Source organism: Coregonus clupeaformis, chromosome 16 (genome assembly GCF_020615455.1).
Source record: "Coregonus clupeaformis isolate EN_2021a chromosome 16, ASM2061545v1, whole genome shotgun sequence".
NCBI lineage: Eukaryota > Metazoa > Chordata > Actinopteri > Salmoniformes > Salmonidae > Coregonus > Coregonus clupeaformis.
Genome location: NC_059207.1, coordinates 9347247 through 9419056, shown reverse-complemented (window position 1 = coordinate 9419056; position 71810 = coordinate 9347247). Strand labels below are relative to the sequence as shown.

Genomic DNA, 71810 nt, shown 5'->3' with positions numbered 1-71810 from the left:
TCACACTGCTGTGTATTATAGTGTAACAGACGTCACACTGCTATGTATTATAGTGTAACAGACGTCACACTGCTGTGTATTATAGTGTAACAGACGTCACACTGCCGTGTATTATAGTGTAACAGACGTCACACTGCTGTGTATTATAGTGTAACAGACGTCACACTGCTGTGTATTATAGTGTAACAGACGTCACACTACTGTGTATTATAGTGTAACAGACGTCACACTGCCGTGTATTATAGTGTAACAGACGTCACACTGCCGTGTATTATAGTGTAACAGACGTCACACTGCCGTGTATTATAGTGTAACAGACGTCACACTGCCGTGTATTATAGTGTAACAGACGTCACACTGCTGTGTATTATAGTGTAACAGACGTCACACTACTGTGTATTATAGTGTAACAGACGTCACACTGCCGTGTATTATAGTGTAACAGACGTCACACTACTGTGTATTATAGTGTAACAGACGTCACACTGCCGTGTATTATAGTGTAACAGACGTCACACTGCCGTGTATTATAGTGTAACAGACGTCACACTGCCGTGTATTATAGTGTAACAGACGTCACACTGCCGTGTATTGTAGTGTAACAGACGTCACACTGCCGTGTATTATAGTGTAACAGACGTCACACTGCCGTGTATTATAGTGTAACAGACGTCACACTGCCGTGTATTATAGTGTAACAGACGTCACACTGCCGTTATTATAGTGTAACAGACGTCACACTGCCGTGTATTATAGTGTAACAGACGTCACACTGCCGTGTATTATAGTGTAACAGACGTCACACTGCCGTGTATTATAGTGTAACAGACGTCACACTGCCGTGTATTATAGTGTAACAGACGTCACACTGCCGTGTATTATAGTGTAACAGACGTCACACTGCCGTGTATTATAGTGTAACAGACGTCACACTGCCGTGTATTATAGTGTAACAGACGTCACACTACCGTGTATTATAGTGTAACAGACGTCACACTGCCGTGTATTATAGTGTAACAGACGTCACACTGCCGTGTATTATAGTGTAACAGACGTCACACTGTTTTCTTACCAGTACCACTTCCTTCCTGACCAGTTTTAACCAAGACCGGATATCCAGACCTCTGTCTTGCAAACTCACGTGTCGGCCCGCTTGACAACGTCTTATCCAGCATGAGATGAGTCATATCCTATTTGAATGATCTGAATAATCTTATTATAAATAATCTGAGAATTATTGTATGCATATTGTCTTTTTACACTAGATTAATGACGCTCACTCTCAAAAATACATAGAAATATGATAAGATATTATCATTATCAGTCTCCATAGACCTTTGTATTTCTTCCCTTGTTGTGCAAAATGGCATAGGAATCTCTCCACTAATCTCTCTGCACACACACCCTCCCTTTATACAAGTTGAGACACTTCTTCTCCGATACCCTACACCCCTGTCTGTTAATCGCTTTCTCTCCCTGCTGCCTCTCACATCCTTCCTCCCCCATGGAACTCTTCCCTTTCTCTCTCCAGTTTCACTGGATTGGACCGCCCTGAATCCTTTGTATTCTAGCGAGGAGTGAGTCACAGCGTCGGAATGCCAGCTGATTTGAATGAGAGGGTAATGGAGCGGAGTGTGGAGGAGGACAGTCGGGATAAAGAGGGGGCAGACCTGTGTGTATAAGATCTATCACGCAACAGGAAGCAATGCAGTGGGGAGTTTCCATAGTCAACCACCTCACTTCCTCCTTGTGAAGATGTGGGCAGCAAGCCACAACTTCCGATGGCCAATGCCTCTGAGTAACAGCTGAAACACTAACATCACTACATTAGGGTTGGGGTCAATTGGAAGTCAGTCAATTCATGGTGATTTTCAGTTAAAATTCCAAAATGGAAAAACTTTTGAAATAAATAGCTTCTCCTTTTCAGTTTATTGAGAAATCACTGAAAATAAATGCCTTTTGACTAACTTAAATTCGAATTGACCACAATCCTGCACCACCCATGTCATTACAGTAACTTTAACAGTATCTGTCTCAGACATGCACACACATATTTAGTTAAAAAATATCAATATGATAGGTCCGCACTCAAAACGATGTAGCATAAAGCTTACTCCATTTTCTTATAAATTATTTTCACTGCACCAGGATAGCCTACAGAGATATTTTAGCTTAATAACAGCCTTCAACAAATGGCCATCCCCTTCTTTAGGCCGGCCGGCACCCGTGCTGTGTGTGTGTGTGTGTGTGCGTGCGTGCGTGCGTGCGTGCGTGCGTGTGTGCGTGTGCGTGTGTGTGGGTGTGTGCATGCTCATAATGAGACAGGTTTTGTACACTGTATCGTATTAGGACTTGACCACCAAACGATGTCCTTGGTATCAGTAAGCATATTGATCAGATAAAAGACCTTCAAGTTAACAGAGGACACCACTCAGCTTGTCATGCAGTAAGGAGTGTCCTTCAATGGCTTCCTTACGTAATGTTTACCCATGCAGTTTTATTATATAGGCACCAACTGTAGCACACCTGCACAGCAAAATCATGGGACCAAGAGGGTAGGTGATTCAATATGCAACGTATACTTCTTTAAACAGATATAAAAGTGTTGTTATGCGGTTATAATCACACTGCTCACAGTGCTAATATTTTACAGAGTAGAAGAAGAAAAACAGGAAGTGGAATACATAAACATACTGATTGAGATTAGATACACAGAACACCCACACATACACAGAACACCCACACATACACAGAACATGTGGATTTTAGGGTTGAAACTAGAGTGCATTTACATTTTAGTCATTTAGCAGACGGTAGTAGTAGTCCTAGCAACAGTAAATCAAATCAACGTTTAAACTATTCGTCACATGAACAGGGTAGTGTCACGATCGTCAGGGAGAGACCAATGCGCAGCGTGATGAACGAACATACTTTAATTAGTTAAAGTGTACACAATACAAAACAAGAAACGACTCGTGACGTCCACGGTATCAATGACCGAACACGGAACAAAAACCCACAAACACCAAGGGAAAAACAGACAGTTTAAATATGGCTCCCAATCAGAGACAACCAGCCAACAGCTGACACTCGTTGCCTCTGATTGGGAGTCACTCAGGCAAACATAGAAATCAACACAACAGAATTACCAACATAGAAATACAAACATAGAATGAACACACCCTGGCTCAACATAATGAGTCCCAGAGCCAGGGTGTGACAGTACCCCCCCCTAAAGGCGCGGACTGCGACCGCGCCTCAATAAGAGCAAAACAGGGGAGGGCTGGGTGGGCATACCTCCTCGGCGGCGGTTCTGGCTCCGGCCTTGCCCACCACCCTCCAACAAACCCCCCATAGCGCCCCTGGTCCGGTCTGGCCCCGCTGGCTGGAGCTGGACTGGACGTAGCAGGAGCGGTTAGCTTCAGCTCCGTAGTGGAGCCTTTGACCGGTACCTGGTTAGGCACCGGTGACCCAGGCACGGGTTGTGCCGGACAGACGACGCGCACCCCTGGCTTGGTGCGTGGAGCAGCAACGGGCCGGACCGGGCTGACGATACGCACCCCTGGCTTGGTGCGTGGGCCGAACGGGCCTCACCGGACTGACAACTCGCACCCCTGGCTTGGTGCGTGGAGCAGCAACGGGCCGGACCGGGCTGACGATGCGCACCCCTAGCTTGGTGCGTGGAGCCGGAACGGGCCTCACCGGACTGACGACTCGCACCCCTGGCTTGGTGCGGGGAGCAGCGATGGGCTGGACCAGGCTGACGACTCGCACCCCTGGCTTGGTGCGAGAAGCAGGAACGGGCTGGACCAGGCTGACGACTCGCACCCCTGGCTTGGTGCGAGTGGCAGGAACGGGTTGGACCAGGCTGACGACTCGCACCCCTGGCTTGGTGCGAGTGGCAGGAACAGGCCGGGCCGGGCTGGCGACGCGCACCGTATACTTGGTGCGAGTGGCAGGAACAGGCCGGGCCGGGCTGGCGACGCGCACCGTAGACTTGGTGCGAGTGGCAGGAACAGGCCGGGCCGGGCTGGCGACGTGCACCCCTGGCTTGGTGCGTGGAGCAGCAACGGGCCGGACCGGGCTGACGATACGCACCCCTGGCTTGGTGCGTGGAGCCGGAACGGGCCTCACCGGACTGACGACTCGCACCCCTGGCTTGGTGCGTGGAGCAGCAACGGGCGGACCGGGCTGACGATCGCACCCCTAGCTTGGTGCGTGGAGCCGAACGGGCCTCACCGGACTGGACGACTCGCACCCCCTGGCTTGGTGCGTGGAGCAGCGACGGGCTGGACCAGGCTGACGACTCGCACCCCTGGCTTGGTGCGAGAAGCAGGAACGGGCTGGACCAGGCTGACGACTCGCACCCCTGGCTTGGTGCGAGTGGCAGGAACGGGTTGGACCAGGCTGACGACTCGCACCCCTGGCTTGGTGCGAGTGGCAGGAACAGGCCGGGCCGGGCTGGCGACGCGCACCGTAGACTTGGTGCGAGTGGCAGGAACAGGCCGGGCCGGGCTGGCGACGCGCACCGTAGACTTGGTGCGAGTGGCAGGAACAGGCCGGGCTGGGCTGTCGACGCACACCGTAGGCTTGGTGCGTGGAGCAGGGACTGGCCGGACTGGGCTGGCGACGCACACGGTAGGCTTGGTGCGTGGAGCAGGGACAGGCCGGACCGGGCTGGCGACGCACACCGTAGGCTTGGTGCGTGGATCAGGGACAGGCCGGACCGGGCTGGCGACGCACACCGTAGGCTTGGTGCGTGGAGCAGGGACTGGCCGGACTGGGCTGGCGACGCACACCGTAGGCTTGGTGCGTGGTGCAGGGACAGGCCGGACCGGGCTGGCGACGCACACCGTAGGCTTGGTGCGTGGAGCAGGGACTGGCCGGACTGGGCTGGCGACGCACACCGTAGGCTTGGTGCGTGGAGCAGGGACAGGCCGAACTGGGCTGTGGAGACGGATAGGAGCCCTGGAGTGAAGAGCGGCCACAACCCGTCCTGGCTGAATGCCTACCCTCACACACTCTGTGTGAGGCATCCGCACAGGACGTACAGGGCGGTGTATCCGTAACCTGGTGGCCTCCAGAATCCGCTCCTCTTTTGCCTCCGTCAGCCCCGTCGTCCATGCCGTGTGCCCCCCCCCTAAAAATTTTCTGGGGTTGCCTCTCGACCGCCCGACGACGACCCTGATCACGCCGTTGCTCCTCTCTACGGCGCGCCTCCAACGTCTCTTCTCCCGGCGCTTCCTCCCATGTCCAGCCCAAGAGCTGCCCCTGGACACGCTGCTTGGTCGTTGCATGGTGGGTTTTTTTGTCACGATCGTCAGGGAGAGACCAATGCGCAGCGTGATGAACGAACATACTTTAATTAGTTAAAGTGTACACAATACAAAACAAGAAACGACTCGGGACGTCCACGGTATCAATGACCGAACACGGAACAAAAACCCACAAACACCAAGGGAAAAACAGACAGTTTAAATATGGCTCCCAATCAGAGACAACCAGCCAACAGCTGACACTCGTTGCCTCTGATTGGGAGTCACTCAGGCAAACATAGAAATCAACACAACAGAATTACCAACATAGAAATACACACATAGAATGAACACACCCTGGCTCAACATAATGAGTCCCAGAGCCAGGGTGTGACAGGTAGAGCAGGTATAAACAGTACAATGCTTACTTGTTAGCTCTCCTCAACAGTACAGAACATATATCAATATCAATAATCAAAAGTAAAACATCAAACATCAAAGCAAAAGCAAAAATACAACAGTATTAAAAGTATAGCCTGTTTAAACTATGAAATGTGCTATGTCATGTATAACTGTTATTTACGAGAAATAAAGTGAATAGTGGCAGCAGTTTAAATAAATAGTAATAAATAGTACAGCATTGGTGTGGGTGTGTGTGTGTATTTGTGTGTGTGTGTGGGGGGGGTAGCAGCTGTTCAGCAGTCTAGTAGTAGGTTTCTAGCAGTAGTAATAGTAACACTCAGCATAAAGGAGATAGATTGGGGGTAAGGCCCGGCGATAGATTAGCGTCCTGTCCAGGCTGTGTACTTGTACATCAAGCTGCCTCATGCTACAGAAACAAGAGATAGTAGTAGTAGCAGTAGTAGCAGTAGTAGTAGTAGTAGTAGTAGTAGTAGTAGTAGTAGTAGTAGTAGTAGTAGTAGTAGTAGTAGTAGTAGTAGTAGTAGTAGTAGTAGCAGTAGTAGTAGTAGTAATAGTAGTAGTAGTATCAGTAGTAGTAGAGGTAGTAGCAGTAGTAGCAGTAGTAGCAGTAGTAGTAGTAGTAGTAGTAGTAGTCGTAGTAGCAGTAATAGTAGTAGAGGTAGTAGCAGCAGTAGTAGTAGTAGTAGTAGTAGTAGTAGTAGTAGTAGTAGTAGTATCATAGTAGTAGAGGTAGTAGTAGCAGTAGTTGTAGTTGTAGTAGTAGTAGTAGCAGTAGTAGTAGTAGTAGTAGCAGCAGCAGTAGTAGTAGTAGCAGTAATAGTAGTAGAGGTAGTAGTAGTAGTAGTAGTAGTAGTAGTAGTAGTAGTAGTAGTAGTAGTATCATAGTAGTAGTAGCAGTAGTAGCAGTAGTAGTAGTAGTATCAGTAGTAGTAGTAGTAGTAGTAGTAGTAGTAGTCTCAGTAATAGTAGTATCAGTAACAGTAGTAGCACTAGTAGCAGCAGTAGCAGTAGTAGTAGTAGCAGTAGTAGTAGCAGTAGTAGTAGTAGCAGTAGTAGTAGTAGTAGTAGCAGTAGTAGAAGTCATAGCAGTAGTAGAAGTAGTAGTAGGATCAGTATAGTAGTAGTAGTAGTAGTAGTAGTAGTAGTAGTAGTAGTAGTAGTAGTAGTAGTAGTAGTAGTGGTGGTGGTAGTAGTAGTAGTAATAGCAGTAGTAGTAGAAGTAGTAGTAGTAGTAGTAGTAGAGGTAGTAGCAGTAGTAGTAGTAGTAGTAATAGTAGCAGTAGTAGCAGCAGTAGTAGTAGTAGTAGTAGCAGTAGTAGTAGTATCAGTAGTAGTAGAGGTAGTAGCAGTAGTAGTAGAGGTAGTAGCAGTAGTAGTAGTAGTAGTAGTAGTAGTAGTAGTAGTAGTAGTAGTAGTAGTAGTTGTAGCAACAGTAGTAGTAGTAGAGGTATCAGTAGTAGTAGTAGTAGTAGTAATAGCAGTAGTAGTAGAAGTAGTAGTAGTAGTAGAGGTAGTAGCAGTAGTAGTAGTAGTAGTAATAGTAGCAGTAGTAGCAGCAGTAGTAGTAGTAGTAGTAGTAGTAGTAGTAGTATCAGTAGTAGTAGAGGTAGTAGCAGTAGTAGTAGTAGTAGTAGTAGTAGTAGTAGAGGTAGTAGCAGTAGTAGTAGTAGTAGTAATAGTAGCAGTAGTAGCAGCAGTAGTAGTAGTAGTAGTAGCAGTAGTAGTAGTATCAGTAGTAGTAGAGGTAGTAGCAGTAGTAGTAGTAGTAGTAGTAGTAGTAGTAGTAGTAGTAGTAGTAGTAGTTGTAGCAGCAGCAGTAGTAGTAGAGGTAGTAGTAGTAGTAGTAGTAGTAGTAGTAGCAGTAGTAGTAGTAGTAGTAGTAGTAGTAGTAGTAGCAGTAGTAGTAGTAGTAGCAGTAGTAGTAGTAGTAGTAGTAGTAGTAGTAGTAGTAGCAGTAGCAGTAGTAGTAGTAGTAGTAGTCTCAGTAATAGTAGTATTAGTAACAGTAGTAGTAGTAGTAGTAGTAGTAATAGTAGTAGTAGTAGTAGTAGTAGTAGTAGTAGTAATAGTAGTAGTAGTAGTGGTGGTAGTAGTAGTAGTAGTAGTAGTAGTAGTAGTAGTAGATAGCATCATAATCATCAGTGTTTATATACTTAATATATGCAGGTATGTTGAAGGTCAAAGTATAATATAGTGATGGCTCAGTTGGTAGAGCGTGGTGCTTGCAATGTCGTGGGTTCAAGTCCTGATGGGGCAATTTTTGTTTCTCCAAAAAGTACGATCTTTGTCCCCATGTGCAGTTGCAAACCGTAGTCTGGCTTTTTATATGGCGGTTCTGGAGCAGTGGCTTCTTCCTTGCTGAGCGGCCTTTCAGGTTATGTCGATATAGGACTCGTTTTACTGTGGATATAGATACTTTTCTACCTGTTTCCTCCAGCATCTGCTGTTGTTCTGGGATTGATTTGCACTTTTCGCACCAAAGTACGTTCATCTCTAGGAGACAGAACGCGTCTCCTTCCTGAGCGGTATGACGGCTGCGTGATCCCATGGTATTTATACTTACGTACTATTGTTTGTACAGATGAACATGGTACCTTCAGGCGTTTGGAACAATTTTTTTCTTTTTTTCTTTTAAATATTTTTTTTTCTTTTATATTTTTATATTTTATATTTTTTAATCCTTTTTTTTTGGTCTTTTTTTTTTGGGGGGGGGGGTGGATCAGCTTAATATTGCAGATAGATTGTATCTTCTATCAATGTAATTGTCTGCATCACTTCCAATCCCCCATTTTTTTTGTATATATATATACTCCCCTTTATTACTTTTCAACCCCACCATCCTTTCCCTAAATTAGTAAATTAGTGAACAACAATGCCCAGGCCTCTACTTCCGGTCTATACTTACTATCTACACCTTATGGACAGAGTTAATTTTACAATAATTCTATTATATATATATATATATTTATTTATGTATTCTTTAAAAAATTTTTTTTTTTTTTGCTCCTGAACTTCTTCTACTCTCAACCTCTCCGATCATTTTCATGATGTCCATCCGGTTTGCTTCTATATGCCATATCTTTCTAACTGTGCTCTTTCCCAAAAGCTCCCAACATACAACCTATATACTTATTATGGACACAGTATGCTTACGTTATTAGCTATCTTTGTTATTATTTGTTGTTATTTGTTATTAGTCCCATCCTTCAACTCTATTCAACACCTCCCATCTATCTCTTAACACCATCCATATAGGATTTCTATTTGCCATATATATTTCAACCGTACTGTGATGTTTTACAAAAGTTCTGAACCTTTCTATTCTCATTGCTTCTACAGATTGTGAATTAAAAATAAACATTTTTGCTAAAAGTATTATTATATTATTGATTGATTGACTATGACTTTTCAGATCACCCAGTAATGCTATCTGCAAGGTTAGTTCCAGGTAAATATTGCAATCCTTTAGCCATTCCTGGACCTGTGTCCAAAAACAAGCTACAAATGGACAGAACCAAAACAAATGATCTAATGATTCTGTCTCTTCACAGCAAAATCTGCAGAGCTGGGAAGATTGTATTCCCCCATATAAATAACCTTCTATTGGTAGCAAGAATTTTATATAATAATTTAAATTGAAAGATTCTAATTTTTGAATCCGGTGTCATTTTGCGTGTCAGTTCATAAACACTATGCCATGGGATCGGTACGTCAAAGATCTCTTCCCAACTATTTTGCAATCTATATGGGACGGCTGTCAATCCTTTGGTCCTTAAGTGAAACTGATATACTTTTTTATTTATCACAGTTTTCCTTAACCAATTATGTTCTTTAATGCAAGGCCGACAGACAAGTTCCTTACTTTCTCCCCCTTCCACTTTCCTCTTCCACTTTTGCGCTAAGGCTGCAATTATTTGGTTGTAATTTTGGGTAGAGCAGACATTTCCATATGTTTTTGTTAGCTGCATGTGCGACATAACTCCACCAGTCCTACCGATGATATCATTTACGAAGATTATACCTTTTTTAAACATTCTGTCAAAAATAAAGGTTTTTTGTCAATTAGTATATTTGAATTTAACCACAATATTTGTTGCATTATTTGTTCTGTCGTTTCTGGAGGATTAAATTGAAATTGCAACCAACTTTATATGGCTTGTTTTAGAAATAGTGACATTTGGGAGATTATTTCCTTTTCAAATAACTGAAAGTGAGAGGTTGTAATCTGAATAAAGGGAAAAAGGCCTTTCTTGAACATTGGGTGAGACAATCTTACTAATTTGCTTGAGAACCAGTTCGGATTTAAGTATAACTTTTGTATGACTGAAGCTTTCAGTGATAGGTCTAATGCTTTAATATTTAATCATTTCTGTCCTCCGAAGTCATATTCATTATATAAATATGTTCTTTTAATTTTGTCTGGCTTGCCGTTCCAAATAAAATTGAATATTTTTTTCTCATATAATTTAAAAAACTGTTCGCTAGGCGTAGGCAAGACCATAAGCAAATAGGTAAACTGGGATAATACTAAAGAGTTAATCAGGGTGATTTTTCCACAAATTGACAGGTATTTTCCTTCCCATGGTAGTAAGATCTTATCTATTTTTGCTAACTTTCTATTAAAATTTATTGAAGTGAGATCATTTTTTTCCTTTGGGATATGTATTCCGAGTATATCCACATCACCATCAGACCATTGTATTGGTAAACTACATGGTAATGTAAAAATTGTATTTTTTAGTGATCCAGTGATTTAGTAAGGCGTTTGGAAATTGCTCCCAAGGATGAACCAGACTTGTGGAGGTCTACCATTTTTTTTCTGAGGTCTTGGCTGATTTCTTTTGATTTTCCCATGATGTCAAGCAAAGAGGCACTGACTTTGAAGGTAGGCCTTGAAATACATCCACTCAAATTATGTCAATTAGCCTATCAGAAGCTTCTAAAGACATGACATAATTTTCTGGAATTTTCCAAGCTGTTTAAAGGCACAGTCAATTTAGTGTATATAAGCTTCTGACCCACTGGAATTTTGATACAGTGAATTATAAGTGAAATAATATGTCTGTAAACAATTGTTGGAAAAATTACTTGTGTCATGCACAAAGTAGATGTCCTAACCGACATGCCAAAACTATAGTTTGTTGACAAGAAATGTGTGGAGTGGTTGAAAAACGAGTTTTAATGACTCCAACCTAAGTGTATGTAAACTTCTGACTTCAACTGTATATGCAGGTATGTTGAAGGTCAAAGTATAATATAGTGATGGATCAGTTGGTAGAGCGTGGTGCTTGCAAGGTTGTGGGTTCAAGTCCTGATGGGGCCATCCGTACGAAAATGTATGCCCTACTGTAAGTCGCTTTGGATAGGAGCATCTGCTAAATGTCATGTATATTCTACCATATTACAGCACATTGACATCATGACAGGGAATCCCACATTGTTCTGGTTTACAAGACTGGCCTGCGTTTAATGTTTTAATCAATATCCTGACTGGTCTAATACCATTCCCCATGTAGAACACTATGGAGACCAGGAAATAAATATGGGAGACACTGATTTAGCTCTGCTTAAGGGCCATTGTTGAATAATTAGCCACGATCGTTATTTTACTGTAAATAAAATCCTTGAATAATCAATTTGGTTCCCGTTTCCAAACTGATGTGGTTATCTGATTAGCAATGAGCATCCATAAACTATGGAATTCTTCCCAGTGGATAGGAAGCCTACTGTATGTTTAAATGAATGTGCCCAGCTATAAAATTGGTACTGGAAAATAACTAGTCCAAAGCATAACTTAGTTAATTATGCCATTGATTGTCATAAAACCTCGTATTTTGAATGTGAATGAGAAAAGAGACAATATGAACATTTCAGAATGTTTTATTTCATTATTAAATAACAAATCATTAGAACAATATAAATAAATAACAAGTTAAATAATAAACTTCATAGAATATTCTTCATAAATAAATAGTTTAGCAAAATATTAGTCTCAATATCAAGTACTAGGCTTCCACAAAGTAAATCATAGTATTACAAATATCACTTCAATACTGTAGGCCTATACGTTTTGGCCATACAGCTACCAACATGTTAGTGTGCTAAGTCTGACTTTTACAGTACATCATTGCAAATGTGAACCTAAAATATAATTCAAGTTTTTCTATATTCAAGTTTGAGGCCAGCATTGTAACAGTCAGCCAGTCAGTCCTTCAAAATTGTCCTATAAGTAACATGTTCTTTCTTTCGCTTCACTCGCATTCTCCAAATACAGCAGCTACTGCAGGCTCCTCTGGTGAGGCTTCAGCGAGCGCCTTGATGAATGAGCTCCCGGCCTGGCAGCGCCCGGACAGAGGCAGCTCGCTCACTTTATCCAAACCAAAGCCATTGAACCCGGCTCCGTCTTAATGCCAAGGCTTGAGCTGAAAAACCAGTTAAGTTCTTTCAATTCTCAGATCCCAGTCTGTGATAAACTGCCGGGTAGAGGAATGCTACCACGTAGCTGTTCCTTGTGCTCTGCTTGTGCATGCGATTCGTCTCGGCATCCCAGCTGGGACACGTTGTATTGACCAGCTTGCTCCAGGTGTTGTCACTCTGCTCACCAACAAGTTGATCCTGACAGTTGACAGAAGAGAGCTCGTTGGAGACACTGTCTGTGAGTTGACGCGCCTGTTCCTCTGCTGACTGGAACCGTAGCTCCTTGTATGGACCAAAGGACGCCTCCTCGTGTACCTCGGCGGCAAGGCTCTCGGCGCTGATCGGTGTCTCGATGCAAGCATCCTCGGTGTAGATCTGAAGGAACAGTACCAGGCACAGAGCAACGAGCCAGCGCTTGGCAGCGCTCTTCTCGGCAGGTGGAAGGTACTTTCGGACATTGGCTGGGTACTGTACACGGGTGTTCTTCTTTCGTTGGCGCACTGGCGTATAGCGCAGTGGCTCTTGAGCTGGGATCCGCTCAAAGGTGAAGATTTCTGGCTCTTTGCTCCGCGGCATCGCCCTGTAAGCGAACTGTTCTTGATAATTATTAGTCGGAATTGACAATACCAAACTATTCGATCGTGTATACATCTTTCTTGTTTGTCGAGTTCTCTTCTCGTCTAGTTGTAGTTCGTTGAATGATTTTTCTATCGCTGGCGCACAGGTTTATATAGCCTATTCTAGTTTTAAGTTCTTTTTTTAGATACGCCCATGCCAATAGAAGCCACACCCAAAGTGGGAGCCACTGCTTTCACATTGCTCAATGGAAAAGTACGATTTTCATAATTTTCTGTGTTATTTTTAACGATGTATATGCATATAGTTCTTGTTGTTCTTTCCAGAAACATGCCATGTGTAAATATTTCAAGTCAGCAAATATTCTCAATAGCTACATGCAGATGGGGTTTTTTTAGGTCCCAAAAATTGTTTTAAACTTAGCTATATTTGATCAAGCAATGAATAGTAACCATGTTGATAGCAACATAATAGACTAATGATAATGACGATAACAGACTAATAGCTTAACAACAACAACAACAACAATAATAAAAACATCAATAATAATAATAATAATAATAATAATAATAATAATACAATTACTGTTGAATGACCTGTAAAATATGTAATTAAGACCACACACTGCTTTGTTTAATAAGGGAGAATATTAGTATGATGTGCTTAGATCCTACACACACTAATTCATAGAATCACCTACACTCTTAGGAAAATAAGGTTCTGTATGGAACCAAATCGGGTTCAATGCTTGCTTATATATGGCACCCCTTAAGGTTCTATATAGAATAGGGATTGAAATGTGCTTTAATTAATAAGGCAAGTAAATGGGGACTTGGACACAGTGCAACTCATTATTGGCAACTCAACTGAAGTAGACACCTTATCTGCCCTTCTGCTGCTGTAGTAGTAGTAGTAGTAGTAATAGCAGTAGTAGTAGTAGTAGTAGTAGTAGTAGTAGTAGCTGTAGTAGCAGTAGTAATAGTAGTAACAGTAGTAGCCGTAGTAGTAGTAGTAGTAGTAGTAGTAGCAGTAGTAGTAGTAGTAGTAGTAGCAGTAGTAGTAGTAGTAGTAGTAGCAGTAGTAGTAGTAGTAGCAGTAGTAGTAGTAGTAGTAGCAGTAGTAGCAGTAATAGTAATAGTATAAATAGCAGTAGTAGTAATAGTAGAGGTAGTAGCAGTAGTAGTAATAGTACTAGCAGTAGTAGTAGTAGTAGAGGTAGTAGCAGTAGAAGTAGTGGTAGTAGTAGTAGTAGTAGTAGTAGTAGTAGTAGTAGCGGTAGTAGTAGTAGTAGTAGTAGTAGTAGTAGTAGTAGTAGTAGCAGTAGCAGTAGTAGCAGTAGTAGTAGTAGTAATAGTAGTAGTAGTAGTAGTAGGAGCAGTAGTAGTAGTAGTAGCCGTAGTAGTAGTAGTAGTAATACTAGTAGCAGTAGTAGTAGTAGTAGTAGTAGTAGTAGTAGTAGTAGTAGCAGTATAAGTAATAGTATCAATAGCAGTAGCAGGAGTAGTAGTAGTAGTAGCAGCAGCAGTAGTAGCGGTAGTAGTAGTAATACTAGTAGTAGTAGTAGTAGGAGCAGTAGTAGTCTCAGTAATAGTAGTAGTAGTAGTAGTAGTAGTATCTGTAATAGTAGTAGTAGTAGTAGCCGTAGTAGTAGTAATACTAGTAGCAGTAGTAGTAGTAGTAGTAGTAGTAGTAGTAGTAGTAGCAGTATAAGTAATAGTATCAATAGCAGTAGCAGGAGTAGTAGTAGTAGTAGTAGCAGCAGTAGTTGCGGTAGTAGTAGTAATACTAGTAGTAGTAGTAGTAGGAGCAGTAGTAGTCTCAGTAATAGTAGTAGTAGTAGTAGTAGTAGTAGTAGTAGTAGTAGTATCAGTAATAGTAGTAGTAGTAGGAGATAGCATCATCGTCATCATCATCAGGGTTTATATACTTAATACAGTTGAAGTATGAAAATGTATGCACTCACTAACTGTAAGTCGCTCTGGATAAGAGCGTCTGCTAAATGACTAAAATGTAAATGTAAATGTAAGTCAGAAGTTTACATACACCTTAGCCAAATACATTTAAACTCAGTTTTCCACAATTCCTGACATTTAATCCTAGTAAAAATTCCCTGTCTTAGGTCCATTACGATCACCACTTTATTTTAAGAATATGAAATGTCAGAATAATAGTAGAGAGAATGAATTATTTCAGCTTTTATTTCTTTCATCACATTACCAGTTGGTCAGAAGTTTACATACACTCAATTAGTATTTGGTAGCATTGCCTTTAAATTGTTTAACTTGGGTCAAACGTTTTGGGTAGCCTTCCACAAGCTTCCCACAATAAGTTGGGTGACTTTTGGCCCATTCCTCCTGACAGAGCTGGTGTAACTGAGTCAGGTTTGTAGGCCTCCTTGCTCGCACATGCTTTTTCAGTTCTACTCACAAATGTTCTATAGGATTGAAGACAGGGCTTTGTGATGGCCACTCCAATTCCTTGACTTTGTTTTCCTTAAGCCTTTTTGCCACAACTTTGGAAGAATGCTTGGGGTCATTGTCCATTTGGAAGACGCATTTGCGACCAAGCTTTAACTTCCTGACTGATGTCTTGAGATGTTGCTTCAATATATCCACATAGTTTTCCTTCCTCATGATGCCATCTATTTTGTGAAGTGCACCAGACCCTCCTGAAGCAAAGCACCCCCACAGCATGATGCTGCCACCCCCGTGCTTCACGGTTGGGATGGTGTTCTTCGGTTTGCAAGCCTTCCACTTTTTCCTCCAAACATTACGATGGTCATTATGGCCAAACATTTCTATTTTTGTTTCATAAGACCAGAGGACATTTCTCCAAAAAGTACGATCTTTGTCCCCATCTGCAGTTGCAAACCGTAGTCTGGCTTTTTATATGGCGGTTCTGGAGCAGTGGCTTCTTCCTTGCTGAGCGGCCTTTCAGGTTATGTCGATATAGGACTCGTTTTACTGTGGATATAGATACTTTTCTACCTGTTTCCTCCAGCATCTGCTGTTGTTCTGGGATTGATTTGCACTTTTCGCACCAAAGTACGTTCATCTCTAGGAGACAGAACGCGTCTCCTTCCTGAGCGGTATGACGACTGCGTGGTCCCATGGTGTTTATACTTGCGTACTATTGTTTGTACAGATGAACGTGGTACCTTCAGGCGTTTGGAAATTGCTCCCAAGGATGAACCAGACTTGTGGAGGTCTACCATTTTTTTTCTGAGGTCTTGGCTGATTTCTTTTGATTTTCCCATGACGTCAAGCAAAGAGGCACTGAGTTTGAAGGTAGGCCTTGAAATACATCCACTCAAATTATGTCAATTAGCCTATCAGAAGCTTCTAAAGCCATTACATAATTTTCTGGAATTTTCCAAGCTGTTTAAAGGCACAGTCAATTTAGTGTATATAAGCTTCTGACCCACTGGAATTGTGATACAGTGAATTATAAGTGAAATAATCTGTCTGTAAACAATTGTTGGAAAAATTACTTGTGTCATGCACAAAGTAGATGTCCTAACCGACTTGCCAAAACTATAGTTTGTTGACAAGAAATGTGTGGAGTGGTTGAAAAACGAGTTTTAATGACTCCAACCTAAGTGTATGTAAACTTCTGACTTCAACTGTATATGCAGGTATGTTGAAGGTCAAAGTATAATATAGTGATGGATCAGTTGGTAGAGCGTGGTGCTTGCAAGGTTGTGGGTTCAAGTCCTGATGGGGCCATCCGTACGAAAATGTATGCCCTACTGTAAGTCGCTTTGGATATGAGCATCTGATAAATGTCATGTATATTCTACCATATTACAGCACATTGACATCATGACAGGGAATCCCACATTGTTCTGGTTTACAAGACTGGCCTGCGTTTAATGTTTTAATCAATATCCTGACTGGTCTAATACCATTCCCCATGTAGAACACTATGGAGACCAGGAAATAAATATGGGAGACACTGATTTAGCTCTGCTTAAGGGCCATTGTTGAATAATTAGCCACGATCGTTATTTTACTGTAAATAAAATCCTTGAATAATCAATTTGGTTCCCGTTTCCAAACTGATGTGGTTATCTGATTAGCAATGAGCATCCATAAACTATGGAATTCTTCCCAGTGGATAGGAAGCCTACTGTATGTTTAAATGAATGTGCCCAGCTATAAAATTGGTACTGGAAAATAACTAGTCCAAAGCATAACTTAGTTAATTATGCCATTGATTGTCATAAAACCTCGTATTTTGAATGTGAATGAGAAAAGAGACAATATGAACATTTCAGAAAGTTTTATTTAAATTATTAAATAACAAATCGTTAGAACAATATAAATAAATAACAAGTTAAATAATAAACTTCATAGAATATTCTTCATAAATAAATAGTTTAGCAAAATATTAGTCTCAATATCAAGTACTAGGCTTCCACAAAGTAAATCATAGTATTACAAATATCACTTCAATACTGTAGGCCTATACGTTTTGGCCATACAGCTACCAACATGTTAGTGTGCTAAGTTTGACTTCTACAGTACATCATTGCAAATGTGAACCTAAAATATAATTCAAGTTTTTCTATATTCAAGTTTGAGGCCAGCATTGTAACAGTCAGCCAGTCAGTCCTTCAAAATTGTCCAATAAGTAACATGTTCTTTCTTTCGCTTCACTCGCATTCTCCAAATACAGCAGCTACTGCAGGCTCCTCTGGTGAGGCTTCAGCGAGCGCCTTGATGAATGAGCTCCCGGCCTGGCAGCGCCCGGACAGAGGCAGCTCGCTCACTTTATCCAAACCAAAGCCATTGAACCCGGCTCCGTCTTAATGCCAAGGCTTGAGCTGAAAAACCAGTTCAGTTCTTTCAATTCTCAGATCCCAGTCTGTGATAAACTGCCGGGTAGAGGAATGCTACCACGTAGCTGTTCCTTGTGCTCTGCTTGTGCATGCGATTCGTCTCGGCATCCCAGCTGGGACACGTTGTATTGACCAGCTTGCTCCAGGTGTTGTCACTCTGCTCACCAACAAGTTGATCCTGACAGTTGACAGAAGAGAGCTCGTTGGAGACACTGTCTGTGAGTTGACGCGCCTGTTCCTCTGCTGACTGGAACCGTAGCTCCTTGTATGGACCAAAGGACGCCTCCTCGTGTACCTCGGCGGCAAGGCTCTCGGCGCTGATCGGTGTCTCGATGCAAGCATCCTCGGTGTAGATCTGAAGGAACAGTACCAGGCACAGAGCAACGAGCCAGCGCTTGGCAGCGCTCTTCTCGGCAGGTGGAAGGTACTTTCGGACATTGGCTGGGTACTGTACACGGGTGTTCTTCTTTCGCTGGCGCACTGGCGTATAGCGCAGTGGCTCTTGAGCTGGGATCCGCTCAAAGGTGAAGATTTCTGGCTCTTTGCTCCGCGGCATCGCCCTGTAAGCGAACTGTTCTTGATAATTATTAGTCGGAATTGACAATACCAAACTATTCGATCGTGTATACATCTTTCTTGTTTGTCGAGTTCTCTTCTCGTCTAGTTGTAGTTCGTTGAATGATTTTTCTATCGCTGGCGCACAGGTTTATATAGCCTATTCTAGTTTTAAGTTCTTTTTTTAGATACGCCCATGCCAATAGAAGCCACACCCAAAGTGGGAGCCACTGCTTTCACATTGCTCAATGGAAAAGTACGATTTTCATAATTTTCTGTGTTTTTTATAACGATGTATATGCATATAGTTCGTGTTGTTCTTTCCAGAAACATGCCATGTGTAATTATTTCAAGTCAGCAAATATTCTCAATAGCTACATGCAGATGGGGTTTTTTTAGGTCCCAAAAATTGTGTTCATAAAGGTTTTTAAACTTAGCTATATTTGATCAAGCAATGGATAGTAACCATGTTGATAGCAACATAATAGACTAATGATAATGACGATAACAGACTAATAGCTTAACAACAACAACAACAACAATAATAAAAACATCAATAATAATAATAATAATAATAATAATAATAATAATAATAACATTTACTGTTGAATGACCTGTAAAATATGTAATTAAGACCACACACTGTTTTGTTTAATAAGGGAGAATATTAGTATGATGTGCTTAGATCCTACACACACTAATTCATAGAATCACCTACACTCTTAGGAAAATAAGGTTCTGAATGAAACCAAATCGGGTTCAATGCTTGCTTATATATGGCACCCCTTAAGGTTCTATATAGAATAGGGATTGAAATGTGCTTTAATTAATAAGGCAAGTAAATGGGGACTTGGACACAGTGCAACTCATTATTGGCAACTCAACTGAAGTAGACACCTTATCTGCCCTTCTGCTTCTGTAATACATTACCGTGTCTCTCTTTCAGAACACAATGTGGTGGTTTTGACTCGAGAACATTTTCACTAAATGTTATTTTACTATGCATGACTGTAAGTAGCTACACCCTTCACTGTGAGTACACCCTTCACTGTGAGTACACCCTTCACTTCAATCACTCTATCTGAATAAGTACAGTGGGGGAAAAAAGTATTTAGTCAGCCACCAATTGTGCAAGTTCTCCCACTTAAAAAGATGAGAGAGGCCAGTAATTTTCATAATAGGTACACGTCAACTATGACAGACAAATTGAGAAAAAAAAATCCAGAAAATCACATTGTAGGATTTTTAATGAATTTATTTGCAAATTATGGTGGAAAATAAGTATTTGGTCACCTACAAACAAGCAAGATTTCTGGCTCTCACAGACCTGTAACTTCTTCTTTAAGAGGCTCCTCTGTCCTCCACTCTTTACCTGTATTAATGGCACCTGTTTGAACTTGTTATCAGTATAAAAGACACCTGTCCACAACCTCAAACAGTCACACTCCAAACTCCACTATGGCCAAGACCAAAGAGCTGTCAAAGGACACCAGAAACAAAATTGTAGACCTGCACCAGGCTGGGAAGACTGAATCTGCAATAGGTAAGCAGCTTGGTTTGAAGAAATCAACTGTGGGAGCAATTATTAGAAAATGGAAGACATACAAGACCACTGATAATCTCCCTCGATCTGGGGCTCCACGCAAGATCTCACCCCGTGGGGTCAAAATGATCACAAGAACGGTTAGCAAAAATCCCAGAACCATACGGGGGGACCTAGTGAATTACCTGCAGAGAGCTGGGACCAAAGTAACAAAGCCTACCATCAGTAACACACTACGCCGTCAGGGACTCAAATCCTGCAGTGCAAGACGTGTCCCCCTGCTTAAGCCAGTACATGTCCAGGCCTGTCTGAAGTTTGCTAGAATGCATTTGGATGATCCAGAAGAGGATTGGGAGAATGTCATATGGTCAGATGAAACCAAAATAGAACTTTTTGGTAAAAACTCAACTCGTCGTGTTTGGAGGACAAAGAATGCTGAGTTGCATCCAAAGAACACCATACCTACTGTGAAGCATGGGGGTGGAAACATCATGCTTTGGGGCTGTTTTTCTGCAAAGGGACCAGGACGACTGATCCGTGTAAAGGAAAGAATGAATGGGGCCATGTATCGTGAGATTTTGAGTGAAAACCTCCTTCCATCAGCAAGGGCATTGAAGATAAAACGTGGCTGGGTCTTTCAGCATGACAATGATCCCAAACACACCGCCCGGGCAACGAAGGAGTGGCTTCGTAAGAAGCATTTCAAGGTCCTGGAGTGGCCTAGCCAGTCTCCAGATCTCAACCCCATAGAAAATCTTTGGAGGGAGTTGAAAGTCTGTGTTGCCCAGCGACAGCCCCAAAACATCACTGCTCTAGAGGAGATCTGCATGGAGGAATGGGCCAAAATACCAGCAACAGTGTGTGAAAACCTTGTGAAGACTTACAGAAAACATTTGACCTGTGTCATTGCCAACAAAGGGTATATAACAAAGTATTGAGAAACTTTTGTTATTGACCAAATACTTATTTTCCACCATAATTTGCAAATAAATTCATCAAAAATCCTACAATGTGATTTAATTGATTTTTTTTCTAATTTTGTCTGTCGTAGTTGACGTGTACCTATGATAAAAATTACAGGCCTCTCTCATCTTTTTAAGTGGGAGAACTTGCACAATTGGTGGCTGACTAAATACTTTTTTTCCCCACTGTCTACTAAAGTTAGTTACACCGTGCAAACATGGAGAAACAACGTTTGTATGCAGGCACGTGTTTTTCAATCTTCAATCTATTTCTAACTGAATAACATTGTAGCTATTAAGAAGAGAAGGACCTGTTGAAAGACCAGCATGCTCTGCACCTAGAAGGACCTGTTGAAAGACCAGCATGCTCTGCACCTAGAAGGACCGGTTGAAAGACCAGCATGCTCTGCACCTAGAAGGACCTGTTGAAAGACCAGCATGCTCTGCACCTAGAAGGACCTGTTGAAAGACCAGCATGCTCTGCACCTAGAAGGACCTGTTGAAAGACCAGCATGCTCTGCACCTAGAAGGACCTGTTGAAAGACCAGCATGCTCTGCACCTAGTTTGAGAATCCCCCATGCAGTGTAGACCTCCTTGGCTGCCCAGCCGATTTCAAGATCGTTTTGAGTGAATAACAATTTCAAAGCTGTATTGAGTAGTTCAGTACAAAGGCAAGTTGGTACATTTCAGTGTTGGGTGAAGTTACCCTTAGATGCTGATCTTGGGTCAGTTTTTCATTTCCCCCCACTAATGGCAGGCTGATCTCATACAGCAGCCTAGACGTAACATAGTAAGCAAAAATCTGGGACACTCAAATTTGTATAATATGTTATGTTTGGTAAGGTTAACCACAGCAAATTGGAATTCGTAACATATCATACGTATTCCAAATTCGTAACATATTGTACCTATTGCAATTCGTAACATATCATACAAATTGTAACATGTCATATGAAATACATACCAAACCAAACATAGCAAATCATACTAATTTGAGTGTCCCGGATTTTTGTTTACCATGTGGTCCTCTGTAGCTCAGCTGGTAGAGCACGGCGCTTGTAACGCCAGGGTAGCGGGTTCGATTCCCCGGGACCACCCGTACACAAAATTGTATGCACGCATGACTGTAAGTCGCTTTGGATAAAAGCGTCTGCTAAATGGCATATTATTATTATGTTACGTCTACCCCTGAGTCCAAGTTGCTAATGGTCAAGGTTAGGATTGAGGGAGGGGAAGCTGACACTAGAAACTTCCCCCCCGGAGCTATACTTTAACAGTAGGAGAAAAGTAGACAAGTAGTCATGGAGAGGAGGAAGTCACTGCGACAGCTAACAAAAACATAGAAAGGAAAACAAAATATACATCCAGATAAAGAAACTATTATTCAATGTAGTATTAGTGTGAGTTACAGTACCATTCCACGTATTACAGTAAGAGTGAGCGGAATCATTCACTCAGCGTCCTCTGACATCATCAGCTCCGTCTGAGAGGAGGTGAGAAAGTAGAAAGTGTCTGGAAGCGGCGTTTCTCACAGTCTCTGTCACTCCGTTTTCGGTATGAACAGCAAGAATAGGAATGCGACCCAGGGGTGAAACCAAGAGTCTGGCATTCTGGGCTGAGGTGTGAGATATTTACACTGAGACATGCCTAACGCTCACAAGGCATGTGTCAGCACTTTAAAATAACACACCACACACGACTGTACATACACATGGTTGTGAACCCTGTCAGTCTGCCCAATTGTTGGAAAACCCAGGCTCAGACGTGAGAATTTTGGCTTTAGATTGATTCATCACTGACTGGACATTCTACTGAACTTTTCTAAATATGGGAACTCAACTGCCCTTTTTCCGTCCCCTTCTATTGTTCAGTGTTCTGAAATGGTGTCCAGCCGCCCAGCCGCCATCTTACACATGGTGTTTGCTCAACCTATAATTCATGTGGTCCTCTGTAGCTCAGCTGGTAGAGCACGGCGCTTGTAACGCCAAGGTAGTGGGTTCGATCCCCGGGACCACCCATAAAAAAATAAAAATAAATAAAAATGTATGCTCGCATGACTGTAAGTCGCTTTGTATAAAAGCGTCTGATAAATGGCATATTATTATTATGACAAAAGTAAGACCTTTACTTGTTGTCACATAGTTTCAATGTTATTGCATTTTTACAAGGCCTCCATTTCAAAGCCATTGTCAGAAACCATCCGCTTGATGTATTGTTGATTGTTTAAAAAAAAACTGAAATGGCCTGACAGAGAGATTGTGGCCGGCTAATGCACATGCATGGGCCAATGTGCATAGATTGGCTTTGACAAGTCGAACCAATGAAATCACTGCCAGGAATCTCAGTGGTTATGGGGGGATATGGGTCATTGTTGTGAGATAATGACTGGGATTGGCGGAGTGCCATGACAACCGGGGAGTACGTGCAGTGCAGCAGTGCGCCCCCTCAGTGTGCCCACTGCAGTAAAATTCACTATGAACAGGGGCAGCACAATGCAGAAAATCTCAGCTAAACACAAATGTCCCATGCAGAAAGTCCTCTTGACAAACCTAAACAAACATAGTTGAAAATATTAAAGAGTTACAGTTATGACTTCTCTGGCTAATGCCTTCACTTCTTCTTGTATCCTGTCTCATTCGACTGCATTGACTGTAGCAGAGAGGAGCCATCAGGAGCAGAGAGGAGCCATCAGGAGCAGAGAGGAGCTATCAGGAGCAGAGAGGAGCCATCAGGAGCAGAGAGGAGCCATCAGGAGCAGAGAGGTACCATCAGGAGCAGAGAGGAGCCATCAGGAGCAGAGAAACTATCAGGAGCCGAGAGGAGCCATCAGGAGCAGAGAGGAGCCATAAGGAGCAGAGAGGTACCATCAGGAGCAGAGACAAACTATCAGGAGCCGAGAGGAACCATCAGGAGCAGAGAGGAGCCATCAGGAGCAGAGAGGAGCCATCAGGAGCAGAGAGGAGCCATCAGGAGCAGAGAGGAGCCATCAGGAGCAGAGAGGAGCCATCAGGAGCAGAGAGGAGCCATCAGGAGCAGAGAGGAGCCATCAGGAGCAGAGAGGCACCATCAGGATCAGAGACAAACTATCAGGAGCCGAGAGGAGCCATCAGGAGCAGAGAGGAGCCATCAGGAGCAGAGAGGAGCCATCAGGAGCAGAGAGGAGCCATCAGGAGCAGAGAGGAGCCATCAGGAGCAGAGAGGTACCATCAGGAGCAGAGAGGAGCCATCAGGAGCAGAGAGGAGCCATCAGGAGCAGAGAGGAGCCATCAGGAGCAGAGAGGTACCATCAGGAGCAGAGAAGAGCCATCATGAGCAGAGAGGACGGATCAGAGAGGAGCCATCAGGAGCAGAGATGAGTCATCAGGAGCAGAGAGGAGCCATCAGGAACAGAGAGGAGCCATCAGGAACAGAGAGGAGCCATCAGGAACAGAGAGGAGCCATCAACAACAGAGAGGAGCCATCAACAGCAGAGAGGAGCCATCCATATCAGAGAGGAGACATCAGGAGCAGAGAGGATCCATCAGGATCAGAGAGGAGAAATCAGGAGCAGAGAGGATACATCAGGATCAGAGAGGAGCCATCAAGATCAGAAAGGAGCCATCAGGATCAGAGAGGAGCCATCAGGAGCAGATAGGAGCACTCAGGAGCAGAGAGGGATCATCAGGAGCAGAGAGGAGCAGAGAGGAGCCATCAGGAGCAGAGAGGAGAAATCAGGAACAGAGAGGCACCATCAGGAACAGAGAGGCACCATCAGGAACAGAGAGGGCCATCAGGATCAGAGACAAACCATCAGGAGCAGAGAGGAGCCATCAGAGTGGAGCCATCAGCAGCAGAGAGGGGCCATCAGATTCAGAGTGGAGCCATCAGTAGCAGAGAGGAGCCATCAGGAGCAGAGAGGAGCCATCAGGAACAGAGATGAGCCATCAGGATCAGAGAGAACCCATCAGGAGCAGAGAGGCGCATTCATGAGCAGAGAGGAGCCATCAGGATCAGAGAGGAGCCATCAGGATCAGAGAGGAGCCATCAGGATCAGAGAGGAGACATCAGGAGCAGAGAGGAGCCATCAGGATCAGAGAGGAGCCATCAGGATCAGAGAGGAGCCATCAGGATCAGAGAGGAGACATCAGGAGCAAAGAGGAGACATCAGGATCAGAGAAGCACCATTAGTACTGCGTGGTCTCGTTTAGACATACACTACATTATCAAAAGTATGTGGACACCTGCTTGTTGAACATCTCATTCCAAAATCATGGGGAGCCATATGAAGTTGGTCTCCCCTTTGCTGCTATAACAGCCTCCACTCTTCTGGGAAGGCATTCCACTTGCCTCCATTCAGTCACAAGAGTATTAGTGAGGTCGAGCACTGATGTTGGGCGATTAGGCCTGGCTCGCAGTCAGCGTTGCAATTTATCCCAAAGGTGTTCGATGGGGTTGAGCTCAGGGCTCTGTGCAAGCCAGTCAAGTTCTTCCATACCGATCTCGACAAACCATTTCTGTATGGACCTCGCTTTTAGCACGGGCAATTTCATGATGAAACAGGAAAGGGCTTTCCCCAAGACTTGCCACAAAGTTGGAAGCACAGAATCGTATAGAATGTTATTGTATGATGTAGCGTTAAGATTTCCCTTCAATGGAACTAAGGGGCCTAGCCCGAACCATGAAAAACAGTCCCAGACCATTATTCCTCCTCTACCCAACTTTACAGTATGGTACTATGCATTGGGGCAGGTATTGTTCTCCTTGCATCCGCCATACTCATATTCTTCAGTCGGACTGCCAGATTGTGAAGCGTGATTCATCACTCCAGAGAACGCATTTCCACTGCTCCAGAGTCCAATGGCGGCGAGCTTTACACCACTGCAGCCGATGCTTGGCGTTGCGCATGGTGATGGCGGCACAGGTCCTAATCCAGGCACTTGTCATCTCCCGTCTGGATTACTGCAACTCGCTGTTGGCTGGGCTCCCTGCCTGTGCCATTAAACCCCTACAACTTATCCAGAACGCCGCAGCCCGTCTGGTGTTCAACCTTCCCAAGTTCTCTCATGTCACCCCGCTCCTCCGCACACTCCACTGGCTTCCAGTTGAAGCTCGCATCTACTACAAAACCATGGTGCTTGCCTACGGAGCTGTGAGGGGAACGGCACCTCCTTACCTTCAGGCTTTGATCCTACACCCAAACGAGGGCACTACGTTCATCCACCTCTGGCCTGCTAGCCCCCCTACCTCTACAGAAGCACAGTTCCCGCTCAGCCCAGTCAAAGCTATTTGCTACTCTGGCACCCCAATGATGGAACAAGCTCCCCCACGACGCCAGGACAGCGGAGTCACTGACCACCCTTCCGGAGACACTTGAAACTCTACCTCTTTAAGGAATACCTGGAATAGTATAACAGTAATCCTTCAACCCACCCCCTTCCCCACCCCCTTGTGTTACAGCCTGAATTCAAAATATATTAAATATATGTTTTTTTTCACCCATCTACACACAATACCCCATAATAACAAAGTAAAAACATGTTTTTAAAGATTTTAGCAAATTTATTGAAAATGAAATACAGAAATATCACATTTACATAAGTATTCAGACCCTTTACTCAGTACTTTGTTGAAGCACCTTTGGCAGCGATTACAGCCTTGAGTCTTCTTGGGTATGACGCCACAAGCTTGGCACACCTGTATTTGGGGAGTTTCTCTCATTCTTCTCTGCAGATCCTCTCAAGCTCTGTCAGGTTGGATGGAGAGTGTCGCTGCATAGCTATTTTCAGGTCTCTCCAGAGAAGTTCCATCAGGTTGAAGTCAGGGCTCTGGCTGGGCCACTAATGGGAATTCAGAGACATGTCCCGAAGCCACTCCTGCGTTGTCTTGGCTGTGTGCTTAGGGTCATTGTCCTGTTGGAAGGTGAACCTTCGCCCCAGTCTGAGGTCCTGAGTTCTCTGGAGCTTGTTTTCATCGATCTCTCTGTACTTTGCTCCGTTCATCTTTCCCTCGATCCTGACTAGTCTTCCAGTCCCTGCCGCTGAAAAACATCCCCACAGCATGATGCTGCTACCACCATGCTTCACCTTAAGGATGGTGCCAGGTTTCCTCCAGACGTGACGCTTGGCATTCAGGCCAAAGAGTTCAAACTTGTTTTCATCAGACCAGAGAATCTTGTTTCTCATGGTCTGAGAGTCTTTAGGTGCCTTTTGGCAAACTCCAAGCAGACTGTCATGTGCCTTTTACTGGTGAGTGGCTTCTGTCTGGCCACTTCACCATAAAGGCCTGATTGGTGGAGTGCTGCAGAGATGGATGTCCTTCTGGAAGGTTCTCTCATATCCACAGAGGAACTCTGGAGCTCTGTCAGAGTGACCATCGGGTTCTTGGTCACCTCCCTGACCAAGGCCCTTCTCCCCCGATTGCTCAGTTTGGCCGGGCGGCCAGCTTTAGGATGAGTCTTGGTGGTTCCAACCTTCTTCCATTTAAGAATGATGGAGGCCACTGTGTTCTTGGGGACCTTTAATGCTGCAGACATGTTTTGGTACACTTCCCCAGATCTGTGCCTCAACACAATCCTGTCTCGGAGCTCTACAGACAATTCCCACGACCTCATGGCTTGGTTTTTGCTCTGACATGCACTGTCAACTGTGGGACATTATATAGACAGGTGTGTGCCTTTCCAAATCATGTCCAATCAATTTATTTTACCCCAGGTGGACTCAATCAAGTTGTAGAAACATCTCAAGGATGATTACATTTACATTTTAGTCATTTAGCAGACGACTTACAGTTTAGTGAGTACATACATTTTTCATACTGGCCGCCCGTGGGAATCAAACCCACAACCCTGGCGTTGCAAACGCCATGCTCTGACCTATCAGTGTACAGGGTATAGGGTGTTTGTCCTATCAGAGTCCAGGATACAGGGTGTCTGACCTATCAGTGTCCAGGATACAGGGTGTCTGACCTATCAGTGTCCAGGATACAGGGTGTCTGTCCTATCAGTGTCCAGGATACAGGATGTTTGTCCTATCAGTGTCCAGCATACAGGATGTCTGTCCTATCAGTGTCCAGGATATAGGGTGTCTGACCTATCAGTGTCCAGGATACAGGGTGTCTGACCTATCAGTGTCCAGGATACAGGGTGTCTGTCCTATCAGTGTCCAGGATACAGGGTGTCTGACCTATCAGTGTCCAGGATACAGGGTGTCTGACCTATCAGTGTCCAGGATATAGGGTGTCTGACCTATCAGTGTCCAGGATATAGGGTGTCTGACCTATCAGTGTCCAGGATACAGGGTGTCTGACCTATCAGTGTCCAGGATACAGGGTGTCTGTCCTATCAGTGTCCAGGATACAGGGTGTCTGACCTATCAGTGTCCAGGATATAGGGTGTCTGTCCTATCAGTGTCCAGGATACAGGGTGTCTGTCCTATCAGTGTCCAGGATACAGGGTGTCTGTCCTATCAGTGTCCAGGATACAGGGTGTCTGACCTATCAGTGTCCAGGATACAGGGTGTCTGACCTATCAGTGTCCAGGATATAGGGTGTCTGTCCTATCAGTGTCCAGGATACAGGATGTCTGTCCTATCAGTGTCCAGGATACAGGGTGTCTGACCTATCAGTGTCCAGGATACAGGGTGTCTGTCCTATCAGTGTCCAGGATACAGGGTGTCTGACCTATCAGTGTCCAGGATACAGGGTGTCTGACCTATCAGTGTCCAGGATGCAGGGTGTCTGACCTATCAGTGTCCAGGATACAGGGTGTCTGACCTATCAGTGTCCAGGATATAGGGTGTCTGACCTATCAGTGTCCAGGATACAGGGTGTCTGTCCTATCAGTGTCCAGGATACAGGATGTTTGTCCTATCAGTGTCCAGCATACAGGATGTCTGTCCTATCAGTGTCCAGGATATAGGGTGTCTGACCTATCAGTGTCCAGGATACAGGGTGTCTGACCTATCAGTGTCCAGGATACAGGGTGTCTGTCCTATCAGTGTCCAGGATACAGGGTGTCTGACCTATCAGTGTCCAGGATATAGGGTGTCTGTCCTATCAGTGTCCAGGATACAGGGTGTCTGTCCTATCAGTGTCCAGGATACAGGGTGTCTGTCCTATCAGTGTCCAGGATACAGGGTGTCTGACCTATCAGTGTCCAGGATACAGGGTGTCTGACCTATCAGTGTCCAGGATATAGGGTGTCTGTCCTATCAGTGTCCAGGATACAGGATGTCTGTCCTATCAGTGTCCAGGATACAGGGTGCCTGACCTATCAGTGTCCAGGATACAGGGTGTCTGTCCTATCAGTGTCCAGGATACAGGGTGTCTGACCTATCAGTGTCCAGGATACAGGGTGTCTGACCTATCAGTGTCCAGGATGCAGGGTGTCTGACCTATCAGTGTCCAGGATACAGGCTGTCTGTCCTATCAGTGTCCAGGATACAGGATGTTTGTCCTATCAGTGTCCAGCATACAGGATGTCTGTCCTATCAGTGTCCAGGATATAGGGTGTCTGACCTATCAGTGTCCAGGATACAGGGTGTCTGACCTATCAGTGTCCAGGATACAGGGTGTCTGTCCTATCAGTGTCCAGGATACAGGGTGTCTGACCTATCAGTGTCCAGGATATAGGGTGTCTGTCCTATCAGTGTCCAGGATACAGGGTGTCTGTCCTATCAGTGTCCAGGATACAGGGTGTCTGTCCTATCAGTGTCCAGGATACAGGGTGTCTGACCTATCAGTGTCCAGGATACAGGGTGTCTGACCTATCAGTGTCCAGGATATAGGGTGTCTGTCCTATCGATGTCCAGGATACAGGATGTCTGTCCTATCAGTGTCCAGGATACAGGGTGTCTGACCTATCAGTGTCCAGGATGCAGGGTGTCTGTCCTATCAGTGTCCAGGATACAGGGTGTCTGACCTATCAGTGTCCAGGATACAGGGTGTCTGACCTATCAGTGTCCAGGATGCAGGGTGTCTGACCTATCAGTGTCCAGGATACAGGGTGTCTGTCCTATCAGTGTCCAGGATACAGGGTGTCTGACCTATCAGTGTCCAGGATGCAGGGTGTCTGACCTATCAGTGTCCAGGATACAGGGTGTCTGTCCTATCAGAACCTCAACTGTTGGAATGGTATACAGGGTGCTTAGACATCATAACAAACTGGCATAGCTCCAATAACTCCAAATAACCCCATCTATATATTGCCATGATGGTTAATTGTTTTCAAAAGGAACTAGCGCAACAAAGAGATAGGATGTTTTCTCAAGGCTAGGATTATCAACTTTGACCTTCAAGCAACAATGTCACTGCTCAGCGTTTGACTGACAGGCATGACGTTTAGCTGTTGTTTACCATAGTCAAGTGCACAAAGGTACTTGTTTTTATACCTACGCACTTGCATACCTAGACACAAAGACATGTTGGCCTTAATCTCAGGCATACAGTATATAGAGTTGAAGTCGGAAGTTTACATACACTTAGGTTGGAGTCATTAAAACTCGTTTTTCAACCACTCCACAAATTTCTTGTTAACAAACTACAGTTTTGGCAAGTCGGTTAGGACATCTACTTTGTGCATGACACACGTAATTTTTCCAACAATTGCTTACAGACAGATTATTTAACTTATAATTCACTGTATCACAATTCCAGTGGGTCAGAAGTTTACATACACTAAGTTGACTGTGCCTTTAAACAGCTTGGAAAATTCCAGAAAATGATGTCATGGCTTTAGAAGCTTCTGATAGGCTAATTGACATAATTTGATGTCACGGGCCCCGTGTAGCTCAGTTGATAGGGCATGGTGCTTGCAACGCCAGGGTTGTGGGTTCGATTCCCACGGGGGGCCAGTATGAAAAAAAATATATGTATGCACTCAATAACTGTAAGTCGCTCTGGATAAGAGCGTCTGCTAAATGACTAAAATGTAAATGTAATTGGAGGTGTACCTGTGGATGTATTTCAAGGCCTACCTTCAATCTCAGTGCCTCTTTGCTTGACATCATGGGAAAATCAAAAGAAATCAGCCAAGACCTCAGAAAAACAAATGTAGACCTCCACAAGTCTGGTTCATCCTTGAGAGCAATTTCCAAACGCCTGAAGGTACCATGTTCATCTGTACAAACAATAGTACGCAAGCATAAACACCATGGGACCACGCAGCCGTCATACCGCTCAGGAAGGAAACACGTTCTGTCTCCTAGAGATGAACGTACTTTAGTGCGAACATGCAAATCAATCCCAGAACAACAGCAAAGGACCTTGTGAAGATGCTGGAGGAAACAGGTACAAAAGTATATATATCCACAGTAAAACGAGTCCTATATCAACATAACCTGAAAGGCCGCTCAGCAAGGAAGAAGCCACTGCTCAAAAAATGCCAGACTACGGTTTGCAACTGCACATGGGGACAAAGATCGCACTTTTTGGAGAACTGTCCTCTGGTCTGATGAAACAAAAATAGAACTGTTTGGCCATAATGACCATCGTTATGTTTGGAGGAAAAAGGGGGTGGCTTGCAAGCTGAAGAACACCATCCCAACCGTGAAGCACGGGGGTGGCAGCATCATGCTGTGGGGGTGCTTTGCTTCAGGAGGGATGGTGCACTTCACAAAATAGATGGCATCATGAGGAAGGAAAATGATGTGGATATATTGAAGCAATATCTCAAGACATCAGTCAGGAAGTTAAAGCCTGGTCGCAAATGGGTCTTCCAAATGGACAATGACCCCAAGCATACTTCCAAAGTTGTGGCAAAATGGCTTAAGGACAACAAAGTCAAGGAATTGGAGTGGCCATCACAAAGCCCTGACCTCAATCCTATAGAACATTTGTGGGCAGAACTGAAAAAGCGTGTGCGAGCAAGGAGGCCTACAAACCTGACTCAGTTACACCAGCTATGTCAGGAGGAATGGGCCAAAATTCACCCAACTTATTGTGGGAAGCTTGTGGAAGGCTACCCGAAACGTTTGACCCAAGTTAAACAATTTAAAGGCAATGCTACCAAATACTAATTGAGTGTATGTAAACTTCTGACCCACTGGGAATGTGATGAAATAAATAAAAGCTTAAATAAATCATTCTCTCTACTATTATTCTGACATTTCACATTCTTAAAATAAAGTGGTGATCCTAACTGACCTAAGACAGGGAATTTTACTAGGATTAAATGTCAGGAATTGTGAAAAACTGAGTTTAAATGTATTTGGCTAAGGTGTATGTAAACTTCCGACTTCAACGGTACCTCTGTCTCAGTCGTTTCTTCCTGAAATGCCATTATTACCTGGGACTGCAGTGTCTCATTTCAGTGACTTTTATCACCAATTTGATTAATTCAAGCTAAATAAGACACAGTCATTATTTGTCATGCGGTCATTTCCCAATGCTACAGGTGAAGGTACACCGTTGCCATGGAGCAAATACAAAAACAATGCACCAAGCCATGAAGTAAATGACTGAGATGTTAATGATGACGTTAATATTAACCCTAACCCTTAACATTGACAGGGGAATCAATCATATAGAAGCTGTGGAACAGATCATAATAATTGATTAATTTAGAACTAGGGTTGCAAGATTCCTATAACTATCACCAAATTCCCATGTTTTCCAGAAAACCCAGATGGAAGATTCCTCGAATCAAGGTGGAAATCAGCAGGAAATCTGGAATCCCCACAACCAGGATTTCTGGAGAAGTATTTTTTTGCGACCCTATTTAGAACAGTACACCTGTTGAGAGGATTACAGTGCAATGACAGGTGAGAGAGGCGCACCAGCAGGCTATGTCACAGACCCGAGTCAGAGTCACCGAGGGTGGGGTGTGTGACACCCACTCTGTCTGACAGGAAGGTTGACATATTAGGACATGAGTTGAAAGATTATGTCATGCTTGTAAAGGTAACCTAGTGTCTTACTATATTATGTGTAAACACAATGGCATCATCGATGCCACTTTTATTTGCAGTGTGATAAGTGTACTGTGTGTGCGTGGGTGGGTGATCCTGGCTCATTTAGCAGGGTGTGTTGAAAGAGTCATACTGTAATGCTTGCAGTAGGTAGTATGAGCTCAGATAGTTCTCAGGTTGTTGCGCAAAGGTGTATATAGAGTACTGTTTGGTACTGGTTGATACTGATTGGTCCCATACGGAAAAGTAATATATGGCAATATATGTACAGTGCTATGAAAAAGTATTTGCCCCCTTTCTAATTTTCTCTACTTTTGCATATTTGTGATACTGAATGTTATCAGATCTTCAACCAAAACCTAATATTAGATAAAGGGAACATAAGTGAACAAATAACACAACAATTACATATTTATTTCATTTATTTCATAAACAAAGTTATGCAACACCCAATTTCCCTGTGTGAAAAAGTAATTGCCCCCTTACAATCAATAACTGGTTGTGCCACCTTTAGCTGCAATGACTCCAACCAAATGCTTCCTGTAGTTGTTGATCAGTCTCTCACATCGCTGTGGAGGAATTTTGGCCCACTTTTCCACGCAGAACTGCTTTAACTCAGTGACGTGTGGGTTTTCAAGCATGAACTGCTCGTTTCAAGTCCTGCCACCACATCTCAATTGGGATTAGGTCTGGACTTTGACTAGGCCATTCCAAAACTTCCAATTTGTTGCTTTTTAGCTATTTTAATGTAGACTTGATTGTGTGTTTTGGATCATTGTCTTGCTGCATTACCCAGCTGCGCTTCAGCTTCAGCTCACAGACGGATGGTCTGATATTCTCCTGTAGAATTCTCTGATACAGAGCAGAATTCATGGTTCCTTCTATTAAGGCAAGTCGTCCAGGTCCTGAGGCAGCAAAGCATCCCCAAACCATCACACCACCACCACCATGCTTGACCTTTGGTATGATGTTCTTACTGTGGAATGGAGAGTTTGGTTTTCGCCAGGCATTACTGGAACCATGTCGTCCAAAAAGTTATACTTTTGAATCATCTGTCCATAGAACATTCTTCCTAGAGTCTTGATGATCATCCAGGTGCTTTTTGGCAAACTTGAGTCAACTTTTTGGACGAGATGGGTCCCATTATGCCTGGCGAAAACCAAGAGTGGGCCAAAATTCCTCCACAGCGACGTGAGAGACTGATCAACAACGACAGGAAGCATTTGGTTGGAGTCATTGCAGCTAAAGGTGGCACAACCAGTTTTTGAGTGTAAGGGGGCAATTACTTTTTCACACAGGGGAATTGGGTGTTGCATAACTTTGTTTATGAAATAAATGAAATAAATATGTAATTGTTGTGTTATTTGTTCACTTATGTTCCCTTTATCTAATATTAGGTTTTGGTTGAAGATCTGATAACATTCAGTATCACAAATATGCAAAAGTAGAGAAAATTAGAAAGGGGGCAAATACTTTTTCATAGCACTGTATATTACTTACACTACCGTTCAAAAGTTTGGGGTCACTTAGAAATGTCCTTGTTTTCGAAAGAAAAGCAATTTTTTTGTCCATTAAAATAACAACAAATTATTCAGGAATACAGTGTAGACATTGTTCATGTTGTAAATGGCTATTGTAGCTGGAAACTGCTGATTTTTAATGGAATATCTACATAGGCGTACAGAGGCCCATTATCAGCAACCACCAGTCCTGTGTTCCAATGGCACGTTGTGTTTGCTAATCCAAGTTTATCATTTTAAAAGGCTAATTGATCATTAGAATAATAATATGGCATTTAGCAGACGCTTTTATCCAAAGCGACTTACAGTCATGTGTGCATACATTTTTACGTATGGATGGTCCCGGGGATCAAACCCACTACCCTGGCATTACAAGCGCCATGCTCTACCAATTGAGCTACAGAGGACCACAGAAAACCCTTTTGCAATTATGTTAGCACAGCTGAAAACGGTGTGCGTGTGTGTGTGTGAGTATCAATGTGTATTGATATGTTTTGTTTAAGGAAAACAAAATACATTTGATTGTTTCATGTCTCATTTATAATCTAATATCAAAGAGAAACAAGCTCATCAAAAGTTTTTCTTGATATTTTATTAATATATCAAAATCAAATTCATATAATTAATCACGACATAACAATATTAAGTTCAACATTTACACGAGTGAAAGGTTGTAAGGATGAAGACAACATTTCATCAGCAATCCAAATGTCCAGGAAAGCGAATCATCACAACCACCGGTGAAAGCGTCTGTGAGTGAGCACCACGGTGGTTCTGAGCAGTGAGCACACACGTGTTCATCCGCACACGCAGTGGAGAGACTGAGACAGACACTCCGTTACCGGCGGTGCGTGTGTTTTCTCTCTCTCTCTGGGGGCATGAGAGGGGTTGCCTCTGACGCATATGAGTCATTAACGGCTAGCTCTTCCCCTCTTCCTAAACCAACGCAGGATATTTTTTCCTTGTGTTGATTGGCTGATGACGAAGAGAGGGGATTGAATTACCCCCAGAGTCAGTGCTGCAGCCCAGACTAGAAACAACTGGATTTATCCTGCTCACTGAGCAATCGTGTGAGTGAGAGAAACTTCCTGTGTCTTAGTTGCTGAAGGCCAAGTCACTCTAGAACTGACTCTACAGTCACACTGCACACTCTACTGTGACCTCAAGTGCTGGTCCACGTTCGCCCCCCCCCCACAGCCTGGCAATGTCCGTGATCCCCTCTCCCTCCTGGGGGAAGCTTGGGGATGGGGAGGCCTCCGGGGTGTGCAGCTGGAGCTCAGGGGGTCCGCAGGACGACTCTTCTGTGTAGATCTGCAGAAAGAGCAGAGCCAAGAGGAGTAGCAGCCAGCGGCGTGCGGAGTCAGGCTCTTCCCGGGGCAGGACTCTCCTCACCAGGGGAGGGTAGAGCACCCTGAGCGGCCTGCGTCCTCGGGGCCGGAGAGACGCCGGCCGGTATGTCCCCCCAGCTGCAGCAGGGGCTCCTAGGGGCCCGACGGGGAGACTTCGCCAGGAAGTAGCTTGACTCTCTGAACTGGAGGCACACATTGTGAAGCAAGAGCAGGTCTCTCTTGTAGAGTTGGTCTCTTCCGTCTGCCTGTCTGTTTGCTCTGCCTGTCCTCTCACCTGTTTTTCTCTGGCAATCAAATCTCCTTTCAATCTCACTCTCTCAAGTAAAACTGAGTGTTTTACCCCTTTCCTCTGAAGAACGTTTGACTCAGCTTATTGTATTATTGTCTTTATAATTTCAGTCATTCCTCCCTGTCTTTCACCTTATCTCTCTAGCTGACTTCCTCTTCATCTCAATCTTTCTGCACTTGTGCCTTTCCTCTTTGTAGTCTTCCACAGAATGTATTTAAGTAGTTGAACGGTGGGCGTAGCCTGTTCTCCTGCAGCCAGGTAACCCCACCTAAACTATATTTAGACACACAAACACCCTAACCTGCATTCCACCGGTGAGGTGACTCAGAGGTTTATATAAATTACGTGATAAGAAGCTGTTATCATTAATAAGCTGTTTAACATTTTATACAATACCAGTCAAAAGTTTGGACACACCTACTCATTCAAGTGTTTTTCTTTATTTTTACTATTTTCTACATTGTAGAAAAATAGTGAAGACATAAAAACTATGAAATAACACATATGGAATCATGTAGTAAGCAAAAAAGTGTTAAACAAATCAAAATATATTTTATATTTGAGATTCTTCAAATAGCCACCCTTTGCCTTGATGACAGCTTTGCACACTCTTGGCATTCTCTCAACTAGCTTCATGAGGTAGTCACCTGGAATGCATTTCAATTAACAGGTGTGCCTTGTTAAAAGTTAATTTGTGGATTTTTTTTCCTTCTTAATGCGTTAGAGCCAATCAGTTGTGTTGTGACAAGGTAGGGGTGGTATACAGACTTTGGTAAAAGACCAAGTCCATATAATGGCAAGAACAGCTCAAATAAGCAAAGAGAAATGACAGTCCAGCATTACTTTAAGACATGAAGGTCAGTCAATACGGAAAATGTCAAGAACTTTGAACGTTTCTTCAAGTGCAGTCGCAAAAACCATCAAGTGCTATGATGAAACTGGCTCTCATGAGGACCTCCAAAGGAAAGAAAGACCCAGAGTTACCTCTGCTGCAGAGAATAAGTTCATGTGGTCCTCTGTAGCTCAGCTGGTAGAGCACGGCGCTTGTAACGCCAAGGTAGTGGGTTCGGGACCACCCATACACAAAAAAATGTATGCACACATGACTGTAAGTCGCTTTGGATAAAAGCGTCTGCTAAATGGCATATTATTATTATTATTATTATTATTAGAGTTACCAGCCTCAGAAATTGCAGCCCAAATAAATGCTTCACAAAGTTCAAGTAACAGACACATCTCAACATCAACTGTTCAGAGCCTTCATGGTCGAATTGCTGCAAAGAAACCACTACTAAAGGACACCAATAATAAGAAGAGACTTGCTTGGGCCAAGAAACACGAGCAATGGACATTAGACTGGTGGAAATGTGTCCTTTGGTCTGATGAGTCCAAATGTGAGATTTTTAGTTCCAACCGCTGTGTCTTTGTGAGACACAGAGTAGGTGAATGGATGATCTCCGCATGTGTGGTTCCCACCGTGAAGCATGGAGGAGGAGGTGCGATGGTGCTTTGCTGGTGACACTGTCTGTGATTTATTTAGAATTCTAGGCACACTTAACCAGCATGGCTACCACAGCATTCTGCAGCGATACGCCATCCCATCTGGTTTGCGCTTAGTGGGACTGTCATTTGTTTTTCAACAGGACAATGACCCAACACACCTCCAGGCTGTGTAAGGGCTATTTGACCAAGAGTGCTGCATCAGATGACCTGGCCTCCACAATCACCCGACCTCAACCCAATTGAGATGGTTTTGGAAGAGTTGGACCGCAGAGTGAAGGAAAAGCAGCCAACAAGTGCTCAGCATATGTGGGAACTCCTTCAAGACTGTTGGAAAAACATTCCAGGTGAAGCTGGTTGAGAGAATGCCAAGAGTGTGCAAAGCTGTCATCAAGGCAAAGGGTGGCTACTTTGAAGAATCTAAAATCTAAAACATATTTTGATTTGTTTAACACTTTATTGGTTACTACATGATTCCATATGTGTTATTTCACTATTATTCTATAATGTAGAAAGAAGTAAAAAATAATAATAATAAAAACCCTTTAATGAGTAGGTCTGTCCAAACTTTTGACTGGTAGAGTTAGATTCATACATCGTGATTACTTCTATCATTCCGATTGACCTCTTCATTAAAGGAGCAATGAATTTGGAAAACCAAGTAGAAAACCATTTGGAAAATAAAGATCCTGAACTGTAGGTGTTTTCTCTTGGAAGGCAGGATGTTTACTAGCATGTTAACATTTGTGGTTATTAGTCTGGCATATTTACACTTGCTTTGTTTTTGTTTTTTTGGGGGGAGGGGCTGCTCTATCCCTGCAGCCACTCCCTTAAGGTAACCGATTTATTGCCATACCAACTGAAGTTGTTAATAAACCACTCTATGTTCCAGTTTTTGGCTCTCAGAACCCTAGCCCTTATAATTGTCTCCATTGAAATCTTCAAGTTTTCCCGATTTCTTCCATATTACTCTTTGTTTGTACTTAAATCATTACACATGGACTGGAAATAGAAGATACAGTGGTAACATAGTGTAGAGACTTATGGTTGAGTTGCCTCCATTTGACTGCAACAATCATTTGTAAACAACTAATTTTAAAGATTTGCAACTGCAATTTTTAAAACTTGTGACCCCACAGAAATATGTATATAGTAAACTGATGAAATCACAATGGGGTGTGATGTCGTGATAATAGTGGTGTACTCTTCACCTTTACCAGCATGCATTCTCAGCAGGCTTCGACCACAAAATAAGAAAGATTTAAGGAATGTTTTTCCCTGTTTGATCCTCAGATGTTCCCACTGTCTGCTCTGGTTCACTGCACGCAATGAACTCATCAAGCAAAGACAAGTATCAACGCGCATGCCCCGCCCACCTGAGGATCTGTCTTTTTCAGCCATCTATTTTATGTGTCTGTGGGGTGCAAATTCCACTTGTCACGTAAATGTCGCTGGATTGATTGCATTCATTTTACTCCTGAGACTCTTTTATACTCTTGCTTGTGCCTGTCGTTTCCCCCCCGTTAACGTTACCACCCCGGAAATGTATGTAATGACCTGTCAAACACACCCCGGTAATGGCTCAAATGGGCTCAGTGGAAAACATTGTCTTTCCATTGAATCCATAAGAACGCTAAAGCTTCGTGGGGGGATTTAACGCATCGGCTGGACACTTACATCACAAGAAAGAGAAGCAGGATAACTTTATTTTGATGGGTGTATATTTTTTGTGGAATTGAAAAAAAGTAATCATTTAATACAGTTGAAATGTTTACAAATTAGAGGCGCTGAAATGAAAGCAACTTCCGAAAATGAACACTCGGATTATAGTGATAGTATGTTTGATCTGGCAAACAATGTAAAGTATGTATAGATAGGTGTAATCTAGAACCAAGCGGGTTGATTTTTAACCCGAGGGTGTCCTGCTATTGACAGACTTGTTGAATTAGGCAAGAGAACGAGACAACAACAGTAATTATTAGGCTGTCTAGACAGGGCAGGTAGGGTAGTAGACAGAGCAAGCGTTTGATGGTTGCAGCCCTGTTCCATCCCGTTATGTTAATGTACTCATATATGCAAATATAACTGGAGTATTTATTCAAAATGAGACATATATAATTGTCTTTGTTTTAACACAAAATATTTTTTAAAAACCTGCTACAATAAGAAAATGTATATATGAGTGCATTCTAAGAAAAAAAAGGGACATTTGACAATAAGTTAAATACCTGAATTCCCACCAAAATCCCTGAACTCGATTAATTATTAGTCCATGCCAGTAAAATGATTTATGTGCTATAATTCAGTCAATATCTGATGGATTATAAAAATTCTAAATGTTTGGAGTATCTTCATCCATTGTCCAACTAGAATTGTTTTTAAAACCTTTTAACAATTTCAATGACCGTTGTTAAGCTAAGCCATCTCGTCTCCTCTCGTCCGGCCGTCCGTGTCAAGCCATGCTGTCTGTCTGTCTGCTTGTCTCTTTATCTGTCTGTCTGTCTGTCTGTCTGTCTGTCTGTCTGTCTGTCTGTCTGTCTGTCTGCTTGTCTCTTTGTCTGTCTGTCTGTCTGTCTGTCTGTCAGGCAAGCCAATCCATCTCCACTGTCTGTCTGTCTGTCTGTCTGTCTGTCTGTCTGTCTATCTGTCAGGCAAGCCAATCCATCTCCACTGTCTGTCTGACTGTAAAACAATCTACCTCCACTGTCTGTCTGTCTCTACTGTCTGTCTATCAGATAAGCCAATCCATCTCCATCTGTCTGTCTGTCTGTCTGTCTGTCTGTCTGTCTGTCTGTCTGTCTGTCTGTCTGTCTGTCTGTCTGTCTGTCTGTCTGTCTGTCTGTCTGTCTGTCTATCAGGTAAGCCAATCCATCTCCATCTGTCTGTCTAATTTCTTTCTCTTGAACATTCTGTTTTTTTTCTGTCTGTGTCCTTGTTATCACTACAGTTTTGAAGAGATTAACGCCAGGGGAGCACCTTTGAAGTTCAAGCAGGCATGGTCATTCTGAGCCCCAAAAAGTGCTTTAAAGTTATACATAATCACATTAGTAGGACCCTGTTCTCATAGTTCACCAACTGTAAAAGGAGACACAGTGCAAACCATCAACATTCAAGTACAATTAACCTTTGGTTTATTTTCAAGAAGAGCAGACAGTGTCATATGGTTTGATTGCTTTGAACCGAAGATCGTTCAAGATGGTGGGAATTCATGAGAGCTCAATGGTCGAAAACAATATCTATCTATCTGGGTATTTTTGGATATGGTGGATGGAAGGACGTGCCCAGACGCACATGAGGTTTTGAAAAGTAAAAAACAGTGTTGAGTCCAAAGTCTGGCTGGCTGGCGTTTGTCTCAAGGCCATTCAGTCAACAAAATATCAGACGAGGAATACGCTTCTCCGCGCTGATGTTTTGTTTTAGCTAAACAGCAAAAGAGCAGCTGTACCCAAAGTTGATCGAACATCATTCAGAGGGACCAGAGCAACCGCTGGAGACCAAATCTGTCATAGTAACCCAAGGCTACTATGCTAGCCTAGCATGCTGAAACTCCAACGTGACAACCACGAGATGCCAGCTAAGAATGGTAGTAATGCCATCCAACCAAGAACAGATCCTTGGGTAAAGTGGGCAAACAGAGAAAATGGTGATACTCTTTCGGCAGAGTAGTAGGTAAGTAAGTAAGAATGAAGCTGTACAAATGATGTTTAATTGGGTTTGGCCAACTGTTGATTATCACTCTGTGGATGTTCTCACAAAAGGTTGACTCTAGTCACCACTTGTTTGCAGCCATTTTGGGAGTACTGGTGACCCATGGTGGTGAAATAGGACAGTTCCTCTGCCAGCCGCTCAATATGGCCGTGGTCAGGGTAGAACCCCTCCTGTGTCATTTCCTCCAGCAAACACTCCATCACATGGCTTTTTTCGAGAAGCATCAGGGACACAATATCCAGCCCCACCTCTGCCCACAAAGGGTGATGCTCTGCCAGGGTATGCCGCAGTAGAGCTCCGGCTGCCTGCGTCGTGCCAGAGACATTCTGCAGTATGTGTCTGGTGATCTCCTCCTGCCCCAGACTACTGAGGAGGACATAGATGACGTTCAGATGCTCGTTGGTCTGGTTGGGCTGAAGCAGGCCTTGCAGCACGTCCAGCAACGGAGCCGACATCAACTCCACCTCATCTAGCACAAAGACAGGGATCTTCTCCTGAGCCTCGGCATGCTCCACCACCTCCTCCACCCAGAGGGACAGCTTTCGGGCGCACTGGCCCACATCACCCTGCAGGGGGCAGTGGTGTAGGGTGAAGTACTGCACCACCAGGTCTTCTCCCAGCACCGAGCGGAAGTGGCGGACCAGCAGGCGGCCCAGATGGCTCTTGCCCACGCCGCTGGGGCCGTGCAGGGCCAGGGCCAGGGGCTGGGAGTGGGCGTAGGTGGACAGGTAGCCCTGGAGGTGCTCCATCAGCTCCTCTATCGCCCCCTGCTGGCCAAACACTTCCCTGCGCAGCGTCTTCTCCAGGCCCTCCAGGTCATACGGTGCCACATGGTCATCCAGGTTCTCGATGGCATTGTAAACCTGCAAGAGGACAGGAAGGGAAGTCATTTTGTTACGTGTTATTGACTGGAATAACATTCCATTCTGTTGATTCTGTTCAATGCCACTAGTAGGAGGACAGGTGAGCAGTGGAACACATTTAGCAAATCACATAATGGAAAATAACTCCACTTTATCCTCATCCACAATGAAACTGAAGCATAATTTGGCATTTCCAAAGCCCTTTAGCTGTTTTGAGTATAATGCAACACATTTAGTGGTTAAAAAAAAAAAGCAATGTATCTTGTTGCTGTCATGGCAACCGTGGGATATACAGTACTAGGCAAATCATGTGGCTGTGCCTGTACATTAACCCCAGGGGATAATGATATCTGTAGTTGGGTAACTAGGGACTGAGAGGTTGAAGTAGAGTGGGGAAAAGGAGTGGACAGGTTCTAATCACAGTAAACCCTTTAAGGGAAAGAGACAAGTTTAGAGGTGACCTGAAGGGATACGATGATACCGAAGAGGACAAAGAATGGTTTGGCCCGGCTCCGGTCCTTGTCACTGGGGACGACCTTGCAACAGTTGTTAGGGAAGAGCACTCGAGACCTCTTCCTCCTCCTCCTGCTGTGGGGGGGCTCCTTGCCATTGGAGTTGAAGATCTCTGGGGCGGTGGGTGTGCCGGTGCCCATTGAAGACCTGCCTGGGGCGGTGAGTGAGCCGGGATCGGGGCCTGTGGAGGGTCTACCTGAGGCGAAGAGCCCAGTGGCTGAGTCCAGCCGACGTCTCTTCAGAGCCTGGTACTTTGTCCTGATGCGGATCATGGCTTTCAGCTCAGGGGATACCAGCGAGGGCCTTGGGGGGATGGGCTTGGCCTTCTGCTCCTCTGAGAAGCTCCCTGAGCTGTCCTTGTCATCTCCCATCTGTCCAACAACAAGAGAGAGATGGATAGGACAGAGGGACAGGAGTGCGGATACAGCATGGTGTGGTATTTGTATTTATATTTATTAAGGATCCCCTTCCTGGGGTCCAGCAAGCCGCTATGTTCACACAAAGGACAATCAACGTGTAAGAAGCAAAGTTTGTCTGAAGAAGAATATGCTTCACTTCACACTCTGTGTTAATTCATTAGTTCATAGTGTCTGCTCAATGACAGATACACTTTGCACTTGTGGCTATCATGTCTCGTTCAGTGCAATATTTTAAACTTAAAATATACTCCCATCTTTGATATTAGCTGTGTGTCTATGAATCCCTATAGCAGATGAGGCAGGATTGCGTGACTCCTGAGGTTTGGATGATTTTGGCAAAATACAGGAGTAATTATGTATCATTAAGATTTGGTTTTGGCACATGATGGCGTGTGTGTCTGTGTATTTATAGAGGATGGTTGCAGGTGTGTGTGTGTCTCCTCAGATTCCTCAGGCAAGACAAGTGTTTACAGATTCTTAATCTCGCACCATACTTTGACCCCACAACGACCCTGCATCAAAGTCAAGTTCTTAATTGGTAAACTCCCTGTCACCTGGTGCAGACAATGTTGACATTAACCTCCACTTGACTACAAACACGGCTGACAACCACCCCATGACCCCAGAATGACCCCAATACTTTATTGCAAACATTCTCCCCTGTAATTTATTTATTTATTTTTTATTTCACCTTTATTTAACCAGGTAAGCCAGTTGTGAACAAGTTCTCATTTACAACTGCGACCTGGCCAAGATAAAGCAAAGCAGTGCGCTAAAAACAACAACACAGAGTTACATATGGGGTAAAACAAAACATAAAGTCAAAAATACAACAGAAAATATAAAATATATATACAGTGTGTGCAAATGTAGCAAGTTATGGAGGTAAGGCAATAAATAGGCCATAGTGCAAAATAATTACAATTAGTATTAACACTGGAATGATAGATGTGCAAGAGATGATGTGCAAATAGAGATACTGGGGTGCAAATGAGCAAGTAGTTGGTGAACCAGGCGAGGCAGTCATTTGAGAAACCAAGGCTATTTAGTCTGCCAATAAGAATGCGGTGGTTGACAGAGTCAAAAGCCTTGGCCAGGTCGATGAAGATGGCTGCACAGTACTGTCTATTATCGATTGTGGTTATAATATCGTTTAGGACCTTGAGCGTGGCTGAGGTGCACTCATGACCAGCTCGGAAACCGGATTGCATAGCGGAGATGTTACGGTGTGATTCGAAATGGTCGGTGATCTGTTTGTTAACTTGGATTTCAAAAATGTTCGAAAGGCAGGGCAGGATGGATATAGGTCTGTAACAGTTTGGATCTAGAGTGTCACCCCCTTTGAAGAGGGGGATGACCGCGGCAGCTTTCCAATCTCTGGGGATCTCAGGCGTTACGAAAGAGAGGTTGAACAGGCTTGTAATAGGAGTTGCGACAATTTCTGCAGCTAATTTTTAGAAAGAAAGGGTCCAGATTGTCTAGCCCAGATGATTTGTAGGGGTCCAGATTTTGCAGCTCTTTCAGAACATCAGCTATCTGAATTTGTGTGAAGGAGAAGCGGGGGGGCATGGGCAAGTTGCAGCGGATTGTGCAGAGCTGGTGACCGGGGTAGTGGTAAGCCAGGTGGAAAGCATGGCCAGCCGTAGCAAAATGCTTGTTGAAATTCTCGATTATTGTAGATTTATCGGTGGTGATAGTGTTTCCTAGCCTCAGTGCAGTGGGCAGCTGGGAGCAGGTGCTCTTATTCTCCATGGACTTTACAGTGTCCCAAAACTTTTTGGAGTTAGTGCTACAGGATGCAAATTTTTGTTTGAAAAAGCTAGCCTTTGCTTTCCTAACTGCTTGTGTATATTGGTTCCTAACTTCCCTGAAAAGTTGCATATCGCGGGGGCTATTCGATGCTAATGCTGTACGCCACAGGATGTTTTTGTGCTGGTCAAGGGCAGTCAAGTCTGAGGAGAACCAGGGGCTATATCTGTTCTTAGTTCTGAATTTTTTGAATGGGGCATGTTTATTTAAGATTGAGAGGAAAGCACTTTTAAAGAACATCCAGGCATCCTCTACTGATGGAATGAGATCGATATCCATCCAGGATACCTGGGCCAGGTCAATTAGGAAGGCCTGCTCGCTAAAGTGTTTTAGGGAGCATTTGACAGTGATGAGGGGTGGTCGTTTGACCGCGGACCCATTACGGACGCAGGCAATAAGGCAATGATTGCTGAGATCCTGGTTGAAGACAGCGGAGGTGTATTTAGAGGGTAAGTTAGTCAGGATGATATCTATAAGGGTGCCCATGTTTACGGATTTAGGGTTGTACCTGGTAGGTTCCTTGATAATTTGTGTGAGATTGAGGGCATCTAGTTTGGATTGTAGGATGGCCGGGGTGTTAAGCATATCCCAGTTTAGGTCACCAAGCAGTACGAACTCTGAGGATAGATGGGGGCAATCAATTCACATATGGTGTCCAGGGCACAGCTGGGGGGCTGAGGGGTGGATTTTTAGAAGTAGGAGCTCAAACTGTTTGGGCACAGACCTGGATAGTATGATAGAGCTCTGCAGGCTATCTGTACAGTAGATTGCAACTCCACACCCTTTGGCAGTTATATCTAGTCGGAAAATGTTGTAGTTGGGGATGGACATTTCTGAATTTTTGGTGGCCTTCCTAAGCCAGGATTCAGACACTGCTAGAACATCAGGGTTGGCGGAGTGTGCTAACGCAGTGAATAACTCTAACTTAGGGAGGAGGCTTCTGATGTTAACATGCAAAAAACCAAAGTCAACAAATGATAGCTCCTGGGGAGTAGGAGTGATACTGGGGGCTGCAGGGTTAACCTCTACATCACCAGAGGAACAGAGGAGGACTAGAATAAGGATATGGCTAAAGGCTTTAAGAACTGGTCTTCTAGTGCGTTGGGTACAGAGAGTAAAGGGGGCAGATTTCCGGGCGTTGTAGAAAAGATTCAGGGCATTATGTACAGAAAAGGATATGGAAGGATATGAGTACAGTTGAGGTAAACCTAAGCGTTGGGTAACAATGAAAGAGATAGCATCACTGGGGGCACCGATTGAGCCGGTCTCGGCGTGTATGGGGGGTGGAACAAAGGAACTATTTGAGGCAGTTTGAGAGGGACTTGGGGTTCTACAGTGAAATTGTATAATAAGAACTAACTGGAACAGCAATAGGCAAGGCATATTGACATGGGAGAGAGGCATAAAGCAATCACAGGTGTTATTCGAGAGAGTTAAGACAACAACTGGTAATGGCGATGAAAGTTTGAGCTGAGGCTAAACAGATAAACAGGACAGGGTACCGCGTAAAGGAACAGTCCAGCAGGCATCAGCTGTGCAGCTGAGTGATCATAAGGTCCAGTGAACAGCAATATCTGAGTCCGAGAGCAGTTCGAATTGGTGCTACAGCACTGGCTAGCAGGAAGCACGGCTGTTGTTTGCGTGTGCTAGCGGGCCGGGGCTAGCAGATGGATCTTCGTGGTCGTCGAAACGGGAAGCCTGTTGAAACCACAGACGATTATGTCGGCAGATCAGTCGTGATGGATCGGCGGGGCTCCGTGTCGACTCTAGGAGGTCCCGTCCAGTTGACAGAGAGGTAGATAGCCGGGAGATGGGCCTGACTCGAGGCTAGCTCAAGGCTGATTAGCCAACAACAACATCCATTTGGTTGCAGCTAGCTAGTTGCGATGATCTGGAGTTAAAGGTCCAGTGATCCAGTGATTCCGGCAGAAAAAAAGATATGTTCTTGGTCGATAACACGCTGTGCAGACAGTGCAGACTGGCCGATAATATTCCAGGCTAGAGCTGGCTGGTAGGTGGTGCAGGCCACGGACAATGGTGAAAAACCGCTAACGGTGGCTAATAGCAAGTAGCTAGTTAGCTGGCTACTCCCGTCCAGTAGACAGAGAGGTAGATAGCCGGGATATGGGCCTGGCTCGAGGCTAGCTCAAGGCTAACTAGTGCTTGCTTCGGGGGTAGTGGTGATTATCCAACAGCAACATCCATTCGGTTGCGGCTAGCTAGTTGCGATCCGGTGTTAATGTCCAGTGATTCAGTTATTCCGGCAGAAAATCTGATGTTCTGGGTGAAAACCGCTAACGGTGGCTAATAGCAAGTAGCTAGTTAGCTGGCTAGCTAGTTTCAACTGGAGATTCTAGATAAAAGGTAAGTCAATAATAGAATCCGTTCCACATTGAGTGAGGCGGGTTGCAGGAAAGTATATTTAGTAGAAGGATGAAAAGTGTGATAGGGAAATATATACGTAAAATACAAAAAGAAATACAAAAAACAGGCTATTTACACAAACACACACATAGTACACGACCGCACTGCTACGCCATCTTGGATATATTAAGTTTGATCAGATGAACCAGTTACATTTTCCCATTTAGAAAATGAGGCCACAAGCCTTTTGCATAGTGCTATTTACTGAGTAATAACTTTGCATTAGACTAGGTTGCACAAAGAGGAAGTGAGTTTGTGATGCGATCTTTAGCTGTGAAGTGTCCCACTCTTTAATCTGGGTGTAATATAAAGTTTGAAACATAAAATACATGAAGAATTGCATGTGTTGATGCATGGGGTGGGATGTCTGTGTGTGTAATGCTCCCCAGAAAGGAATGCAAACTTTAGAGGTTTAATGTTTACACATGATGCAGAACCGTCTATGTATGCAAATATTATTTATCAACTGGAGGAAGAGAGCGGAACGATAGAGGGAGAAATGCCGAAGAGCCAAAAAAAGATGGAAGTGTGGATATAAATATTGACGCTTACATGGGAGAGATGTTTCCGACAATGCAGAAAGGGATAGAAACACAAAATAGGAGAAATGGGGAGTGATTGACAGAGTAAAAGGGAGAGCGAGAGATAGATGGCATGTATCAAGGGTTGAAAGAGAGAAGGCAAGGATGAGAAGGGATGTTGGTGTTCGCCTTACCGTGGTGACAACCGAAGAAGGCAGCAGTCTCGACCTGCAGAGTGTGAATAAGGAGGCAACACAACTGTGCTCGTCCGAAAAGATGACACACGGACAGGCTGCACCTGTGTCCAGTGATGCTCACTTGTCCTCCCACCCCTGCTCTCACTCCTCCCTCTCTCACTCTCCTCCCCCTCTCACTCTCCTCCCCCTCTCACTCCTCCCCCTCTCACTCCTCCCCCTCCTCTCTCATCCAAGGCTCTTCTTTTCTAGTGACCAAACCATTGGTTCCTGACAGTTAGAAAAACAAACATCCCTTCACATACACTATTCATTGCCTACATCATCATTTCCAAATGGATCGTCATGAAAAGGGAAACCCTGTGTGTGTTTGTTTAAGAGATTGAGTAATGATTATGTTTCTCTCTTGGGGATGGCTCCCTCCGAACCCCCCTCCAAACACAGTCTCCAAGTACACCATATGTCTCTGATTCAGAGCCACAGTCTCACAGTCATGTGATTCAGTAAAGATCAAATAATGACAAGTACTTTCACTCCCAAATAGTTCCCCTCCACACAGGCCAGATTTGCATTGCTGGATCCAGGCCTTTATGTGCTATGCCCAACAAGCCAGGTAAAACCAGGTATAGCCAGGGGATACAGAATGCTTTCTCATCCATCAGGTATGTTGACTTGAACAACGAATAAATCCTACCTGATCTGTGTTCTTTGTTACTGTGAGGTTTGTATATCTACCCTTTATCTTTGTGTGAGATAATTCTGATTTCCAATCTCACAAGAAGGTCTTCAGTTGGCAACCTTATCAGCTATGATTTTCATTTCCATGCAACAGCAGAGATAAACACATGTAACAGAGCAGTCTTTATTTTTTTCAATGTTGGTGTGTCCCTCCCTGTATGACTGACAGATAAATGTGAGTGGTAGTCTGTCTCCGTGCTATATCATAGTGTGTGGTGGGCGTAGGCACCGGCCCCACCTTGGTAACTGTACTGGCATTTAAACAAGTATGTCTGTATCCATGGAGCTGGTAATGGCTAGTTAATACTGCTGAATGAAAACTGCACCACCTTTCACAAACGTATTGGGTGACACAACAGCGACTCGTGTAGTTCACACATTAATACTAATACATTCATAAATACATTTTACATTTTAGTCATTTAGCAGACGCTTTTATCCAGAGCGACTTACAGTTAGTGAGTACCATACATTTTCAATACATCGAATTTATCACATTGCTGCATGCTCACGTGAACATACACAGACAGACAGGCAGACAGACAGACACAGACAGGCGGACAGACACAGACAGACACAGACAGGTGGACAGACACTTTCTGTAATAAACCCCTCAGTGTGCATGTGATCGTCTCCGATTTTCTGTGGCTTTGATTTGAATCCAATGTAAGCGTTAATATAGCTAACCAACTAAAGCCGCTGCTGACGGCCTGTACCCTGTCCCCTGGAGACTGTCCCCTGGAGACTGTCCCATGTCCCCTGGAAACTGTCCCATGTCCCCTGGAGACTGTCCCCTGGTGACTGTCCCCTGGAGACTGTCCCCTGGAAACTGTCCCCTGGAGACTGTCCCCTGGAGACTGTCCCCTGTCCCCTGGAGACTGTTTGCCTGCTCATTATCTTAACTTTCAGCTGTTTAGATTTCATGATCAAAACAGAGCCGCTTTTGTTTTGATGCTCCCAATTTTCCCCCTTAGTGTGGTGGCGCTGAGTCCCGGCACACACACACACACACACACAGAGTAGGTGTACACACACACACACACACACACACACACACAGAGAGTAGGTGTACACACACACACACACACACACAGAGAGTAGGTGTACACACACACACACACACAGTAGGTGTACACACACACACACACACAGTAGGTGTACACACACACACACACACACACACACACACACACACACACACACGAGAGTAGGTGTACACACACACACACACACACACACACACACAGAGAGTAGGTGTACACACACACACACACACAGTAGGTGTACACACACACACACACACACACACACAGAGAGTAGGTGTACACACACACACACACACACACAGTAGGTGTACACACACACACACACACACACAGAGTAGGTGTGTACACACACACACAGTAGGTGTACACACACACACACAGTAGGTGTACACACACACACACACACACACAGTAGGTGTACACACACACACACACACACACACAGAGTAGGTGTGTACACACACACACACACACACACACAGTAGGTGTACACACACACACACACAGAGTAGGTGTACACACACACACACAGCGTGGGCGTGCTGATGAGTCTTGTTTGTGATTGGGGTTTAGAACATTGGAGGAAGAGAATTATCCGGAGGTTTTGTGAGTGCAGTGACCTCTTTCGGAACAGTGTTTTTGCCAGAGAAGACAGGGCATGGAGCGACACTCAGTCCCCATCACCCACACCAAGAACCACTGTGTCAATGCCCACTGTTTTGCTTTTTGTGTAATTTGTTGAAACCATACAAAGCCTCTTGTTGAAGTGCAAAAGAGAAGATCTTTCAAATCTCAAATGTTTTGCCAAATTCCCATGGTGGACAGAATGTCAGAACTTATCCGACCCACGTAGGACAGGAGGACCATTCATTGTGGCCCAGCTCACAGCTCAACGCACACCACACACACCCCCACACACTCACATGCGAAGGGAGTACCCCGTCCTGTCCTATGAAACATACTCTCAAACCCCACACCATGCACTCACACACAAAGGAAACCCCTAGATGCCCCCCCTGTCCTGTCCTATCAGAAACTGCTCACCCAATGGCTGGACTTCTGACCAATGGCTGGACGTCTGACCTCAATGACTTCATTCCCAGAAACCACCAGGATTTAGAAAAAACTAAATGTGGTCTGACGTGACGGCACGGCTGTGCAGCTCAAGACACGGAACTAAATCAATTTATTTCCTTGGTATTTTTACCTAAGGAGAGTTTCAATGTGTCAAGATTAACTGGAATCCATTGTACAGTTATCATTAATCTGCCACTACAAACCACATCTAACTCTGGCTATAAATCATAGGCGCATGTAGGGGCACGCACCCAATTGGGTGGTTTGTAGTGGCTGATTAAAGATAACTGTACAATGGATTCCAGTTAATCTTGACACATAGACTAGTAGTTTCAGGGTGAGGAAACCTGAACCTCTCCTTAGGTAAAAAATACCAAGGAAATAAATGGATTTAGTTCCGTGTCTTGAGCTGTCCAGCCGTGCCGTCACGTCCGCCCACATTTCATCAGGTTTTAAAATCCTGAACTTCCTTTTTGGGGTCATGGGGAATGTTTGATCTAAAAGTGCATGTGATGACAGTGGTTTATAAGGCAATATGTCATCCAAAATGTTTACTGATCATGTAAACATAAATCAATGTACAAAGGCAAAGAGAATAGCCTAGCGGTTAAGAGCGTTGGGCCAGTAACGGTCACTGGTTCGAATCCCTGAGCCGACTAGGTACAACATCTGTTGATGTGCCATTGAGCAGGGCACTTAACCCTAATTGTCACTGTGGATAAGAGCGTCTACTAAAATGTAAAATGTGAATGTACCACTGGCAGCAATACTGTGTGCAGGATTCTTTTTCCAATTTCCTCATTGTTAACATCTCTAAAACGTGGATCTCATGGGGACATTGTCTTGTATGCAACGCACCTCTGCTGGCTACATTCTTGACTGGCATCCACCTAAAACTTGAACCAGAATCCAATGTATTACTCTGTTACTGCAGGTGCCATGTAAAACATTCTGTATATGCTATGATGACCAAAGACAGTAACTTGACTGGTCTCTTGTCTTCATTCATTTGAAAATAACCTACGTTATTTTGTGGAAACTTTTCTGGTCGTACCACATTTCAGAGGTCACTAGAGGAAGAAAGAATTGTCCACACGTCTAATTATAGATTCTTATCTTAGGTTTGTGGTGTGCAGAGCAATAAGTCATTTGTTATGAATAGCGAGAATAGCAAGGTTCATTATTGAAATAAAGGAACATCTAACCTTAAGATGGAATAAATGAGGAACATCTAACCTTAAGATGGAATAAATGAGGAACATCTAACCCGTAAGATGGAATACATGTTCCTTTATTTCACTGCAGAGACAGTGCTGACCTTCCTCTGTTTTCTATTAATTGAAGAATAGAAGGCAGAGTCTCGAGTTCTTTTTTACTTGGATCGATTGATAACTGGACATTCCCATACCAAGGCCAACTTCCCGTGTTACAAAAACCCAAATCCACTGAGTTACACTTCCTGTTTTGTCATGCTTCCTCTGACCTCTCCCTTCCCACAGATATATTTCTCAATCTCTTACGTTCCCGTTACAGATCTTCCTATCAGGCAGCAGCAGCTATGTCATTATTTTAATTTACCTGCTCTTTGTCTGCCAGTGAACTGGTCAGTCAGTGGCCAGATGAGCTCAACTTGAAACAAAGCTCTGTATTTTTCCATGACATGTGTGACACACATCCGCTAGTGGAGCGCATCAGTCCACTGTTCAATGGTGTACTGCCATCTGGTGGAGACCACAGAGAAAGACACATCTGAACGTCTATAATTAGCATTCCTTATTAGTAGTGCCACTTCATTGTTATCACGGTGTAATGTTACTGAATATTCACTTTGAATATAAATATGATATTATACAACCAAGTCACCCTACTGACACATCTAAGCCAGTCAACTTCAATGAAACTCAGATGGGATGAACACAATGAACACCAAAGCCATGTCAACTTTATTTCAAGTTTAGGAAATGCAAATCATTTGCCAGAGCAACATTTGACAAATAATGTATATCCAAAGCACGTAAAATATAAAATATTTTCAATATAAAATAAATAAATAAAAAATAAAATAGATAATCATAAAACCCCGATACATGTGAAAGCGTAAACTGTACAGCACAAATAACCCATAGAAAATGTGACAATTGTGAGCAGACAAAATCCAACAGTCAGATAAACAAATACTATGTCTCTTTCAGCTGGATATTAACCATTCCTTGAAAAAGAGGTGTATGGAAAGGGGGATACCTAGTCAGCTGTACAACTGATTGCATTCAACTGAAAGGTGTCTTCCACATTTAACCCAACCCCTCTGAGAGAGGTGCGGTGGGCTTCCTTAATCAATGTCCACATCTTCGGCGCCTGGGAAACAGTGCGTTAACTGCCTTGCTCAGGGGCAGAACAACAGATTTGTACCTTGTCAGCTCGGGATTCGATCCAGCAACCTTTCGGTTACCGGCCCAACACTCCTACCCGCAAGGCTACCTGCCGCCCCATAATTGGTATAAGCAAACATACTAACTCCACATTTCAATCTTGAACCTCTTTCTACATTGATATTTTTTCCGCCAACCGAGACCTCAAGGTTTCTAAAACCAATTCTCTCCAATATCCTAACCCTAACTGTGTTCCCAAGTCACACAGTGATACTGCAGTTTCTTATTCAAAAAGGTCACTGTGCATTTGCATAGCCAGTCGCCATTGATTTGCATTGAAGTACGTGGAGTGTGTTTACTGTGGATGGAAACCTGGAGAGGACAGCAGGCTATTATATTATGGCCTGCATCACATGACCGTCTGTCTGCAAATAAAAAGCCACAGAGGGAAATGTGGTACACAAATTCAGCAACTACTAAAAAATAGATACAAGTGGAGAGACTAACATAATAATGGTTATTTGGAACTTTTAAAAAATGCTAAAGCTGTTACAGTAGATAGTAGATGCCTGGTAACAATAAAGCCTCTCTCTGAGGTCCATCAGGTCCTCTCTCGGAGGTCCATCAGGTCCTCTCTCTGAGGTCCATCAGGTCCTCTCTCGGAGGTCCATCATGTGCACTGTAGTGAGCGTCCACTTTCTTTGCTCCATTCTGATGACGGTGATATTGTTTATAGCCATTTATATGCGAGGAGGAAGATGATGATGCAAGTAAGCAGCACCATCATCATCACCGCTGACACCAGGAGGGAGGCTCTGCATGCTGGTCTACGAAACAGTCTCATCAGCCCCCCGAGCCTTCCTCCCTGCCCCGCCTCTACGTCCCCCCTCCCACTGCCTCCTGGGGAGCTAGGCAGCCCCACATCCAGAGAGTGACTAACAGAACGCAGCGAGTTCAGGGGGGGGGGCCCATCGGTGGTCCTCTTCACCTGCAGCTTGCCCTTGTTGCGGTTGAAGCGGATGCTGTAGACGCGCTGCATGGCCGCGGGGAGGTAGGAGAGCACGGCTGGGTCCGTGGTCAGCTTGGGCAACCCCAGGTCAGGCAACGGGGTGAGTCCCCGGCACAGCGGGCACTGGATGCAGTCCGGCTTGGCCGACTTGACATTCATACGGGCCAGGCACTCCAGGCAGAAGGTGTGATTGCACTGGAGCATCTTGGGAGTGCGGAAGACATTGTTGAACTGGCTGAAGCAGATGGCACATTCCAGGTCTGGGGCGCCCTCGTCAAGCGGGCTCTGGAAACCCAGGTCAGGCTCCTGGTAGGGGTCCATGGCTGGGACCGGTGGGCAGCAGTGGGAGGTCAGCGGAGCCCTCAGCATCAACCGGAATGTAGGAGGTCAGCTGCCACGGACATGAGACCGCTGGCAGCCTGAGGAGGACACAACATTGAGGTGATGCACCTGTGACATGGCACCTCTTACCCAGGGGGCGTATTCATTAGTGCACACGTTTTGTTAACGAAAAATGTTTTGGAATGAAAATGAGCATTTGTTATTGGACAAGTTCAGGTTAGTCCCTCCCGGTTTTGGCCCGTTTGCTTCCTAGTGAATATAACCCCAGGGAAGTAAGGTAATGTCAACATAGAAATACCATTGATAATGAAGGAAACGTCTCAGTGCAGAGCTAATCTCCTATTCAATCTGTAATCCCTCCCGTAGATAGGAGGCTGTGTTACACAACAGGGTGTAGCAGCAGCTAATCATCATTCGCCTACAGAAAAACATGTGTTCATCACACACTGGGTATGTCCCAATCATCTCACCTTCCTCCGAAAGTGTGCAATTATTCACTTCCCTTCACTGATTTGAAAAGGAAATGACAGGAAATGTGGTGGAAACTCTCACTAGCCCATAAATGCAGTAAAAGGGGTCAATGGAACGCAGCACATTCAACAAATTTGATCTATTGGTTATTAGTCAAATCCGTCACGATTGATGTATTGTAACAGACCCACAATGTGGTTACTAAAGTCAGATTTTGATATATTTTGGCAGTTTTTTGCTGCACAACATTTAGAAGTTGTCCCTTTTCAAGTTTAGAATAAGTGACTGCTAAATGCTAACTCCCATTCGTATAATCTGGTTAGCATAGTTAGCATACTGAAAACGGTGGTGGTAGTCAGTCGTTTTTTTAACTGTAACGCAGTTGAATGGTTAAGATGGCATGAACATGTGTTGGGCTTGACATCCATACAAGCATTATACTTCAATTTTAACCTCAACATAGTGTGACATACACAAACCATAACCTAAATGTAGGTCCATTTTTCTGGGGGGCCAATGAGGAGTCGGGACCTTTCCCCACGTGTTTCCATGGCATTTCTATTATTTTGGTTGAGTTTGATTACCGCATCTATACCTCCACCAATCCAACGCTTTTAGATTTGTGGGAAAGAACGAACAAAGTGCAAACTTCATGAGAAAGGAGATATTATCTGGACACTCACTCAGAAAATGTTCCTGTTTATTGAGGGAGCATCATTTTTATTTAACCTTTATGTTGCCAGGGAGTCAAAGCTGAGACCAAGGTCTCTTTAGCGCCACAATATACATCAAAATACAGTATACACATTAAACTAAACATCCCATATTCACATTAAAATACACATTATAGAGGCAACAATTCTTCAGATATTAAAGTGCATTTGAGATCATTCCACACGGTTTTGAAATAGACAAGATGGCAGTGCACACATTGTTGGATTACTTCATGGAGCAAAAAAATTTTTTTTTCATTGAACGGAGCATTTTAAATTCAAAACAACCTGCAACTACACGGCCTTCAAAGCTGGAACGTGTCGTCTTCCAAGTCAGGAATTGAGGAAGTAATCGCCAAGTAAAGGTTTGTCGAAATATTCTCTGCGCTACGCTTAACATTAGCTACCTAATAACACCTATCAGCTGGAGCCACATTAGCAATGGTCTGACTTTAAACATATTTTTAATAGCTAGCTTAATCTGTGTGTGAGAAGCTACCCCTCAGAATTCTATGTCAATAGTAGCCCAGTTCCATTACATTACACATAAGAGTCATTGGACGAAGGCGGCTTCTGTAAGGGGAGGAATTTTGTTAAGAGCCGCCGCGATGCTCGGTCTGAAAATTTAACACACATCGCTTTGCCGTACGATTTTGGAAGCATAAGGACGTCATCTTTCATATCGGTGAGAAATATATATTTTTTTTTAAACGAAAAAAATTGACACACCTTTATAGGGTTCCCACACGGCCATATTTCCATGTTACAGCGCTTGTTTACGGAAAACAGACGGAAGACAGAGTGGCCTACCTGTGCTAATTAGCTACCTGCGTCTCCCAACACCTGTGTGTAAACGGAAGACACAAATGCGTTGTCACTGAAAAATACTGTCGGCTGCAAATTTTGAATTTGTGAAATAATTTTGATGTGATACGAAAGTAGAGGATTTTATGTTTCTAGAACCGTACCGCAATTGAGAATCGATTCACGTTTAGATGGAGTATTTGGCTTCCAGTTCACCCTTTAAACAGAACATGTAAATTCCTTGGACTATAAGGAGTAACGTTAGGTTCCTTTAGTCTAATACTGAGCTATGTCAATAGGTATTGTAATATGGCTCACCAATCTAACTGCAAAGACCTTGCTGCAGTGTCTCCTTGAGTGTTCTTAAAATGCATGCAAGGTGAACATGTTTTTAGGTGGTTTAATTTAAAGCATGCACCCCTCTCACATTTATGGGTCAAAGAAAGTAGTCATAGTAACACATTTTGGTTATTGTGTGCAAAAGGTTAGGACAACTTTAGTTCCACCATCTACCACTATACTAGTATAGGCTATTAGCTGACATTCCTTATGAAGTAGTCTATCAACTCATAGAAATACATGCAGAAAGGACTGATGGATCATGTGTAGGCTACATCACCCGAGTGAGAAACACATTCAAGTTCATATTTCTTACAGTTCAGGCAAGGCAACATACACCAATATTCAGTTTCCATAAACCCCCTGAGAAACAGGCCTACTTACTGGTAAAATTGGTGAATCTGGATAACACGACAGTATGTATTCCGACCTACATGGTAAAAAGAAAGAGGAAATGTTAGGCTACATCGAATGTGTGGAACTGGAATAAAATCCTTATTTGACAGGTGTGAGGAGGAGTGACTTCCAATGGGCCTTTTGTCCTGAAAGCTGCAGAGAAGAAATACAAGCCTGCTTTCGTCACTTCTGAAAGTTTTAATCCCCCGAGTCCAATTTAAAAAAAGAATGGTTATGAAATGTGGAATGAAAAACTACAGCTGAAGTAGTTTACCATGTCTCTCATATAGTCCTGTTAGTATATAATATAGTTGCCGATGAAGGGCGACCGCAGGCAGATCTCCTGGAGCAAGGTCATAGCGGGCGCTCCTCCAACCAAACTGTTGATCTTTTGGTTGTGACGCTACTTTGCTTCAACTCAGCTCCCTTGCTCTCGGCTTTGTTTAAGTCAATATTTGAATACTGCTACAATATGAGGAAACATGTACGGGGTAGCTAGTCAAATGAGCGACTCGGAAATATTAGACCCATCTGTGTAAACGAAACATCCTTGGCTCCGTGAGAGAGCGAGCGGCCATCAGTGGGTAGTAATTTGGAATTGCCCAAATCTAATATTGCGGTTGTTGCAACTGTGGCGACTTCATGTTGATTAGCGAGTCGACCCGCCAACTGTCATGGGCTGTAGGATAGATAGACACTACGCTATGAAGTTACTATTATTTATTATTATTTATTAGTTATGCAGTACAGGATTTTATAGAAATAATTGGATGTCCAAAAACCTGCTTGCTTGGCAAAACATTTTGATGAGGATAATTCTTGTGAAATGTGAGTAGTAAGCCTACCTACAAATGCTTCGGTGGCTGTTCATGTTTTTGAAAAGGTTCATTGGCGGCAGATGAGGACAGGAGAAATGTAAGGAGTTGGGTGATGTTGCCCATAGACACTGATCATGGGTCAGTTTTGCATTTCCCCAACTAATGGCTAGGGTTATGATTGGGGGAGGGGAAGCTGACCCTAGATCTGTACCCATGGGAAACTTCACCCTGGAGCGGCAGGTAAGGACAGGTGAGACCTGTCTTGTCTCTGTCACCCCCATCGTTTTGAGGGTGTCCACTAAGGACTCTTGAGAGATGGAAGCGTTGTCATTCCATTGTCAATCCACTGGTGAAATTAGTGAATGTGTTGGCATTGGTAAAAACAAAAGACTGACATAACAATCCAATTTATTAAGATGAAACATAAAAGACCAACACAGACGGAGCTAACACAATGGGACCCACACACACACACCTTCTCTTATTCTGTTCAAATATGGCTTACATCCCAAATTACACCCTATTCCCTGTTTAGTGCACTACTTTTGAACAGGGCCCATAGGGCTCTGGTCCAAAGTAGTGCACCATATAGGGTATAGGGTCCCATTTGGGACGCACCCAAAGGAGACTCAATGGGATGGTTAGATTCTAACCAAGAGCATCATTGATTATTACACAGAACAGTGCCACCTCATGCTTGTGGCTCCTCATCGTACCACTCATTAGAACATATCAGTTGACTCTGAATGACACTGACGCAATGTCTGTATGCATACAGAACAAAAATATAAATGCAACATGCAACAATTTAAAAGATTTTGCTGAGTTAGAGTTCATATAAAGGAAATCAGTCAATTAAAATAAATTCATTAAGCCCTAATCTATGGATTTCACATGACTGGGTGCAGCCATGGGTGGGCCTAGGAGGGCATAGGCCCACCCACTTGGGAGCTAGGACCAGCCAATCAGAATGAGTTTTTCCTCACAAAAGGGCTTTATTACAGACAAGGTGCACCTGTGTAATGATCATGCTGTTTAATCAGCTTCTTGATATGCCACCGGTGGATGGATTATCTTCTCAAAGGATAAAATGTTCATTAACAGGGGACGTAAGCATTTTATGCATATGGAACATTTCTGGGATCTTTTATTTCAGCACATGAAACCAACACTTTACATGTTGCGTTTATATTTTTTGTTCAGTGTATGTTTGTATGACACCAACAGGCTCCTGAACAGCTTCTATCCCCAAGCCGTAAGACTGCTAAATAGCTAACAAAATGTCTACATTGGCTTTCTGAGCTGACCCGTGTATTTCTCCATGCACACTCACAGGACTCTACACACACTCACTTATACTGGCTCTACACCCACACTCAGTCATCATATACACTGCTGCTACTCTGTTTATCATATACCCTGATGCCTAGTCACCTTACCCCTACCTCCATCACTCCAGTATCCCTGCACATTGTACATATGGTATTGGAACTGACCCTGTATATAGTCACCTTCCCCCTATACAGTGCCTTGCAAAAGTATTCATCCCCCTTGGCGTTTTTCCTACTTTGTTGCATTACAACCTGTAATTTAAATGGATTGTTATTTGGATTTCATGTAATGGACATACACAAAATAGTGGTGCGTGCATATGTATTCACCCCCTTTGCTATGAAGACCCTAAATAAGATCTGGTGCAACCAATTACCTTTAGAAGTCACATAATTAGTTAAATAAAGTCCACCTGTGTGCAATCTAAGTGTCACATGATCTGTCACATGATCTCAGTATAAATACACCTGTTCTGAAAAGGCCCCAGAGTCTGCAACACCACCAAGCAAGCGGCACCATGAAGACCAAGGAGCTCTCCAAACACGTCAGGGACAAAGTTGTGGAGAAGTACAGATCAGGGTTGGGTTATAAAAAAAATATCCAAAACGTTGAACATCCCACAGAGCACCATTAAATCCATTATAAAAAAAATGGAAAGAATATGGCACCACAACAAACCTGCCAAGAGAGGGCCGCCCACCAAAACTCACGGACCAGGCAAGGAGGGCATTCATCAGAGAGGCAACAAAGAGACCAACGATAACACCGAAGGAGCTGCAAAGCCATGTAAGAGACTCCCCAAATATCTGGAAGAAGGTACTCTGGTCAGATGAGACTAAAATTGAGCTTTTTGGCCATCAAGGAAAACGCCATGTCTGTCACAAACCCAACACCTCTCATCACCCCGAGAACACCATCCCCACAGTGAAGCATGGTGGTGGCAGCATCATGCTGTCGGGGTGTTTTTCATCGGCAGGGACTGGGAAACTGGTCAGAATTGAAGGAATGATGGATGGCGCTAAATACAGGGAAATTCTTGAGGGAAACCTGTTTCAGTCTTCCAGAGATTTGAGACTGGGATGGAGGTTCACCTTCCAGCAGGACAATGACCCTAAGCATACTGCTAAAGCAACACTCGAGTGGTTTAAGGGGAAACATTTAAAAGTCTTGAATAGTTATGCATGCTCAAGTTCATTTTTTTTGTCTTATTTCTTGTTTGTTTCACAATTATTTTTATTTTGCATCTTCAAAGTGGTAGGCATGTTGTGTAAATCTAATGATTAAATTCCAGGTTGTAAGGCAACAAAACAGGAAAAATGCCAAGGGGGATGAATATTTTCGCAAGCCACTGTACATATCTACCTCTATCACTCCAGTATCCCTGCACATTGTTAATACGGTATTGGAACTGACGCTGTATAAAGCTTCTTACTTTCTCCTGTTCTTTTTATTTCTATTTCTCGTGTGTTTTTGTTCTACCTTATTTTTTGTGCTACATTTCGAGCTTACGAGAAAGGCATTTCATTGTACTTGTACACATGCCATTCAAACTTGAAACTGAAATTTAAACTATGGGATGTGTTCCCATCAGAATGTGTTAGCCATGTAACTGGCTGTTAACTCCTGTATAAATGTCTGTTGACCCTTTCACAATGTGTTGGTATAGTATATCTCCTTGTCTATCCGATTCCTCGGAGGTAACTATCTACAGCAGGGATTCCCAAACTCTGTTTTTGCCCGTGACCCCACTTTGATGGGGATTTTTTTTTCTCCTCGCAACCCCACCATGTAAAAAAATTAAAAAGTTATGTAATCAACTGCCAACGTTAACGTTTTAAATTGGGGCTATGACAGTCTATTTCAAATCAGTCTGACAGAACCTTTGACAGTATTTCAATCTGAAGGACATGGTTTGAAATGACTGAAATGCATCAAAGGTATTGGGAAATTCAGAAGATAATCAGCCAATCATTTTATACTGTATGATCTTCTGTGAAGAAAATAATTTCGTCATTGATGTTCTTCCCCCCCCCACCCCCCAAGTCTGATTTAGTGCCTGGTCTTGTCCATTCTGTTCTAATGAGTCCTGCTTGTGGCCATTGTAGAGGGGAAGCCACATACGTGTTCCTGAGAGTCTTATCATTCAGTGATGGGGTCATAATATTTTGTAGCTTAAACCGTTCAAAAGATATAGCCACATTTGTATGAAGAAAACAGAAACCTCTCTGTTTATTACAACCGCATCTAGCGGCCACCGGAGGTTCTATTAACCACTCGCGATATTTTACATTTTATTTCAGTTTCTCTCGAGAACCCATTTTTTAAACATGTGGGGTCGCGAACCCTAGTTTGGCAAACGCTGACCTACAGTGTGGCAGTATCTCAGTCAGTTTAATACATTACATTCCATAAGTAAGATTTTGCCAGTGTAAAAACAGAGTATGTCACAGAAGTCGAGTATCACAATCAGGGTTCGACATTAGCACTGCCGAGTTGCGCTGTAGCTCAGTTGGTATAGCATGGCGCTTGCAACACCAGGATAGTGGGTTCGATTCCCGGGACCACCCATACGTAAAAAATGTACACTTTGGATAAAAGCGTCTGCTACAATGTGGCATAAATTGTTATTATATTAGTAAATGGGCACGTGAAGCCATTTCAAATAAACTGTCAGAGAATCTAAGTGTCAATCTCCTCCTGGGAAGTTTCACCCTAGTTTGGCCTAAAGTAGACATTTTACATGACTGGGGTGTATTCATTTGTGGTAAACCGTAGCAAACAAACGTTTTGCAACAAACATTTGCGTTTATTGGACAAGTTCAGTTTAGTCCCTCCACGTTTCGGCCTGTTTGGTTCCTAGTGAATACACCCCTGCACTAGACGGTTCATGATTTATTTATTTATTATAGTGGCCTGTGGTTACAGCTTTTTCCTCAAAACTATCTGATTAACGATTCCACAATTGTCTACTTACAGTTAGTAATTTGGCTAATTGTATTTGCTAAAGCTATCACGATCCGCTCAGCCTCCAAACATCCAAAACATTTCTGTTGTACCAAGACATCCCAAAGCAATTAGCCCTCGCCTGATGCTCTGAGTGCAATGTCCAGAGCTCTCCTTGATTAGAATGACTCGCAGGGGTCTTCTCCCGTCGGCTGACCCAGGGATGGTGTCTCCTGATCAGGTCCTTCTGGCTTAAAGGGTCCCACTGGCCTGGAGGTCTGTGTAGCCCACAGTGTAGGGGATCTAGGGCTTGGGGTTACCATGCCGGCAACGGTCCTGTGCCCTCATCAAAAGCGTGCCACCTCCTTTAGGTCCAGCCCATCCGTGCGATGGTGGAGCACGTGGAGACCTGTGTTGAAGCTGGCACACAGCAGACTGCTGGAGTCACTCGGGGCCAAAGACACCAAAGGACCTGATCCATCCAGGGCCAGAGTGGTCAGACACGCTTCAGAGAGACAGACAGACAGACAGAGAGACAGACAGACAGACAGACAGACAGGAAAATAGGAAAGAACCAAGAAGAATAAACATAATGAGAAGAGAGAGGCCGTTTAGCTCACTGTGGTAGGGTAGGGTAGCATAGATCAGGGTAGGGCAGGGTAGAGCAGGGTAGTGTAGGGTAGCGTAGGGTAGTGCAGGGTAGGGCAGAGTAGTGTAGTGTAGGGAAGTGCAGGGTAGCGTAGGGAAGTACAGGGTAGTGCAGGGTAGAGTGTTACCTGCAGTGTTTTGATCCCAGATTTTGACTGAACAGTCATGAGAGGAGGACGCTACGAGCGCAGGGCCCCCGGGGCTGGAGGGCAGGAACACACAGCAAGCAGTGGTCTCCCGGTGGCCCCGGTACTCCACCACCTTACAGCCAGGCTGCCTGAGGTCCCAAAGCTACACACACAAAACACATGAGTGATGTGGGTGTGGGATTCACACACTATCGATACGCCGTAGTAATGGGCTTCATTTCAACTCTACCCTTCTACAGGAGTGTGCACTCGTACACTCCCCCCTCATGGACTTAAAAAGGGATGGACAGGTGTGAAACTCCCTCCAGCACCAAACCAATGCCTTTCATTGCACATAAGGGTGAGTGACCAAGTGCACAGTTCTGGAGCAGGGTAGAGAATTGGAAACCCAGACAGGGTTGAAGGGTTCTCACCGTAGCCTCACAGCCTTGGCCTCCGAAGCCGTTGCTGCTGGATAGGAGATGATTACCGTTGGCGCTGATGTCACAGTGTGTCTGTATGTATTGCTTGGCTGGGAACGTGTTCGTGACCTGCCAGGTACGACTGTCCCACACCCTGCACATTCAAATACATGTATCAACCTGGAGCTATAGGAGGACGGGCTCATTGTAGTGGTTGGAATGGATTCAATGGAATGGTATCAAACACATTAAACATACGGAACAATAGTTCCGTTCCAGCCGATACAATGAGCCTGTCCACATAGCTCCTCCCACCAGCCTCCTCTGACTGCATTACACACAGTAACACTGTTAGTGATCACACCCTGAGGAAGGACTACCAACAGCATAATACCTATTGCCCGGGTGCCAGTCTGTTACGGCTCTCTTGGTATGCAAAACATGTTTGGCTTGACATTGAAGTAGACCAACAGATCTGGGACCAGGCTATAAACAACTTACCTGATGGTTTTATCCTCGGACGTCTGAACGATCGAGCTGCTTTCAGGTACCCAGCACACATGAGTAACCTGAAAAAAGAGTCCAGCTCTATATGGATGATCACACGGCATACTGTTTACAATACTTTTTTTGTGTATGTAATAATATAACGTTTAGTAGTGTGCAAGATATCTACATTTTTGTCTGCTTTAAATGCCAGGACGTCATACTCATTTTCCCTTTTCATGTAGTGTGAATCCCTTAAAGGGATATTTTTACTTAAATATATATTTAGAGTATTTTGTTTATTAGTCCCCTGTTGATATGATCCCAAAAATGTTGCATGTCAGCAGTAACATTTTGAAAATAGAGCACTTTCAGTACAAAGCAAAAAAGTGTGATGGTGCAAAATGCATCATATTATGCAAAATGCATCATCACACTTTGTGACCTTATTACTAAACCGTGTTCAAAAATAGTATGCAGTACTGTTAGTGCCTAGTAAATACTTATTGTAAACAGTATGAAGTATGAGAATTCGGACAGTGTATGAGATACCATCCTACCTTTACAAACCCTTTATAGTACCCTCAAATCAAGGCATAGAAGAGTCACTTACCAGGTTTCTGGAGACTGTGTTCTTATGTACACGCTCGCCAGACTCAATGTCCCAGAGGCACATAGAGTTGTCACGGGAACCAGTGCACAGCCTCGACCCATCTACCGAAAAGACAAGTATGGTTTACACACACAGGTATTCATTATGGTGTTTTATAAGGTGAAGTGTTAATGCAGGTGTTTGAGGGGTGTAGGGTGAAGTTGCCCCTACACGCAGATTTTCCCCACTAATAGTTAAGATTGGGGGAGGGGAATCTAATCCTAGATCTGCAACTAGGGGAAACTTCACCCTGTTTCTACCTGGACTGACGGCCAGCCCGTTGACCACCAGCTCATGGCCACAGAACTCCTGGATGGGCTCGTCCCCCTGGTTGAGGTCCCACATCATAACACTCTTGTCCCGAGACGCGCTGAAGATCCAGGTGCTGCCAGGAAAACACTCCACCTGGGAGAAAGAGAGGAGACTCGATAATTAGATACAGAATATCTACAAACACACACAAAAAAGGTATCGTACCGAAATGTCAACAACAATAAATGTGCAGAGGTAACATCGTGTGTGCGGGAGATATGAGTATTTTTCTACTCTGTTACTCCCAGCAACACAATATCTATTCTAAAGACTAATTCCAACTACCTCAGAGTGTTTACCTTGGTAACCTCTCTGTTGTGACCTTGGAATGACTGACATAACTTCCCTCCTCTCCAGTCATACACAACCACTGCCTGGGAGGGGGAAAGACACCAGACAGATTAGCAGCCAGTTTCCTGTACTATATTGTCACTCATGTAAAACACCTGCATTAAACCTAGTCAATTTACTCACCATGTCACCTCCTCCAGACACACAGAGGTCAGAGGTCAGGTTGGTGACACAGTTGACGGCATCCCGGTGGGCGGGTTCATACTGTACCACCTGACTGACAGCAGCATCCTCGCCATCGCCTTTGGTCGCCCTGCAGAGGCACAGTAAAATTACACCCCAAGAATAGCCTTCAATTATCTATTAGGCCTATTTGAGGTATGTTATGGGATTGTTACAATCCGAACCAAGCACTGCACAGAATATCTGATCCATAAAACAACTGTGTTAAGGGCTATATCTGGAGTCTGTCTTAAGCAGGTTTTAGATATGGAGTCACTCAGCCTTTGTTGATGTAGCTGGCTGTCTTACTTGTACAGTTCAGAGCGCGACCGTCGGAACTTGCTCTGAAGTTTCCCCATGTTTGTGTCAGAACAACCTGGCTGTGGAAGCAGGCAGGGCTACCACCCAGGTCCCCAACCCATATGAGCAGATTAGGGTACTGTTATTCTTCAACTGTCAACCACCTTCTGCTGAAATATCAACACAATACACAGATTATTGCAACATGGACCCACTCTCAGTCACTTGACACCATTAAAGTAGTCTACCTATTCAACTGTGTGATGATGTAATGTAAACACTCCATGAGCTAAATAAATAAGCCGGGCGACAGATAGAAGAAAGCTTTATTCAGGAAGGAGGGTTAAATCCTATTATGATTACTGCCACATCGCATTAACCAAACCCGACGACGACACAACTTCCATAGCTGTAGCAGCGCTATTCGGACACACATTCCAGGTTAACGGTACTTCAATGGTAAACAGATCAAATTATTTTTTACAGTGACTTGTTGTCGAGCTAAAACAGGTGGTGGCAAGCCAGATCGATCTTTGCTTACCTGCCCAGCTGGGGTGCGTAATTGGCTGTGACTACTAGGCTAGCTAGCTAGCTGCGGGCTGCTAGCTAGCTTGCTAACTTAATCTTGTTTTATCTCTCATGCCACGAGAGGTGAATGAGCTAGCTAGCACGCGACGACGCATAATTGTGAAAAATTTGACGACTTTTACTCCCTTATTCTCACAGATAAACTGTACTCCCGTTCCGGAAATTCGTAAACTTTCGCCGTAGATTGCCTCAAAAAACAAATTATTCGCCGCGAACTCGCAGTATTCACTTCCTAGCGACGCGTTCCCTGTTACCAGGCGAACTGAGGTCACCTGACACGGAGGGAGGAGCAACTTTGACAAAATAGCTTTCTTGTTGTCCACTACCAAATAAAAGTCCGTGCTCTCATTTTGTGTGATTTGTGCGTTTGTGCAATTAGGCTAGTGGCGTGGGAAGGCCCCCGTAAGATGATGTAACCCAATATTGCAAGCTCTTATATTGCTAAAACTATTTGCCCTACATACATAAACAAACAACATTATGATAAATTAAAGCATTTTGGAAATATAGTCCTGTAAACACAAAGATACAATAGGAGGAAATATCAACTATTCATATTTATGATGAATGTAAACTTCACTTTTTGTAGCTCTCATTTAGTGCTGTATGGTCCTACCTGACAAAAATACATACAGTAACAGGTTTTTAAACATTTTATGTTGTGGCTACTGTAATCTAGTCTGAGTACCAGTTATGTGGCAGTCCAGTCCCATGGTCTAGTAACTGCCTGAGGGGATGACTGATGGTGGAGTGGGCCTATCAAGGACAGTTCTGGAAGATTCAGGATGGCATTGACATTGGAGAGGTTGCAATTCCTATGACATGTGAAGGTCCAATAAATTGATGGCATTTCTTGTCAATGAGTGTCAGGTTGTGTCGGTTCCTTGTAGTGAACACCTGCCTTGTGCGCTTGTTATGTGTGGTTCCATCCTCTCCATACACCATAACTATCACCAAGTCAACATGGCAATTCCAGGGCAGACAGCCAGGATGGTGGACATGATTGTCTGGAAGAAGTAATGTGCCAGCTCAACCCAAACAGGATAAGAGTGCACGGGAACATCCCAATGTGCATCACAAATGCATTGAGCCAACGGAAAGTCATGTTGGATTCAGGCAGACAAATTGGACTAGCAATGAATCAAAGTTCACTTCTAAATGATGAGGTGACTTAAGAGCCCAATCCTGTAGGGGCATGTTGTAGAGTGGGGGCAAGTTGTAAAGTTAGGGTGTCAGAGTCTATTGATCTTGGATTCTCTTTTCTTTCAAATCAAATCAAAGTCCATTGTCGCATACACAGATGTTATAGCGGGTGCAGTGAAATGCTTATGTCAACAACTCCTAAAAAATGCAATAAAATGTAAACCAAGTACACAAATAATCAAAAATGTAACAAGAAAGGGGCCTCCCGAGTGGCGCAGTGGTCTAAGGCACTGCATCGCAGTGTTGCAGCGTCACTACAGCCTGGGGTTTGATCCCAGGCTGTGTCACAACCGGCCGTGATCGGGAGTCCCATAGGGCAGGCGCACAATTGGCCCAGCGTCGTCCGGGTTAGAGGAGGGTTTGGTCGGGGGGGAGGGTTTACTTGGCTCATCGCACTCTAGCGACTCCTTGTAGCGGGGCGGGCGCCTGCAAGCTGACCTCGGTCATCAGTTGAACGGTGTTTCCTCCGACACATTGGTGCAGCTGGCTTCCGGGTTAAGCTAGCGGGTGTTAAGAAGCGCGGCTTGGTGGGTCATGTTTCAAAGGACGCATGACTCGACCTTTGGCTCTCCCGAGCCCGTTGGGGAGTTGCAGCAATGAGACAAGATTGTAATTGGGTTGCAATTGGATATCACGAAATTGGGGAGAAAAAGGGGGTCATATATGTAACAAGAAATGTTGGAACTAATCCTATTAACAACCCAAATAACACTGCAACAGTAATCCAAATGCTATCTAAATTATATGTACACTGAGTGCACAAAACATTAAGAACACCTGCTCTTTCCATGACAGACTGACCAGGTGAATCCAGGTGAAAGCTATGATCCCTTATTGATGTCGCTTGTTAAATCCACTTCAATCAGTGTAGATGAAGGGGAGGAGACGGGTTAAAGAAGGATTTTTAAGCCTTGAGACAATTGAGATATGAATTGTGTATGTGTCCCATTCAGAGGGTGAATGGGCAAGACAAAATATTTAACTGCATTTGAATGGGGAATGGTAGCAGGTGCCAGGCGTACCGGTTTGTGTCAAGAACTTCAAAGCTGCTGGGTTTTTCACGCTCAACAGTTTCCCGTGTGTATCAAGAATGGTCCACCACCCAAAGGACATCCAGCCAACTTGACACAACTGTGGGAAGCATTGGAGTCAACATGGGCCAGCATCCCTGTGGAAAGCTTTCGACACCTTGTAGAGTCCATGCCCTGATGAATTGCGGCTGTTCTGAGGGCAAAAGGGGGGTGGTGCAACTCAATGGGGGGGTGCAACTCACTGTGAGGTGAAGACTTTTGGAGGATGGCCTGGTGTCAAGAAGGGCAGCGAGGAAGCCACTTCTCTCCAGGAAAAACATCAGGGACAGACTGATATTCTGCAAAAGGTACAGGGATTGGACTGCTGAGGACTGGGGTAAAGTCATTTTCTCTGATGAATCCCCTTTCCGATTGTTTGGGGCATCCGTAAAAAAGCTTGTCCGGAGAAGAGAAGGTGAGCGCTACCATCAGTCCTGTGTCATGCCAACAGTAAAGCATCCTGAGACCATTCATGTGTGGGGTTGCTTCTCAGCCAAGGGAGTGGGCTCACTCACAATTTTTGATGGGTTCTGCTGGTGTACAGCAATCTTTAAGTCAAACCACAGATTCTCAATTGGATTGAGGTCTGGGCTTTGACTAGGCCATTCCAAGACATGTAAATGTTTCCCCTTAAACCACTCAAGTGTTGCTTTAGCAGTATGCTTAGGGTCATTGTCCTGCTGGAAGGTGAACCTCCGTCTCAGTCTCAAATCTCTGGAAGACTGAAACAGGTTTCCCTCAAGAATTTCCCTGTATTTAGCACCATCCATCATTCCTTCAATTCTGACCAGTTTCCCAGTCCCTGCCGATGAAAAACACCCCCACAGCATGATGCTGCCACCACCATGCTTCACTGTGGGGATGGTGTTTTTGGGGTGATGAGAGGTGTTGGGTTTGTGACAGACATGGCGTTTTCCTTGATGGCCAAAAAGCTCAATTTTAGTCTCATTTTTATTTAGTCTCAATAAAATGTAAAATATCGCGAGTGGTTAATAGAACCTCCGGTAGCCGCTAGATGCGGTTGTAATAAACAGAGGTTTCTGTTTTCTTCATACAAATGTGGCTATATCTTTTGAACGGTTTAAGCTACAAAATATTATGACCCCATCACTGAATGATAAGACTCTCAGGAACATGTATGTGGCTTCATCAATGACGAAATTATTTTCTTCACAGAAGATCATACAGTATAAAATGATTGGCTGATGATCTTCTGAATTTCCCAATACCTTTGGTGCATTTCAGTCATTTCAAACCATGTCCTTCAGATTGAAATACTGTCAAAGGTTCTGTCAGACTGATTTGAAATAGACTGTCATAGCCCCAATTTAAAACGTTAACGTTGGCAGTTGATTACATCACTTTTAATTTTTTTACATGGTGGGGTTGCGAGGAAAAAAAAAATCCCCATCAAAGTGGGGTCACGGGCAAAAACAGTTTGGGAATCCCTGCTGTAGATAGTTACCTCAGAGGAATCGGATAGACAAGGATATATACTATACCAACACATCGTGAAAGGGTCAACAGACATTTATACAGGAGTTAACAGCTAGTTACATGGCTAACACATTCTGATGGGAACACATCCCATAGTTTAAATTTCAGTTTCAAGTTTGAATGGCATGTGTACAAGTACAATGAAATGCCTTTCTTGTAAGCTCGAAATGTAGCACAAAAAATAAGGTAGAACAAAAACACACGAGAAATATAAATAAAAAGAACAGGAGAAAGTAAGAAGCTTTATACAGCGTCAGTTCCAATACCATATTAACAATGTGCAGGGATACTGGAGTGATAGAGGTAGATATGTACAGTGGCTTGCGAAAATATTCATCCCCCTTGGCATTTTTCCTGTTTTGTTGCCTTACAACCTGGAATTTAATCATTAGATTTACACAACATGCCTACCACTTTGAAGATGCAAAATAAAAATAATTGTGAAACAAACAAGAAATAAGACAAAAAAAACTGAACTTGAGCATGCATAACTATTCAAGACTTTTAAATGTTTCCCCTTAAACCACTCGAGTGTTGCTTTAGCAGTATGCTTAGGGTCATTGTCCTGCTGGAAGGTGAACCTCCATCCCAGTCTCAAATCTCTGGAAGACTGAAACAGGTTTCCCTCAAGAATTTCCCTGTATTTAGCGCCATCCATCATTCCTTCAATTCTGACCAGTTTCCCAGTCCCTGCCGATGAAAAACACCCCCACAGCATGATGCTGCCACCACCATGCTTCACTGTGGGGATGGTGTTCTCGGGGTGATGAGAGGTGTTGGGTTTGTGACAGACATAGCGTTTTCCTTGATGGCCAAAAAGCTCAATTTTAGTCTCATTTGACCAGAGTACCTTCTTCCATATGTTTGGGGAGTCTCCCACATGCCTTTTGACGAACACCAAATGTGTTTGCTTATTTTTTTCTTTAAGCAATGGCTTGTTTCTGGCCACTCTTCCATAAAGCCCAGCTCTGTGGAGTGTACGGCTTAAAGTGGTCCTATGGACAGATACTCCAATCTCCGCTGTGGAGCTTTGCAGCTCCTTCAGGGTTTTCTTTGGTCTCTTTGTTGCCTCTCTTATTAATGCCCTCCTTGCCTGGTCCATGAGTTATGGTGAGGGCGGCCCTCTCTTGGCAGGTTTGTTGTGGTGCCATATTCTTTCAATTTTTTTATAATGGATTTAATGGTGCTCCGTGGGATGTTCAAAGTTTCTGATATTATTTTATAACCCAACCCTGATCTGTACTTCTCCACAACTTTGTCCCTGACCTGTTTGGAGAGCTCCTTGGTCTTCATGGTGCTGCTTGCTTGGTGGTGCCCCTTGCTTAGTGGTGTTGCAGACTCTGGGGCCTTTCAGAACAGGTGTATATATACTGAGATCATGTGACAGATCATGTGACACTTAGATTGCACACAGGTGGACTTTATTTAACTAATTATGTGACTTCTGAAGGTAATTGGTTGCACCAGATCTTATTTAGGGGCTTCGTAGCAAAGGGGGTGAATACATATGCACGCACCACTTTTCAGTTATTTTTTTTTTTTAGAATTCTTTGAAACAAGTAATTTTTTTCATTTCACTTCACCAATTTGGACTATTTTGTGTATGTCCATTACATGAAATCCAAATAAAAATCAATTTAAATTACAGGTTGTAATGCAACAAAATAGGAAAAACGCCAAGGGGGATGAATACTTTTGCAAGGCACTGTAAGTGTAATGAAGACAAGGATGCATTTTTTGGATAAGGATGAATATCTTGGCGATCCATATGAGGTCTCGAGGAAGGTGAAACAGGTGCTGGGAAAAGTGGAGTCAATTCGAGTGACCAGGCTTGTTCTAATTAATTGTATTTCTGAGGAACAGAGAGAGAGTGCAGTGGCAATCACAAGAATCTTGACATCCGAAGTGTTGTGTTTTGTACTTCAGAGCAGGTCACCTGTTAAGGGAGTCATCTTCGGGGTGTCGATGGAAGTTTAGGTTAATTACCTAAGGAAGAGAATACCAGGTGTGGTTAGTGCCCTTCGCCTGACC

The 71810-nt window shown here is 43.9% G+C and overlaps 5 protein-coding genes across 5 annotated transcripts; all 5 read right to left on the bottom strand.

The window, feature by feature from the left end:
• Positions 1–11542: 11542 nt before the first annotated feature.
• LOC121584032 lies at positions 11543–12859 on the bottom strand. The gene has a single exon (XM_045225865.1). The coding sequence runs from the start codon at positions 12744–12746 to the stop codon at positions 12123–12125; it is 624 nt and encodes a 207-aa protein (XP_045081800.1). The 5' UTR covers positions 12747–12859; the 3' UTR covers positions 11543–12122.
• A 4078-nt stretch (positions 12860–16937) lies between these two features.
• On the bottom strand, positions 16938–18258 carry LOC121584352. Its single transcript, XM_041900185.2, has one exon. The coding sequence runs from the start codon at positions 18140–18142 to the stop codon at positions 17519–17521; it is 624 nt and encodes a 207-aa protein (XP_041756119.1). The 5' UTR covers positions 18143–18258; the 3' UTR covers positions 16938–17518.
• Positions 18259–40003: 21745 nt separating this feature from the next.
• On the bottom strand, positions 40004–47687 carry tor4ab (torsin family 4, member Ab). The gene is made up of 3 exons (XM_041899863.1): positions 47564–47687; positions 42145–42567; positions 40004–41683 (listed from the first exon to the last, which is right to left on the bottom strand). The coding sequence occupies exons 2-3, from the start codon at positions 42565–42567 to the stop codon at positions 40862–40864; spliced, it is 1245 nt and encodes a 414-aa protein (XP_041755797.1). The 5' UTR covers positions 47564–47687; the 3' UTR covers positions 40004–40861.
• A 5760-nt stretch (positions 47688–53447) lies between these two features.
• LOC121584354 (RING finger protein 223) lies at positions 53448–56901 on the bottom strand. Its single transcript, XM_041900187.2, has 2 exons — positions 56856–56901; positions 53448–54221 (listed from the first exon to the last, which is right to left on the bottom strand). Exon 2 carries the CDS (start codon positions 54169–54171, stop codon positions 53524–53526), a length of 648 nt encoding a protein of 215 aa, XP_041756121.2. The 5' UTR covers positions 54172–54221; positions 56856–56901; the 3' UTR covers positions 53448–53523.
• A 3445-nt stretch (positions 56902–60346) lies between these two features.
• Positions 60347–66266, bottom strand: wdr31 (WD repeat domain 31). Its single transcript, XM_041900186.2, has 10 exons — positions 65963–66266; positions 65431–65591; positions 65083–65212; positions 64908–64982; positions 64557–64701; positions 64258–64358; positions 63660–63727; positions 63171–63312; positions 62737–62899; positions 60347–62465 (listed from the first exon to the last, which is right to left on the bottom strand). The coding sequence occupies exons 2-10, from the start codon at positions 65478–65480 to the stop codon at positions 62308–62310; spliced, it is 1032 nt and encodes a 343-aa protein (XP_041756120.1). The 5' UTR covers positions 65481–65591; positions 65963–66266; the 3' UTR covers positions 60347–62307.
• Positions 66267–71810: the final 5544 nt, after the last annotated feature.

Excerpts from the sequence above, each read along its gene's own strand:
- LOC121584032 (XM_045225865.1), bottom strand. The coding sequence starts at position 12,746 with ATGTATACACGATCGAATAGTTTGGTATTGTCAATTCCGACTAATAAT.
- LOC121584352 (XM_041900185.2), bottom strand. The coding sequence starts at position 18,142 with ATGTATACACGATCGAATAGTTTGGTATTGTCAATTCCGACTAATAAT.
- tor4ab (XM_041899863.1), bottom strand. The coding sequence starts at position 42,567 with ATGGGAGATGACAAGGACAGCTCAGGGAGCTTCTCAGAGGAGCAGAAG. Across the intron at positions 41,684-42,144 it reads GTATCATCGTATCCCTTCAG|GTTTACAATGCCATCGAGAA; the intron begins GTCACCTCTAAA and ends GTCCTCTTGCAG.
- LOC121584354 (XM_041900187.2), bottom strand. The coding sequence starts at position 54,171 with ATGCTGAGGGCTCCGCTGACCTCCCACTGCTGCCCACCGGTCCCAGCC.
- wdr31 (XM_041900186.2), bottom strand. The coding sequence starts at position 65,480 with ATGGGGAAACTTCAGAGCAAGTTCCGACGGTCGCGCTCTGAACTGTAC. Across the intron at positions 63,313-63,659 it reads TCCGAGGATAAAACCATCAG|GGTGTGGGACAGTCGTACCT; the intron begins GTAAGTTGTTTA and ends TTGAATGTGCAG. Across the intron at positions 62,900-63,170 it reads GCCAAGGCTGTGAGGCTACG|CTTTGGGACCTCAGGCAGCC; the intron begins GTGAGAACCCTT and ends TTGTGTGTGTAG.